At 50.4% G+C, this 70,837-nt stretch overlaps 2 protein-coding genes across 2 annotated transcripts in view; both read right to left on the reverse strand.

The window, feature by feature from the left end:
• Positions 1 to 2,099: 2,099 nt before the first annotated feature.
• On the reverse strand, positions 2,100 to 37,492 carry TBX4 (T-box transcription factor 4). The gene is made up of 8 exons (XM_009902791.2): positions 37,334 to 37,492; positions 36,321 to 36,415; positions 23,780 to 23,899; positions 21,870 to 22,017; positions 7,727 to 7,879; positions 5,387 to 5,475; positions 4,299 to 4,540; positions 2,100 to 2,910 (listed from the first exon to the last, which is right to left on the reverse strand). Exons 1-8 carry the CDS (start codon positions 37,487 to 37,489, stop codon positions 2,288 to 2,290), a joined length of 1,626 nt encoding a protein of 541 aa, XP_009901093.1. The 5' UTR covers positions 37,490 to 37,492; the 3' UTR covers positions 2,100 to 2,287.
• Positions 37,493 to 70,497: 33,005 nt separating this feature from the next.
• TBX2 (T-box transcription factor 2) overlaps positions 70,498 to 70,837 on the reverse strand; it is a 9,582-nt gene continuing 9,242 nt past the window's right edge. The window contains exon 7 of the mRNA XM_009902804.2: positions 70,498 to 70,837. This exon is cut by the window's right edge and continues 538 nt beyond it. The gene's annotated coding sequence lies outside the window, so the exon portion shown is untranslated.

The following is a 70,837-nucleotide window of genomic DNA, read 5'->3' on the forward strand; positions in this document are numbered from 1 at the left end:
CCTCTTATTCTTGTTGTGGGTAATTCAAGTTTGATGCTGCAGCTTTGAGGTGGTGAAAGAGAGCCAAGTGTGCACCTTGGGAAAGTGTTGGATCGGTGTAATCAGGCAGGGGGAGACAGAAGAGAGAGACAAGGAATCAGGTAATTCACCACAGAAGGGTTTTATCCTAACCATTGAAATGCACCCAGAGACAGCTTAGAGTAGTAAAATGACTTTATGTTCTGATAGGTAAAATAAAATGTCCATGCTATGTAACAAACATTGAAAGAGTCCATACCACCTGTAGCTAATGTGGTTTCTAAGAAAGATTTATCTGTAGCATATATGGCTTGGGTTTGTTTTGGTTTTTTTAACTCTAACCAATCCTTAGTTTTTACATCAAAGGTGTGTAATTAAAAAAAAAATAATAATATCTTAAATAGATGTCTTAAAAAAAAAAAAAACAACCTTTCAACATTCATTTTTATTAAGTATTTCAGTTGTAAAAAGCAAAGCTGAATGGGACACGTGGCCTGCAGTTGTGATATATAGAGATTTTTTTATATATATATATATAAAATATATATATGTATATAAATAGCTATTCAGCATGCAAAAGCTGTAGTGATTTCCAAGATCTGATTACAAAATCCACACTGCTCACACCTGGCGTCTGCTGAATGGGTGTATGAGATTGTCCTGCTTGAAGCGTGACCTCCGCTTTGGTGGCCTCGGGGTGGCTGCTTGCAGTGAAACGACCCTCATGCCCCAGCCTCCCTTCGTTGGGATGGAGCCATCAAGACACAGAAGTACCTCACAGCTCCCAGATTTGTATTTCAGCTTCTTGCCTTTGCCTGTTTGGGAAGCAGGGGAGGGAAAAGCCTCCTGCTGTGCATGACTAAAGCTTGAATTTTGCGCTCTTCAGAGGACCCAAACTCCCAGCATCACCTCTGAGTTGCCAGGACAGCTGCACCTGGGAGCTCAGCAGGGTGGACACACTGCAGACCAGAGGAGGACACAGCCCAGCAGAGGAGCTTTTTGGGTGAAAGCCATTGGAGTTTCACTTCAGAAAGAGCCCAACTTGCTTTCCCAGATGAGGCTGTTCCACACCTTGGCTGTCGCTGAGTCAGGGACACTCTGCTAGGCAAAGCCAGCGCCGCAGGAGTCAGCTCAAGATAGTTCCACAGCAAACAAGAGCAGCAATGTATTACACTGGTTACAGATTTTTACCTGATCTACAAATATTTGTACACTGCAAAGCCTGGCAGGTGATGAGACCACTCACCCCCCCCCCCCTAGTTAAGAGAGGATTCCTCTATGCCTCCTTTATGCTGCAAACAATTCTTTCCATGTTAGCTGCAAAATTAAAAAACAAACAAACAAACATAGCACAAAAGGCACATTCCAGCTGAGCACAGAAGAAATCAAGGACCAGCAAATACAGAAACCATTCCTGGAAAGTATTAGCAATTTTTTTAAGCTTAAACTTCATAAATATATTGCAATAAGCAAGTGTGATTCAATCAAGGGATGGGAGTCTGAAGACACTGGGTCTGTTCCTAATGCTGCAATTAATTTGCTGTTTGGCCTCGGGCAGAACGCTCTAACTTCTTCATTTCCCACAGCCAGAAGGATGGTGTTGTGGGGGGAGAAGAAGAGACATTTGTGCATCAGCGCCTTAGCCTCCACAAGCCCTGGCACGAACCCTGCACTGCACTGGGGAGGTGCCGGGGTGGCACTGTGGCTCCCTGACCCCACCACTGAGCCTCTCCATGGGCCCCTGTGCTCCTACAGCTCCATCACTTCCAGAGGAAGAAGGAATTTCTACAGAGAAAAAGAGCTAAAGAAGTGCTGCTTACAGCAGTCCTGGAACTACACAACCAGAGCCATCGCTTTTCCCTTTGAGTGTTGGGATGCTGTGACTTCATCAACCAAGAACCATAAAAGTGAAGCTCTTCTTTTCCCTTTTCCCCCCCACCCCCCAAAGAGCCAGAACTTGCTCGTGGGTGTTTAATGTTACAAGCATAGGAAATGACTGCCTGCTTCACTTGATGGTCATGAACGTGGTTTCTACTGGATCAGTAATGAACTAATTTATTCAGGAGTCAGTATGAGACTGATGGATGCAGCCCACCGAGACAGGAGATGTCATTCTCTGTGTGCCTGAAGATGCAAACTCTTCACCCCCACAAATCCCTCTGGAAACGCACATTTGTCTCACCGCAGTGCAAGTTACCCACAGGTATCAACACTGATGGAACTGTCCTGGAGCAGTAACGTCGGCTGTGGCACGGCTCGGCCATGGGAGTCACCCATCAGTCCAGTTCTCCACAGTCCCTAGCCCTGAATGATACTGCAGCGACGACTCCCGCGACAAGGAGAAGCTTTGCGAGTAGAGGAACTCGTTGGCCGCGTTGAGGTGCGGAGAGGGAGGTTTCCTCTCGCACACGGAGGGGTGCACCCTTTCCCTCGGGAAGGAGGCAGAAGGAACCCGCTCCCGAACCTGAGACTGGGACAGCTGATTGTAGACGCTGAAGTGGCTGTTACCTGGCGGCTGCGAGCCTTGGCCCGCGATGGACGGGAGCCGCGGCATCATGGTGGTGGCGGTAAAATGAGTGGGGAAAGGCTGGTAAGGGACAGTTTCCATTGTCTGAACACTGTAGCTGGTGTAAGGTGCGACAGAAGTCCACATATTGCAGCTCAGGGGGGGAGGTGGAGGTGGCAAGTCGTCAACCGTTGAGACCCCAGCGATTTCAGCCCCAGAACCAGAGTACATGCAGGCATCCCTCGGAGCCACCTCGCTGCAGTAGGAAGGGCTGAGCATCTGCTGCTCGTAGGGAGGCGGGGAACGGAAGTAGTGATCGTCTCCTACAGAGGAGGAGGCTTCCAGGTAGGAACGTTTGCAGGGCAGGTCCAGGTGCCGAGCACTTTCTGCAAGCAAAATCAAAACCACTTGGTCAGGAGCAGCTCCCAGAGCCACAGCGTTTAGCAGCGATCTGCCAAGGGCCTGGGCTGCTTCTGTGGAGTCCCCTCAGAAGCCAAGCAGGCAGTCTGTGATTATTTCACTAAACAACCGGGGCTCTCTTTCAGATTAATCCAGTTAAACCATTTGAGTTTGGAAAGACAATGCACGACATCAAAAAGACATTGTGTTGCAAACATTGTCAGGCTAATCCCCTCGGCCTCAAAGCCTTCTGGTGACATTTATCTGGCTAAGTGAGGGCCTTGGGCTACTCTCTGCTCACATCAGAGATTACTTCACATTCATCCAGATAACACAGGGCCCTGACACTCCCGCCGTGTTACTCCTGACAAATTCAAGAAGTCTCTTAAAGGGTCTTATCTCAGCCTGCCTTCCTGTCATTACAAAAATGCCCATACATTTCCCAGAGATTCGTGTCCAAAGCTGCAGAAATATTTCCAGATAAAGGAGCCCTTTCCCACTCAGCAGCCCTTCCCTCAGCTCCACGCAGAGGAGCTGCAGCCCTTCTCCTACGGATTCCAGTGGCTGCCTTCACCAGCAGCTTGCTGTTAGCTGTTAGGAGTATTCTTGGGATGAATTAGTGAATTCATCTGCAGATGAAACATCTGCTGCAATTACACATTTGCCTCCCAGTCCTCGTTACTGGTGCTGTTAGATTCTTCATTTGCCCATGATCAGAGCATTCTCACAGCTTAAATAAATTAGAGGCCAATGAGACATGCAAATAGGATATTTTTTTCCTGTGCAGAACTTTTCCATTTAGCTTAAGACATGCCATGATCTCATTTGATGCTGGGCTGCAAGGGAGAGAATGAAGTTGCAGCTCACTTAAACTTCAGAACTAGTGGTAAGGAAGAACAGGAAGCTTACACACAGCTTCCACAGCCCTACTAACCTGCAGAGAATTGCTAATGACTTCATCCTGGAAAAGTGCTGGGGATGTGTAGCTGCATTAATACTAAAGGCAGTGTCAGAACATCTCAGGATAGATAAGGCCTCCTCCAAACAATTATTAATTCAGCTCATTTTAATAATGGATCACTTTCCAGCACAGCTTCATGCCATTTGCATTGTGTATGCAGATTACTCTGATTAATTTTTCCAGCTCTGGCTCACAGTCTGAATTGGCTTTCTATGAGACAAACCCACTAATAACCTCCTAAAGTCCCGGCTTTTGGGCCCTGAGTCTCCAAAACACACTGATCACATCAGTATCCTTGAGGATCAAGACCTAAGAGACCAATCTAAATGGAGCTGGACTTAGCAGCAAGCTTTTGCTGCTCACACTCTTAGGTTTCTTTGCTGTAAGATTTTTCCAGCTGTAAACTCGAGTTACCTCTTCTTTTTAGGCAATGATAGAAGAGCCCTGAATCTCTCTGTGCTGTGAAGGTGTTGAGTGGCAGATCTTGAGTGTCTGAAGCTGCAAACTGCATGTGAGCACCGTTCTCATACTGATAATGTTGAAGGGTCTGGTGATTCCCATGAAGTGGGTTCACATCTGGCTTTGCTGAAAGCTGGCCGTGACTGGACACCAACCTCTGCCTCATGATGCTTTTGGAAATGACTGGATATTCTTTGCTACAAGAGGTGAGAAAAATTATTACCAGTTAGACAGCAATTAGCAATAACAGAAGGATGAAATATTCATTTGGCTTCCTTAGAGCATCTTCATCCAATGGCTTCAACACCCTTTGCCAAACACAACGAACTCGTACTGATCACACTGCTTGGTGTGGGCACAGCATGCAAAGTGTGTCACTGAATTACAGAAAGTTTTCAGAGGCATAGAAGGCATTGTAAATGTGCCCTCAGACACAACAAAATGTGATGCTCCCATACCATAGGTACCTTTTAACTACTCCAAAGTAGTGCAGCACATCAGTAGCAGAATAAGCCCGGCTGTAATTGTGCCATAGGACAAGAGGCTGAGAGCTGGGTTTGTTCAGCCTGGAGAAGAGAAGTCTTAGGAGTGACCTTACTGCCATGGACCAGTTGATAAAGGATGGCTACCAGGAAGATGGGGAGTCCCATGGAAAAGACAAGGGGTGGTGGGGACAAGATAGTCCTGGGGAGATTCCTTTTGGACTCCAGAAGAAACTGTTTCCCTATGAGAACAGTTACAGATTGGAATCATCTCTCAAGGGAAGCAGAGGATTCCCCTACACTGGACAGTTTTAAGACTCAGCTTGACAGGGTGCTGGGCCAGCTCATTTCACCTACACTATCACCTAGGAAGGTTGGACCGGGTGATCCTTCCAACCTGGCATTCTGTGATTTCTGCACAGAGCACGTATCTGAAGGATGTTCTGTGTTCAGTGCACACATATACACCCCTGTGCACACTGCAGCAGGTCCCCAGGCTGGGCAAGAGGCCGCTCCACCAAGCAGCTGCTTCCCACCACCCCTCATGCAACTCAGCTGTACCTCTGCAGTCGTGCCACCCGCAGGTCGCTGTCGTCGCTCCCCCTGAAGCCCTTGGCAAAGGGATTGTTTTCGATTTTCAGCTGGGTTATCTGTCAAAGAGTGAAAGCAGAAAGACTTTGAAAAGGGAGCAGCAGGTCTGAGGCTGTAGGTCTCCAGGTGCCCCATCATGAAATGCAGAGCCCACGAGAGGTTCAGCCAGCAGGAGAGGTGGTGGTGGAGATGGGGTCTGTGCATTCAGCACTGAGAACCTGAGCTGTGCAGTTAGATCAAGCAGAAGCAGTTTTTAAAGCTGATGAAATTGCTGACTGTCAATGAGGATAGGAAGGTAAAGATCCCTAAGCTTTGGGCTTAGTGGGGATGTATTTGACTGATTTAAGAGAATATTTCCTACATCTCCACATTAGAGACCCTATTGCTGACAATGTGGCTCTCCTCACTTCCATAGCAATTTTGTATAGAAGCAGATCTTATTCTGCTGCTTTGGAATGATTTAGGGATTGCTGAGGAATGCTATAGCTGACAACTGCCCTTCCAGCAACGCTGGAAAACATCCCTCACCCAAAAACTCCTTGACAGAACTGCTGGCTGGTGTCTGTGATGGGGAAAAGGCAGTGATGTGAATTTAACCAGCCTTGAGGACTTGATCTCTCTGCTTCTGCAGCCAACAATGGTTCCAGGATAGCTCCCAATCAGCTGATGGACCACAAGAAGTGTAGGTCCCCTCCTAATCCAAACCCAGCAGCAGTTCTGTACATCTTCATTTAATTTTGTTATTTACTGACATGAGCAGATTCAGGGCTTCAGTCCCTCCCTGTTACCTTCCTCTAGCTTCATCCCATCCAGGTGAGAGTTTTGAGCTCATCTGGGGCACTTTCTCCTAAATCTGTCAAGCCCATTCTGTGCTGCCACCCAGCTACCAGGCTGCCCCAGGAGTGGTTGTGTGGCAATGACAGTAGAAGTGTGAAGTTTATGGAGCACTTTGGGCACCTTAGGGCTGAAAGGCACTATTGACAAGCCAGACATTTTAAGTAGGTATTAAATAAGCTCTTTCGAGCCTTTTTGGTTAACCACGTTTGGGCAACTGGTTATTTTACACCAACAGTTAAACCTTTTCAAACAGGATTCACTTCAGTGTCCAAATAGGGACCTTTTTTCCGCCCCCATCCCTGCCTCTCCATAACACATCCATGGTTCTGCCCTGAGTCTTTTAATTGGCTCACTAATTGCAAAACCTTGCAAGGAACTCTATGCTTCAAGCATCAAAGGGCACACAGGCATCCTGCTTGGGAGGAAAAGGTCTGGTCAGATTATTGGGGAGGAAGAATTTCACATGTGTTCCTGTAGGATTTTCCGATGGATGTGTAGGAAAGGAGCTGATGCAGTAACACAGGGCAGGGTTTTCATTCAGAGTGACAGGAGGTTTCCAGCAGCGCTCCCTCACTCTGCACCTTTTTTTAATGCCTCCTGTTGTACTTTAAAAACTCCAATTAATTCCCATACAACCCTTCAGTTAGGCTTAACCACTAGGAAAGCTTCAGTGGAGCAGAAGCTTGAGCAAAGGCAAGGCAAACAGGAGCCTCATCATCCTCTGCCTAGCATCCTCCCCATCCTGCCTTGCTGACACGCACGCGCTGTCACAAGGAGGTGCCAATTAACTGTCATCTTACTGCCCACCCTGCTAGCAAGCTGGGCTGGCAAAACCCTCAGGGGAACACTACCCACTACCACCAGGCTCAAAAAAGAAGAAACCCCAAAGCCTAGAGTACATGACTGCCCACGGCATGCACCCAAAGCTCAGAACCAAGCCCTTTGTCCTTCATCCTTCCCCCCACAACTAACCCCAAACCCCCTCCTGCCCTCCTGTGCTAACCACAGAGCAGGCTCGTAGCTGTGTTTTTATGGTTACATTCCTCGTACCTCTCACTAAATACACACACTATAATTACTTTTCAGTGCAGATTTATGAGCAAGCTTTACTACTCATTATGAGACTTGCTTGCTCTTGTGAGTGACATCTGAGCACGGCGATTCATTAGCGTCTGAGCTCGCAGGGTCTGCCAAGATATTGTTACCCAGCAATGTTCATGCTGCTCCTCAGCTGCATCTTCTGGCTCCTCACTCTTGCTTAATGCTGGGCTGGAAACTTGTCTTTTAAACAGGCATCTCTGCTGCACAATAGCAGCCTGACAGGCTCTCCCCCTCCCTCCAAGCAAACAGCTCCCGCTCAGCAAGGCTCTGCCGCTGCTGTTTGGATGCTCATTCCGTGGCCGTCGGCAGCAGAGAGCTCCAAAAGCCCAGGAAGAGAAAGGAAGCGACGCTCAGCATGAAAAAGCAGCTTACCTTGTGGTTCTGGTAGGAGGTCACCGATATAAAGGAGGTCTCGGGGAAAACGTGGGTGCAGAAAGCTGTGTTCTTCGACCCGAAGGCGTTGTTCTCATCTGCCTTGACAATGTGCAGCCGCGGTTGGTATTTATGCATTGAATTAAGAATGATCTGGGAAACAATTGATGCTAAAGTGAGAAACCCAGCTTGAAAAAGACAAGACAAAGCAGGACACAAAGCCTGGTAGTGCTCAACTTTAGCTTTGCTTTCGCATTAGAGGGGGAAATGACTTTGTGTAAATGCACATGGAGCAAGGCAGAAAAGGTCTCTGCTGCTCCACTGAGCAGAGCTGAGCTTAAAGCTCTCCTCCTAAACCCTCATTTTCTTACTGCTATTGGATAGAGTCAGTCCGGGTGGAAAAGAAGCCATAAATTTTTTCCCCAGCTCACACTGGAGCTGTACAATATCTATAATTCACCAGCAGACTGGGCCATAAAGACTCCTAATAAATACTTTACTGAGCTGAAAAACACACAGTTTAGCAGAGGGAAAAAAAATTAAAATCACACAAACCACAGGGGAAGAAAAAAAAAAGGAGAAAAGGGGAAAAAAGTCAAACTGTTTTTATTTTCTCTGGTGGTACAAGGAAACTACAAGAGAGGAGATTTGGGGTTTCCCCTCCTGTTTGTAGGGAAGCTTTGTGTGGCTGGCTGGGGCTGGGCACCTCTTGCAGTCACCCTACAACTTCTGCCCTCTTCTCGAGTTGCTGCTGGTTTGTCATGGCGAGGGTTAAGGGAGATAAGAAAGAGCCAAGGGCCAGCAGGCACTGACCAGTCCAGGCTCAGGCCAGCATAGGGCAGCTCTGATGGAGCACCATGGGCCAAGAGGGGCTGCATATCCCAGCTAGTCCCACAGCATTCATCTGCTCAGCCTGGAGAACAGAAGGCTCCATGGAAACTTTGCAGCAGCCTTCCAGTACCTGAAGGGGGCTACAGGAAAGCTGGGGAGGGACTTCTTATAAGGGTCTGTGGTGATAGGACAAAGGACAATGGTTTGAAACTAGAGCAGGGTAGATCCAGACATTAGGAAGCTCTTTATTATGAGGGTGTGAGACACTGGAACAGTTTGTCCAGAGAAGCTGTGGGTGCCTCATCCCTGGAGGTGTTCAAGAGCAGGCTGGATGAGGCTTTCAGGAGCCTGGTCCAGCAGGAGGTATCCCTGCCCATGGCAGGGGGACTGGAACTGGATGATCTTTACGGTCCCTTACAACTCAAGTCATTCTGTGATCTTCCACAAATAGGAGACATGCCTGGATGCTACAGAGGAAAATGGGTTTCAAAAATGGATTTATTTTTTTTAATAATTAGGTTGGCTTTAAGAGAAGCTTTCCTGCCTTTTACTGGGCATAAATGTGCCTTCTTGTTTTCTTGGCATAACCCTTTTGAATCTTTCCTCCCCTCTCCCAGATTGGCTCACGGAGTCTGTCCTTCCCAGACTTCAGAGAAAAAGGGATCTTCAGGCCGACATACTGCTCCTTACTGGGGTGTCCAAAGCAGCTATAAAGGACACATCCATCCCCAACAGAGAGACAGGCACTGGGCAAAACAGGGAGGACTGCAAGGGGTGGTGTCTTCAGCTGGAGACAGGTAAATGGGTGGATGGATGAACACAACACAGCAGAGCAACATCAGTTGACACTAATTGTGGGGTTAGATGATTTAAAAGGAGAATTTTCAAGAAACAGAAGACATTTTCTCCATGCTTGTCTTTTGTGCTCAGGAACCTTTCCTGTTTCGTGCCCATCTGTGCTGAGGAGAGCTCAAGGCAGCAGTGCTGCTCTTTGTGCCCCAGCTGGGACAGGAGCTAGCAAAGGGAGCTTGTGCTCTTTAAACCCCTTCGTCTGGCTCCACGTAACTCTGCCCACAGTAGCTGGCTGCATTATATACCACTTAAATGCAATTTTTATTGGTGACATTTTCCAGACAACCCTCTCCCTGCTCCCCAAGAGGGAGAATGAGGAATTTTTGGCATTTTATCAGCTTTGCATCAAGCCTCTTAACCACTTTGTGGCTGTTGATGTGCAGGGTGTAGATCTGAGAGGGTCGGCTCAGGTTTGAGTTTGGAGCCTTTTCTCTGCTTTCATGTATCAGCCACTCGTAAAACAAAGCCAGGGTGAATAACAGCAGAGGGACAAGACTCAGAAGGAAGGGCATTTTCATTCTCAATAATTAAGAGTTGAGCCAAGCTGATAAATAATGGTCATCTAGAGCAGAAGCTGGGTTGTGCTAAGCTCTCCTCACTACCTGTCCCTGCATGCCCAGGGTCTACCAAGGTTGGGTGACTTGTCCCCAGAGTCGGAGCAGGTCAAGAGCAGGATGAACAAAACAAACTAAGACTGAGATTTCCAAAGGGAAAGTTAGGATCCCAAGTTCCAATACACTGTAGATGAAAAGTCCCTCCAAACTAGCATCCACTGGGCTATAACAATCCCTTTAAAAAGATCTTTTTGGGTTATTTTTAATACCCTCTTAAACCCCCAGGGCATTGAAATGAGTTCTGAAGTGAACAAAACATCGCATTTGGGAGCCTGATAAACACAGACAGAAAAGGCTTTTGGACAGATGCTTAGGGTTACAATTGTGGCTGCAAACTCTCCTGAAGGTTCATCACAAACTGTTTGAAATCTGGTGTTTGGGGTGGGGGGGATGGGAGAAACCTAAAGGGCTTCACTTAGCCACTGCATTTACAAGGTTGGGCATTTCTGTCCCCTGCACCAAAGTGTTTGCCCACGCGCCTCAGGGGTCAAGGACCCACTGGAAAGTGCTGAAGTTCTCTGAGTGCACACCCATGAAAGGAGACCCCCTTGAGATGTGCCAGATCAAAGCTGCACAGCCATCAGCGAGCATGAAACATGATTAATGGATGTGAGAACCCAGAGCCCCGAGGTTAACTTCATTGAGGCAGCGTCCACAGACAGCGGATGGGGAACAGCTTCCAGCAAAGCCCCATAAAAATGCACCATTCCTATAGGAGGAGGGAAAATCCCTTTGGCTGTTTGGCAAAGCAATCAACATGTCAGATTGGGGATGAGAATGGGAAGTCATGGTGCTGTTTCAAACACCTCCTTGGGCCCACTACCATTTGTCACATCTTTCTCAAGGGGCAAAAAGCACTCTGCATCCTCACAAGCAACACTTCCCAGGCTTGAAGTCAGGAATTCCTGTGCAGAGTCTGTGCCTGTGGACACATCCTCCTCACTTCTGCTGGGTGCAAGCTTCAGACGTTCAAAAAAACCACCCCTAAAAATCATTCAAGAAAAGCCTCCCAACCCTTAGCTGCAAAACACAAAGTGAAATGCCAACAGTTCAGCCTAAATAGTTTTCAAGGCTGCTGTGGAAAACTGATCGCTGGCTAAAAATACACAAAAGAAATGTAAATTCCACTGCGATGACGAACACCAGTGGAAAGATTCACTTGAAGAATTGTGTCAAAAATGAGAAGTATTTTAAATGATGGGACAGAGAACTGGGCAGTGCTGGGCAGGCAGGGGCTGCAGCTGCAGCACTGAGAGGGATAGGAGGTGAGGGAGGAGCTCTCAGCCTCCAAGATGATGCTAAACCACTAACATTATATTATCCTGCTCTCAGCTTTTTCAGTGCAAGGGCTTGGGGAGAGCAGGTTAAGCGGCAGCCACTATCACACACATTTTAAAGTTGCTTTTGGTACAAAAGGCAGGTAGAATGGGGGAGGGGGAATGGTGTTTATCTTGTCTTGGCCACAGAAAATAGTCCCTGGTGCATAGATTAGAGGAGGATTTCAACGTGACAAAGGAGAAGCATACAAATTCAGTAAGAGAAACTGGAACCCAGTGTTTCCTGAGCAGCACTGAGGCACCCTGGCTCAGGAACGGAAAGCCTCTGTCTGCAGCTTAGTGATCCTCTCTTTTTGCCTATGAAGGAAACAGCCCAGCTTGCTTTTTAGCAACCCAGCAAATACTTTCTTTTCTGCATTAGAAAAATAAAACCAACCAACCAAAGAACAATAAACCCAAACCACAGCAAAAGGTAAATCAAACAGATAGCCCAACCAGCATCCTCAGATTAGCTGGACAAGCCCAAATCTAGGAATTGGTTATTGGCTCAACATCCCCACAAGTGATGCCACCTGTGGGGATGCCATCTCCCACCAGCACCATCCAAGCACTCTCTTTGCCTGGAAAATATTTGTTTTCTGGAAATAAAATGGCTGCTAAACAATCTCCCTGTGGGTAATGGCAACCTTCACCTTTCAGAGCATCAGTGGGGAGCTTAAATATGAGGAAGAAATTATTCAGAGTGAGAGTGGTGAGACACTGGAACAGGTTGCCCAGGGATGTTGTGGATGGCTCCTCCCTAGAAGTGTTCAAAGCCAGGCTGGGTGGGGCCTGGAGCAACCTAGTCTAGTGGAAGGTGTTCCTGTCCATGGCAATGAGGTTGGAATTTGATGACCTTTAAGGTCCCTTCTAACCCAAACCATTCTGTGCTTCAATGATCCACGTAATGATCCAATGGCTGTAAGGCAACACTTGTGCTGCTGCAGGGACCCAGCAGTGGGGATGCTCCTGGGGCTTCACAGGGTGAAACCCAAACAGCTCCTCTGAGAATCATTTGACACCTCCCACTTCCCAAAGTGGTCACCATGCTGCTCAGCCTGAAGCTCACAGAGACACCTCCCCTTGCCCACTCACCCCATTGTGTCACCACATCATTGCTGGCCAGAAAGGAGCCAAAGCAGAGCCCGAGGGTGATGTCACTTCTACCCCTCCACTTTGCACATGTGGACCAGATTGTGAGACAGATGAAGTCCAAAGTCAAAGGAGAGCTTACACAAACAGCTTTTTTTTAACCCCCCCTCTCCCTCTTTGTGCTGATCACACAGTTGGCAGCTGGGATTTAAGCTCTGATGAAGCTCAGCTCCTTCATTTCTTTTTCTAATTCCCCAACCAGCAACAAATGTCCCCAAAACTGGTGTCATTTGCTCCTTCCATTTCATTTTCCTTAGGAAAACAAACTCCTTCAGCATCCAGTCTCACCCACTGCTGAGTAACGGCGGCTGCAGGGCTTGCAGACAGTTCCTGGTTTGCAGGATTGGGCCCAAAGGCCAGAAGCTTAGCAGGGTAATGGGACCACAGCGCCTGTCGTGATGCAGACTTGCCTTGAAATCAGCAGTGAAGTGAATTTACTTTCATATGAAATTTGGGGAGTTGATTTAAGAGCCCTCCCTGTTTCACCACGGTATCAGATGTCGTGTGATGCAGTGGTTGTCATGGCAACTGCCCTTTTTATATTGAATAGTAAATGGCTACGAAAAAGCCACATAATTTTATGGTTGCTCCCAGGGGGTCACATAACTAATATAAAATCTCTCATTTTAATATATTTTCTGCTTCTTTCTTCCTTTCTTCTATTCTTTCAAAGTGAAAAAGCCTTTGAGCTGAGGTTGGCCCCTGTCCCACACTGGGACGCTGAGCTGGGCTCAAAGGACCAGAACAAAACCCTGATGATTCAGTGTCCCACATGGACAAAAGAACATTAATCAACAAGTCTCTTCCAGAATCACAACCACTGCTGCAGTTCATCTCTTATTAATATGTGGATGATATAAACCATCCCAAACTTAACTTTTCTTTATGAGCAAATAGTTCACAGGAGCTGCCCAAACTGGGCTGCCCGGGATGAGTAGGATATCTCCAGGGAATTGCTGCTGCCACCATGGTGCCACCACCCCAGCCCAGCTGCCTTCATTGCAGCCACCCCAGCAGCTTGGAGAGATACAGCAGCCCAAAGCAAGTAGCTAAAATCAGTGGGAAAAGACCCTTAAGATCATCGAGTTCAACCAACACCAGATTCAGACAAGCTCTACAGCAGCTAACCCTCCAGCTCTACAATGCCCTAAACCTCACCCTATTCACTTACTTTCCCTTCCAGGAAGCAAACCACCTTGATCTGCTCAAAGCCAGAGCCACCCAGGTGGGAAGGGGTTCTTCCAGCCAGCCCCAGCCCTGAGCTGCTGGAGGAGGAGCCTCCCAAACCCACACATTTGTCCTGGCAATCCACACCATGGGCAAAAAGACATAAAAAGAAAAAAGGCTGGAAAATCCTGGGAAAAGTTTCAACATGAGCTCAGACAAATTGTTCCTTATGAGAAGGCCAAAGCTGGGATTTTTATTTCTTTTTTCTCAGTCCTTTTTCATTTAATATCAGCTGAAGCTCATTGTAGAGTTTCCTGGCCCTGTGATAGAGCTTTGGTGTGGAGGAGAAGGCCTCCTCCTGCACACAAGCTGCTGAGCATTTGTTTGCGAGTGGACAGGATGGGGCAGATTTCAGATGTGTGACCCTGCAATACACACCTGTGTGTGACAGAGCATCCCCTGCACCACTCTCACATCCAGGGAAACAGGAGAAAACTTTTTTCCCTGTGAGGGTGACAGAAGACTGGAACAGGCTGTCCAGGGGGTTGTGGAGTCTCCCCCTCTGGAGGTATTTAAAACCTGCCTGGCTGTGTTCCTGTGTGACCTGCTCTAGGTGATCCTGCTCTGGCAGAGGGGTTGGACTGTATGAACTTTGGAGGTCCCTTCCAGTCCCTAATATTCTGTGATGCTGTGACCACTCAAGGATGCAAACAGGCTTGGGTAGCACATGACACCTCCACTTGCCCTTTTCCAACACCACCATCCTGCCCAAGAATGGAAGAGGATTTCAGGATGCGATTCGACTTCAGCTTCTCTCAGCCCCGCTGCATTTGCCCGGTATAAACCAGTACTGTAACAGCAACAAGACTCAGCACAAGAGATATAAATCTCCTTTTCAACCAGGAATTCCACTGGTGGTTTCCTACCCAGCTCTTCAAATGGCACAGGCAGATCTATTCATCCCTGAGACACACCCCCAGAGGCACACAACATAAAACTTCAGGTTGGGCTTTGTAATTTACTTGAGCCCCACTACTTCTCAGATGGTGTCTCAAATGGATTAGGGGGAGGTGGGGTGGGGGTAGGGGAAGAAAAAGGCAGAAATGAAGTTTTTCCTGGATACTCTTTCAGCAGAATTGGGGGGGTGGGGGGTGGAATTTGACTGCAAATTTAGGGCAGAATAAAAGGGGGTTTCAAGATTTAAATGGATAAGAAGAAAGCCAATTCTGTAACAGGATATATACATTAAAAATAAATCTTGTCTAGTTCCTGGTTTAAAATACAAGGATAAGGCAAAAATAGTATATATTCCTTAGATGTATGTAAGAAATCATTTGTAGATAAGAAATTAATGTTTTTATCTCATAAAAATAGAAATGTATATGTGTATAAGTAGAAATAAATGCATGCATTTCAATTATATAAAAGAAACCATCTATATCTACATTTTAAAGTGTGTGTGTGTACATATATATATAAATATAAGAAATCTTCAGCTGAGAGCAAGAATGTAGAACTATTTTCTTACTACAGGGATACCACAGCATTCTTCCAGGTGAGGCCAAACAGGGTGCACCCAGAAACAGCTCAGCCACAAGTCATAAAGTAAACAAATTAAGGCAGAAAAATCATCTAAGTAACATTTAGGCTTTCATGAGATTCCTGGGACATGAAGCTAATGAAAGTGCCTGAGGAGCAAAGGAAGGAAAAATGCTGAAGTTGAATTAATAAAAAAAATGAGAGGGGAAATGAAGTCTTTCAGTGATAATCAAATAAAACCAAGTGTGTAAATAATAAATCTGGAGAGAAATAACAAACTCATCGGCATGAAATAGCAAAGCCATCAGCATTAAAGGCAATAAAGAGCAGATTTGGGTCGGGAAACACAGGAATATCACTCAAAATGCTATCACGAGTGGCAGACCATCTAGAATATCCTGTAGTTTTCAACCTCAGTAGGTTACATCTCAGAAACTAAAATAACCTGAGGCTTCAAAAGCAGCTAAAGTCCATTATAGCAATTAAAGTCCCCATCAGCAGCCAAGGAGCAAAGTAGGTATGGAGTATGCAGCATAACTAAGCTCGGGAATAATGTGTTGGGGAGATTAAAGATGTGCTTTTATTTGCTACAGCCTCCACTTGCAATCTTTATTTATTATTTGTCTTTTGGGGTTTTCTCCCCCCCAGCAATATAGCCACATAGTCTACTTAAAAAAAGGCCCAACAATTAAATGACTTCCAACTGCCCTGGTCCCAGCTGACGCCTGCCAGAAACACTGGTGGGATGCTCTCTCCCTTTCCAAGCTGGCCTGCCTGCAGAAGCCCAAGAGAAAGGCTGAGGGAGTGTTCTGGCAGAAGTTTCATTTCAGTGGAGTCATTAAGAAGCACAAGAGCTGAAAGCCCTCCTGGTGGGATGGATGTGTTTGCTCCTCTGGGGTGTTCCAGCGTGACCCTACGCCTACGAGCGCTGGCCTCACGTGGCTCCGTGTGTTCCCAGGGAAGGGGTGGAATTGTCATCCCTGGGTGTATTTAAAAGCCATCTAGGTATGGTGCTCAAGGATATGGTGTAGTAGTGGCCCTGGTAAAGTTAGATAATGGTTGGGCTTGATGATCTTAGAGGTCTTTTCCAACCACGGTTATTCTGATTCACAGCCTGCCTAAAACTGAGGGGAGAGGGGACCTAAAGTGAGGCAGGTTTGCTTCCATCTGGTGAGATGAGCTTCCCCCAGAGTTCCTGTTCAGCTCATTGTTAACTCCTCTGGGTACTGAAAACCCTGTTTGAAAAGTCTTCAGGAAGAGAGCCAAGCAAAGCTGGAATCCTGCACTACCAGCATCCCCAATGCCATACCTAATACTTCATGGCCAGTCTTCTCACTGATGCTGAAAGGTGACCTCATGTCATAGAATCATAGAGCTGTTGAGGTTGGAAGAGACCTTTGACATCTTCAAGTCCAATTGCTCCCCTGGAGCTCACAATCCCAGCTCTACTACCACTATACCACATTCCTCAGCACCACATCCATGTCTTCTAAATACCTCCAGGGATGGTGACTCCACCACTTCCCTGGGCAACCTGTTCCAATGCTTGAGAACCCTTTCTGTGGAGGTCCTCCCTATCTATGTACAGAGTGGAAAGCTAAACTAAAATCTGCCCTAACAGCCTTTTCTCCCTTGCAGCAGCTCTTGTATTGAAGGACACTGCTTAATCCTTGCTGGGCAGTTTCTAGCCCTTGGTGCCCATACTCACCACCCTGCAAGGTGCACTGAATACCTTTATACACATTATTAAGTGTGGACATTATTATGTAGGATTAGCAGGAGGGCTGTCTGGGTAAGGAGGTTGCTGCTGTCAAGCACAGCACACTCCCCATTGCACACATTCCCATGGGAGCAGGGATCCTTCCTGGCTCTGCCAATAGTTCAAGCTCAGGGCAGCCCTTTCAGGGTCTCTCAGAGAGCCAGGGCTGAGAGTTTGTGTGCCATTGCTGTGCCCCAGGCACTCATGCTGTACCACTCACCACTGCAAGTGGGAAAGAAAAGGGATGATTTTTGCTTCAAACAGCAGCTTCAGTAATGCCTTGAGACAGGAGATGAAAGAAAACCCAAACAGCAAAACAACCAAAAAGCCTGGTTAACTGGAAAGAGTTGTGCAGAACAATCTCAGCACGGGTCCAAGCCAAATCCCTTCAGCAAACCATCCCCCAGTGTCCCTCTGGTGGCTTCACACCCACCCTGAGCATCCTTCACCTGCTGGGGCCAGAAGCTGCCATAAGGACCATCTCACAGGCACCCTCGAATCCACTGTTTACATACTTCAAACCTCTGAAGAAAGTGGAATTCCATTCATGAGCATTTATCATCAGGGAGATACTGGTCAGGACCTGCTCAATATTTCCCCATACACCCTGAGCTAACCCTCTGAAGGCAATACCAGTTTTGTGTTATCTTTCCAGCAGAGGTTATTTTTGTGTTGCATCTCTGACTGCTCTCAGCCAACCCATCTGTTCGCACTTGCTGTGACATAGCCTGGTTCATGATGAAGGAATCTTTCCCGTTTTTCACCTGGCAAACACAGTTAGGTGCTTCCCAAGCAGAATATGTAAGGAATGGACAAGGGAAGTGCCCTTGCTAGCACCAAAGAGCAGGGTTTTGCCTCCTCAGACAGACCAGAACTACGTGCAACTGCCTGTTACTTGCGTGGCATCGCAGAGCCAAGCATCAGCTCTGCCACAATCACCCTGCCACTCACCAGCCCCACATAAATCAGGGCTCTATCAGGCTGATTATCTCTGCATGTAAAGATTTGAAAACACATAAATTCAGGTTGTGCTCAAAGCATAGGTGGCTTACAGAGCTTTCTTTGGGATCAGACAGACCTCGCTGTAGCTAAACCTTACGGCGGCTGCTGATTTCTTAATCCATTCCCAACATGAGCATTGCTCAGTTGTTAAGCCTGGTGTGAATGAAGCCTTTCATGGTCAAAAAAAATTCCCCCAAGAGGGAAATATACAGGCCACAATTTCAGCCCGTGGTGTGTGAGCTGGGCATGGGCTTACCTGCCACAAAACCTGTTCAACCAGAGGGGTTTGCAGGCAGACTACAGGGCTCTGCACTTTGTTCCTCCTTTTAAATCTGCATGGGTTTACATATCTGCATTGAAAAATGCCTCCCATGCCTCTGACTGGAGTGAACCATTTTCCACAGCAGATAACTGAGCAGTGGGAGAAGGAGGAGTGAGGTTTTGGGGACTGGAGAGGCGTGGTTGGTGGCTGCATTTATGGGCTGGGTGTCAGGAATTGAGGCTTCCTAGGGCTGATGGAGAGACATCTTCACTCTCCAGCACCGTAAATAATCCTCAGATCTAAGTCCCTGGGTTGCAGCAAGGGCTTCAGCCCCATGGCTTATTCATTAAGCTGTTTAACTCATTTATTTTAAGCCTCAAATGTACCTACACATGAGCTCCATGGGGCTGCTTGTCCCTGGTGCTGAGCATCACAGTGCATCACAGTCAGGGCAGGGATTCATTTATCAATGAATTCATTGAAATAATGCAGAATTTCTGCCTGGGTTTGTTTTGGTTTTCCCCCTCAGGTGAGATCCCAGGAGTCAAGCTCAGAGGAGCTGCACCCTGCATTGTGTTCATCCTTCAAATCTGGGTCCTCACCATGTCACACAGAGCCACTGCAGACAATGACAGAGCTCAGCAGGACATCATGCTCCAGCTGCACCTGCAACCAGAAACCCATCCACCTCATCCTTCTTGTGAGACCCCCATAACACCATCCACATTCCAGCCTGACCACAGGATCAGCTCCCATGCTTGCTGTTAATAAGTGAACAGGCATGGAAGATGGAAGAGCTCCTTTGCTTCACCCCTCCCCCTCCCCCCCCCCAAATAAGTGTCTGCCAAATAAAAGGTTAACCCAGCAAAGGAATATTTAGCACAAAGATATTTTGGGGTGAGCATCTCCTCACTCCTCCTGTCCCCAAGCAGCTAACAGGTTCTATACCAGCATGGCAGAGGCTCGAGGGAATTGCTCTGGGCAGGAAAGGGTGGCAGATAAAGCCAGGCTTTGTGGGATTTCGGGGTGCTGGAAGGAGCTGGAGCCTGGGATGGTGCAAGCCAGGCAGGGAACCCAGTGCTGTGACATTTACAGTGGCCAAAGATGCCAGAGAGGGAGAGCCAGCATGGGTCTGGCTGGGCAGCTGCCCACACATGAAAAAAAAGCAGTGGCATCAGCCTACAAAAATTGTCACTCCACGTGGTTTTGAGGTTTGGAGAAAATCAAAGACAAAAGGAAATAGCAGGCAGGATTTGCTGGAGCACGAGAAGACAAACAAACGCTGCGGCTTTCCCGGCTTGCTTTTCCTCGGGAGCCTGCGGAGCCTGTGTGCAACTGCTGGGAACAGATTCCTAGAAATGCAAGGCTCTGATTGTTCCTAATGTGAGCAGGGCTGGGAGCACTGGGCCATGCTGGGCAGACACCTCCCAGGCACTACCTGTCCCAGGGACGTCAGCCACCCGTGTAACAGTAGAACAATTCACAGCACGAACTGAGGGGAGAGTCACACTTGCCTGGGCCAGAGCCCAGCTCTCCTCTGCATGCACAGCAAAAACCGGAGAACCACTTCTCTAAAGCAGGTAATTGATTTGGAAGCTTAAGGCACTCTTTGAAAAGAGACTAGATCCCACTTAGCCAGGCAGAATGTCAGTGCCTGACTCACACAGCAACCTGGGCACTTAAACCAAGCTATTCCAGGGATTTCCCTAGCAGTGTGAGGCAGAGTCCCCTCACACCCACTTGGTATGGGGACTACCAAGCAGGGCTTATCAGTGGCCACTGCATCACGCTGCAGGTATCACTCCAAAACACAAACCAGAGTCCCCTCTGTATCACTGGGGAAGCTTTGTGGGAGGACAAACAGGCAGTTTATTAGAAGGAGGAGGAAAACCCCCACTCCCTGTTGAAAGTGCTAAAACCACCCTTACAAAAATGACAAAGTCAGGCAAAGCAAACGCTGGGAGTCGCAAAACCAACACTGCACATCCTGTTTGGTTTACAGCCCCGGCGAACATCCTGTATGTTTTATGGTTTACATTTTACAACCTAAACAGCCAGACATTAAGCTGCACAGTTATTCAAAAAGGAGAAACAAGGGAGTGAAGGAAAGGCCACGTGCAAAGAGAGCAGGTACCTGCGGCTGCCAACAGCGCAACGGCGACGTTTAGGGGCTCCGTGGAATTGCTACTCTCCAACCCCTGACCTGGTTGTTTTCATTTCACTTCCGTGGTGCTCCCACCCCCCTCCCTTAAATAAGAGTGCAAGAGCAAGCTCACCTGTGATTAATAATAATCAGCATTCAATGGGCCTGATTAGCCTTTGAAGCTCACACATGTGTTTCACTGGGGTCAGTAGGTTGGGGACGAGGGTCAGTTCCCGGCAGTGTTGATGGCTTTGCACAGAGCTGGGTTATCACCATGTCACACTGCCAGAGCCCAGCTCTGCCCTGGTACCATTTGCTTTTATAAAGTTTGAAACGTGCAGGAAATTGTGAGCACAGCAAAACTGCTGCATTTTTCACAGTGGTTTAAGCTCACAGGGTGACCCTGCCTCTGGAAACCACCCTGTAAAGCTCCATTGGATTGGGCTGCCTCAGAACCCTGCTTTCTGTAAGGCTTTAGGTGGCACCAGGACAATTGACTCCAGGTGCAAACCTGCTCTTCAGAGGCTTAATGCATGATCAATGTGAGCAAGACAGATACACACTTTCTCTCTCTGCACCCTTCTTCAGGACCTTCTCACAGCCCCCCCTTACCCCCACATTGCTGCTACTTAAAAACTGCTGCAGGTTAAAAACAGATCTGATAACACAAAGTAGATTCTCTTACCTGTATCACTAGGAGGAGCTGATGGCACTAAACCTAAAAGGGTTTTAAACTTTGTCTTCCCTTCCTCCAGCCACTGAGGTTTGTTTGTTTTTGTGTGACTTTCAGCCGGGACAGTGTAAACCAGACAGGGCCATATTACCTCAGCCCTCTCTTGCCTGGCAGGGTGGAAGAGTCCTTGTTCTGAATTACTCAGTGCCCTGTGGTAGATAACTGTGTACTCCCCACTCCTGCCTTCCCAATGCACATGAATGAAGGTTTTCCAAATAAAATATTTCATTTTCTTTCCCTGCCAAAACTAGCTCAGAAAATGATGAGTTTATGGACCCTGTCTCTGCGAGCTGTGTGTACCACATACAGCAACAACCAGGCTGAAAATCCCACAGCACTGCCTGGAAAGTTCCTGGGCACAGAATAAAAGGTTGGTGGCATCCTGCAGGACGTGGACAAGTAAGCCAGAGGCTGCATTTCCAATACAAGGAAGGATGCAGGCAGCTGTGGTGGCCCCCCTCAGCCAGCATTAAACACTCCCCACCCAGCTGTAGGGGCTGGAAGCTCCCTGGAGGTGTTCAAAAAACATGTAGACATGGCACTATGGGACATGGTTTAGTGGGCACAGTGGTGTTGGGTTGGTGGTTGGAGTTGATGATCTTAGAGGTCTTTCCCAACCTTAATGATTCTATGAATTCTATGATTTCAATGTTACTTCTCATTTTCAGTTAGCTGCCACATCCCAACCAGCATCCCCCAGGCCGGACACAAATTCGGCATTGCAGTCCCACCTCTGAGCAAAAAAACCACCCGTTGAAGAACGTCTCTCTTACATGTCCAAAGGGATCCAGGTGGTTGTTGGTGAGCTTTAGCTTCTGAAAGGAGACCAGCTGCCTCATCCAGTGGGCTCCTGTGGCTGGTGAGTCAGGGTGCACGTAGAGCCGTCCCGGCATGGCCGGCTCTGCCTTCCCAGCCACCATCCTGCAAACACAGCGGTTACAGATTGCATCACCTTGGCAGCAGTCACCAGCCCAGACCTAGGAGAGCATTTTGTCCTTGAATGCTACCCAGCAACCCTCCCACCAGCCCTGGGTGGATGTACTTGGGCACAGAGACGCTGCTGCTGTTCATGGTGGGTTTAGGGCTCCCTGTTTCGGCATCACAGGCTGGCAGAAGAACCCTATCTCTACTCCCATGTGGTACCTGCTTGGGGCAGTGTCTCTACATGCAATTGTGTTGGCATCAGCCACAGAGAAAATATAATCTGCATTTCTGGAGAGGATGAAGTCTTTAAAGGCCATTCTACAAGGGCAGATGGTCTCACACACTTCCCCAGGAGAAGCTACTCAGGAGCAGGAGTGGGTATTGGTGTGGGTTCACCCTCTGCAGCCATGCAGGCTTCCAACAGCCCTCAGTGGAGCAGCAGTTCCAGTGGGAAGGGGCAGCCCCTTGCTCCAGAGCTGCGTGCTGGCACACAGTGCTGCCCTTTGTACCCTTCTGCCAGCTCCCCTTGCCCCTCACACCACCACCAGCTCTCAGGGACACAACACCCAACTATGAGACATCCCTTAATGGCACCCCCCCACCATTACTGTGTCATTGTTCTCCTCTTATAAAACACCACTAAAAGCAATATTCCCCAAACCAACAGAGACTTTCCAGCAGCAATAAAATGAAAAGGGAAAACAGCTCTAGGGCTGGCAAAAGCTAAATTAAACAGAGTTAACAACTATCCATCATCTAGGGTGTAATGGTTAAAGCACAAAGTGGCTGCCGTGCCATGGAGGCCCTCAGCCTGCTTGCTCCTCTTCCCCAGTGGCACTTCAGGACAAAAGTGAACGGAAAAGGGATTATTTTTTTTTTAAGTAGAGCAGCCCTAATGTGCAAGTAAATTATTACTGCTTTATGGGATGTCACCAGGCTCGTTCCCATTGACTATGAAATTTTCCATCGCTCCTCTTTTCGCCGGGCAGCAGTCGGTGGAAGGGTTTGGGGAAAAAAAACCTCATAGCTGGCTCCTGGGTAAGAAGCTTTACTATCAAAGGCATAGGGATGGGGAGGCAAATAGAAGAGAAAGGAGCTCCAAAGGAAGAATGAAACAAAAGGAAAAGCAAAAAAAAGCCCCAACTCTAAACCGGATCTGGCACTGAGCTGCAAGGGGGAACTGCTGCTGCCTACATCTGCCTGATCAGCGTGGCTGAACCAGGGCTTGGAGTGAACCACCCCACATCTGGCTTCCGAGTTGATTGCCTACAAGCAAAATATTACTACAGAAGAAAGGAATTTAAAACTTTTCTCAACTCACATAGATACCTAGTTTTTGAAACCAAAATAGACCATTAGATCATCCAGCCCAGCCCCTGCTATAATGCAGGCTGTGGCTTCACCCTCTTACACCTGCCCATGGCCGGGCAACCTGTGCTTGGCCTAAAGCTTCCCCTCTGAAAAGCCATCCAACCCTGAATGCCTTGGAAATGAACAATCCACCCCCTCCATTAGCACTTTGTTCCAGCAGTTAATTGCCCAGCCTGTTGAGAATATTTTACTTTATGCTTGTCTGGTTTTAACTTCCAGCCGTTGGCTCTCGTATCTATCGCTGCTTCTCCACGAAGGAGAGCTCTGGGATGTTGGCATCCTTCCCGTGGGAAGGTATTTATGTTAGTTTCTGAGTTTGCACAAGCAAATGGTTGATCCAAGTGCAATTTTCTTATGGAAAAGAAGGCAAACTGAAATGTTCTCTTACCATTTATTGTCACAGAATTTGTAGCGGTGGTCATCAGCGGGGACGATGTCAATCAGCAAGATGTACTTGGTCTTGGGGTTCATTCCAGTCACTTTAACCTTGTAACTAGGAAACATCCTCCTTAGGAAAAATAAAGGGTTAACTTGTTAGTGAGCAGCACTGGGACTGATGGAAACTTGGAGCAATGCCCCAAAAGGCAGATCCACCATGTGATGGATTCACGCTTGGACAAACGAGCTACAAAACATTGCTGCTTGTGTGTCACCTGAAGTAAACTCACCCTTCCCAGAGCACAGGCTAGTGCAAAACAGGGCACAGATATGGGTGAGGTGATATAGAGGGGGGTTATGGGCAAGTGCCAGGAGAAGGTGTGTGGAGAGAGAGATACGGAGGAGGTCAACACAACCCTCAACACAGCAGGCTTGGACAGGGAGCCCTCACTACCCCAGGAGGCTCCATGTGGCTTATGCCAGCCTCAAAAATGCAGATTTCTTGTTGCCATGAACAAGCATGAAAGGTCAAGAGATCTGACTGCACTACAGAAGAAACCAAGCACGTCCAACATTCCTCACTCACGTGTTCCCAGTGCCCACAACCCCACGTTCAACCACATCATCTCCTAACAGCACAGCAGGTCTTCCATTCCCTTCCACAAACTGAAAGCTGAGAACTGGTAAAGCCTTGGGGGAGACTAGGGGTTAAACTCTGTGCTGGTGTAGACAGCCACCACGCCTCTGGTCTTCCTGAATTTGCCAAATTCACAGCATCCCAGCTAAACCTTACCAGATCCAGGAGCAGCACAGAGCTTCCCATTGACAATTTGCCCAGCCCATTGATTTACCCTTGACTTTAGCAGACACAGAGCAACAGGCACCAAATGGAGAGCATCCCATAAAGCAGTGTATCACTAAAGCATGCTTCTGCATGTCTTACATATCTGAAGGATCTTTGCAATAGTAAAGAATAAGTTTTTATAAAGCCATGGCTGTGAAACCAGTGTGTACCAGCTCAGTCTTGTCTTGAGATCCAAAGGAGATGGCCCTGATGGGTGTGGGCACTGCCATGGAATTCTCAGGCCCTTGTGACGGCATCAGGAGCCAAGGTTTGGAGGATCGGGCACTTTACATCCTGAGAAAATGGATTTTCTTGGCTCCATCTTCCCAACCTCCTCCTCCTCCAGTCTATTGAGCAAACTGGCTCCCCACAGCCCTCAAGCAACTAGCCAGAGCAGAAAAGGCTCCTTTCCACCAGCGTAAGGAGACGGAGGATGAGAATTGCTACGTCCTGGAGTCGCCGTAATTGCCCCGATCAAGAGAGACCCAAGTCCTGATGCTGTTTCTCCGTCAGACACCGAGGCCGCTTCCCTCCCTCCTCTCCCTGCGCGCTGCTCAGGCTCTCAGCCGAGCTGGCCCAGGTCTGCAGCACCATTTTGTCACTGCTTGGGGAGAAGGCAACAAAATGGGCCCTGTTTGAGATCATTTCAATCGACTCTTTTAACCGCCCTGCATAAATTCCAGATGTTTACCATGTAATTAGCCGGGGCTCAAAAGCAGCGGTTTACCAATGTCCCTGTTTGATTTTCATTCATAAACTCCACACGCCTCTTAACCTTGTCCTCCTACAGGTAAGCACCTGGATAAATACAGTAGGACATTTCAATTTGTGAATACACAGCCCAATTCACAGAGAGAGAGAGAGAGAGAGAGAGAGAGAGAAAATTTGCACCAGGAATTCAACCTGAATGCCAAGATTCTTTCTTGCTGTTGTTGTTGTTGTCATTAATATTCTTTAGAAAAATCAGACTTTAAAATGACACTGAAAAATGAAACAAAGAGAGGAGGCATTAATTAAAACCCAGAAAGGAGATGGATATGATATGATATGATATGACAGTCCCTGAGCAATGTCCTGTATCGGGGAGGGGGGGAGGGGGTTTAATGATGTTGAGCTTCTGAATTTATTTTTGTCCCTCTCGATCATTTCATTTACTGCAGAACATCCAAGCTGCTAAAGTAGCTGGGCTGATATACTGTAAATGTTAAGTGCTTTTTTAATGGCATTTAAAATTAAGCTTCAGCATATGGAGCTCATACGGCCATGGACATGCCTGAGTTTATAATGTTCTTTAGTATAGCCCTCTAAAATAAATACAAAGAGCCAAAGTACTACTATAATATATACAGCTGGAATTCCTTCAGGATAACAAATGGGGGAACTCACATCTGATTGAAGGTGTTGCTTAACTTGCAAACCACTCGCTATCTTGCAGTGGTAGCATTGTACTCAGCAGCTGACAGACCCAGCTACAGCCACGTTTGCCAACTCCCCGCATTCTTTTCCAGGAAAACATGGGTTAGGTTTTAGTAATTTGGCTGTGCATGGACATTTCATCATTATTATTAGCTGCTGCATTTTAGCCTTAAAAAAAAAAGAAAAAAAAGAAAAAGAAGAAAAGAAACCAACATAAAAATGCAACTAATGTGCTGTCCAGGGACTTGTCAGCTTAATTTTCTTAATGAAAACATATTTCTCAACCCCCTTTGGCAGAGGCACATTTAGTAAATATCTCTTTGCGAGACGATGCAAACGCGGGTTGTGAGTTGCTGGTGGGAAGACATGACAAATCCAAAGAGCTGGCTCCAAGAAAATGCAGTCATCCAGTTTTCAATTAAAAAAAAAAAATAAAAAGGCAAGGAGAGAGCACCTCGCATCATGTCCTGGCCCTTACTAAACGTCCTGCGTGAAAGAAGGATGCAGAAAGCCGCGACGGGGGCACCGGCTGCTCCAGCCCTGCCCGGGAGCAGAGCGAAGCTGTGCCTACAGTGGGTCTATACAGCTCCCTGTCAGCCCTGGGAAGGGGCCAAAAACCTGCCTTCTTCCCCAAATTTACTACAGGTCAATGGAACTACTCACAGCCATGGGCTCTACGCTCAGTAGTAGCTTTGCATAAGTGGCCCCTCTGCCAAATCTCTGCAGGCAGGAGCTCTGGGGCGGATGGGCGTCTCCGTAGAGGATGCCTCTCTCCATCCAGCTTTCCCTGACAATAGCTTGCTTCATCATCTATTGCTCGGGGACCAGCAGCAGCAGAAGAATAAGCCACTGCTGCAATAGAAACTTGCCAACCTCTTGCCAAGCTCTGGGAAATCTCAGCCTGGCTTTAGTGGGAGGTCTGGAGAAAGACCTGTGGAGGTCCACATCGTACCCACCCCACCACCATGCACAACTCCAAACCCAGTGAGAGCTTCACATCATACCCACCCCACCGCCATGCACAACTCCAAACCCAGTGAGAGCTTCACATCATACCCACCCCACCGCCATGCACAACTCCAAACCCAGTGAGAGCTTCACATCATACCCACCCCACCGCCATGCACAACTCCAAACCCAGTGAGAGCTTCACTGTGCAGAAACCAGTTACAGAAACTGGGAATCTGGGGATTCCTGTGGAGTGTGTTGAAGCAGGAGGCATTTAGGTTTAGGCAACACCTCCTGTGCCAAGGGTGGCTGCAGCCCTGCTGCGGCTGTGCAAACAGGGAAGGTTGTTGAGGCTGGGTGCTGGGCACATGCACAGTGCAGGATAAGCCAACTATGAGGTGACATTTAAGCCACCAGTGACCAGGAGATTAAGAACAGCAGTCCCTGGCCTCATCATCTTTTCTTTGGCCCCAAAGCCTGGTTGGACATGGTGTCCCAAGGCTGTAGCAAATGTCCTGTCTGTATAAGTACCCTAAGGTGGAGCAGTCCAGAACCTGGTGAATTTCTTCCCCTTTATGCTGTTCTTTTTTGAAAGCCACACAAGGTGTGTGTCTAACTCACCAGCTCACCCCGGGCAGCAACAGAGGGCAGACAGCAGGGCCACAGAGCCACCAGCAATCCCACAGCCCCCCTGCCCACCCAAGAACCATCCTCAAACCCACAACACGTCTGTGTGACAGCCGGCAATGCACAGGGGGGACACAGCCAAGCATCAGCCACCACAACCTCCCCTGCAAAACACCAAGTCAGTAATACTCCCATTTCAGACATGTTCAAAACTCACTTCTCCCTCCCTCCAGCTCAAGCCAGTGAAGAAAAGACAGGACTATCCAAAATCCTCAGCATCGTCCTGCCTGTCTCCTGCACCCCTCAAAGCGCTCTGTTGGGGTTAGTGGCATGTTTCTACCACCCTCCCCAGACTGGCAGGGGCACAGTGCTGCAGTGTGATGGAAGCAGCTCTCACTGCCCTTCAGAGGGGAAGATTGAAATCATTTTTTACATTCACATGAGAAAGCTACACTCAAAAGAGGATGACCACAGGAGAAAGGCTTTGGTGCCTCAGTCCTGTGTGAGCAGAACATCTGATCCAGCACTGAAACACTGCAGTTTGGCACACGGTCACTGGGTGCTGAGGTTCAGGGTGATACCCTGGGAAGGGCAGAGCAGCTGAGCCTAGCTCTGTGGACTGTGGGCAGCGGGATCAGGACCAGTGTCGCCAGGGCTTGGCTCCACACTGCCATAGCCCCGGCTAAACCGTGTAGCTCTGTGCAGATGAAATGTAGCAAAAACAGTAAAAAGCCAGGAAAATAAACAAGCAGCACAAATCCACAGCCCTCCCAAGCTTCAAAGATGATGTGTGAGTGAATTATTTGTTCTGATAATGAAGCAGCCCTTGCTTAGCTAAGTTTATGCTAGGCACATTTTATCTCTACATGATATTCACAAATTGTTTTAAAATGAACTGTTAGAATAAGCATCTCTTGTTTATTTATTTATTCTATTACTATCCAATCCCCTTGACCATGGAGCAGTTACTGACATGGAGCCAAAGCTTCTATTATGTTCAAACAAAGTTTAATTAATGTGTAATTGGTTGGTTGGCTTCGGAAGGGAGTGATAAGGGGAAAGCTTTGCTTTCATTCGAGGCAGCGGTTCCCAGCCTCCCAGGCTCTCCAGGCTTGGCCATTTCGTGGGCATCTCGTGTTTTAATCCCCATGTGAGCAGGCCTGGTTGATCCTGGAGAGCTGGGCAACTGCAAGGTTCCCAGGTCCAAGAAAGACTTGGGTTTTAGGCAGGGGACAGCAAGGCAGAGAGGACACAAAGAAGTCAAGAGCACTAGTGCTCATCAAGGAGCTCAAAGCACTCATCCAAGCACCAAGCGCCCCATGCCGCACTGCACACCAGGACCTGTGTGTCCCAGGGACACTGGCTCATGCCATGGTACTGCTGGGTGACAAGATGGCCTCTGCAAAGCCCCCAAGCCCCACTATCCTCCTGTTCACAGGGATTGCTCTGACCTCCCTCACTTAGATGTAAACATCATTTCTGAAGTTACTACTGCCATACTGGCTCAGAAGGGGTTCCTCAGACCAGCACATGGTGAGCAGGGAAGCCACGGGGGATCAGCTGGTATTTCCATAGGGAAAACTGCATGGGAACAAGACACCTGAGTCCTGCTGGAGCAACTCAAGTCATGTCCTTACCAAAGGCTCTCAGTGCCCTCTGAAGCCATGGGAATGTTCAGACAGGTGCTCACTGCATGTCCCTGTGATATGGGTAGTACTTCAGGTGCTACTGAGTGCATCCTTCTGTCCTTTCAGGGGGTATAACTATCCCCTAGCCCTTCAGCAGCTGAAGTCTAATTTTCAAAAGCAGTTTTGAGAAAGATTTCTGAAGACAGACTAAAGTTCTACAATCCTTGAGTCTGAGGTGGCCAAGTAAAGCAATGACTGGATCTTCAGAAGCTCCCATACAGTGCTGCCTGGAAAGGTGACGCTTATGGCATATCAGGTTGTGAAAGGACCAGAAAACCAAGGAATCACTCAACATCTTGGCTAACAAGCCCTATTGTGCCTGCAAGACCAGCTCAGAAGCTGCTGGGCATGCTGAAACACCTCCAGTGCTGGTCTCAAAGCACTGAGGCAGATGACAACCCTGATAATGACTAATGTGACCCCAAATTCTTTTTGAGAATTGGCCATGGCTCCTCAAGGATGCTTCTCCTTGTCTTCATTGTTAGGAGGGAAAGGAATGGTGCTCAGAGAACCACGTTTCCATTCTGATGACCTTTCTGCCTTTTTCTTTCTCTCCTTTCCTAATTTCCCTTCCCTTGACAAGTATTTCTTCCACTGGCTTAACGCATCTTTAAAAATAATATTCTCTAGGGCAGATTAAAACAAATTTTGGGATGTCAGCTGTTTCTTTTAGCCTTTTAAATGGCATTTCCTTTTTGATAGATTCTTGCTTTCAGAAAAATACTTTAAAGAGATCAAAGAGTTTTTCAACAGGGTCCCATTTTCCCAGTGTATCCTAACCCTCAGTCCCTTATTTCTCTTATCACCCACGCCACTCCGCTATGACGCTCTGTATACAAAGTAAGAGCAGTTAACTTTGAAGTGCTGGATTAGCCCATGCCAGATCCTTGCCTCAGAATAACAAACAATACAGGTTCAACAGGAGTTCTCATCAGTAGTTCATTTTTCAGCCCCAAATTCACTGTCACTAACACAAGCAACATTGAACTCTCAGTCTATGGATAGATAGGAGAGATTTATCTGGTGGCAGGACCATGACCTAGTGATGAGAAGGTCAGACAGTTAAGGGATTTTTATATTTTGGAATGGTGAGGTTGTATTTTTTTCTTCTGGCTAGCACATCTCATTTTTAAATAAAACATTGTTTCTCACATACTTGAGAACTTGGGTTAGCTGGATGGCTGCTTTCATGGTCTAGAAACATTTCCTCTCCTTGCCCTACGGTAACTTGAAACATGGCAGGCTCCTTGCCATGAGATGCTGCAGAAGTTGAGCAGAGACTGTCCCAATGTGCCAGAGAATGACAGAGATGGGTGCTGGCAGTCTCCAGCAGCACCAGCAACACAGCACACAGATACCTCCAAGAGAAGCAGTGCAAGAGCATGACCAAGGACTCAGCTCTGCAGCATTTCAGCTCCCTCGCTAGCCCAGCTTCTACCAACAGCTTTGTGGGGGGCTTTTGGAGAAGCTTTGGTGCTCACGTCAGGCCATGTGCTGGCTCATTGCTGCAGAGCCGCAGATGACCCACAGCCCCTGTGCCTAGAAGCCTTTAATGCAGATGCAGAGCCCTAGCAATGGTTGGAATCTTCCCCAGCTGGTTTGGGTTTGACCAAACCCTTCCCTGCAACCCTGGCCAGCGCTGCCACAGCTCCAGCCTAAGGACAGTGGGCAAAGCTTTGGGAACACCCTTAACCATGAGCATCCCATGCCTTCAAACTAAAAGGAGGGTTGATGTTTGAAGAGAGAAGTGTATTAAACACTACAATCCCATCCCTGCCCTACTCAGCATGTACAAGCTCTGTTTTCTTTGCCAAAGCTGTCGACATCTTCAGCAGCATAGCCAAGAGCCATTAGTTTGCTCCTGCTCCTTTCTCTAAAAGCAGCACTTTGCCTGAAGAGGGTAATTCCAGGACCCCCAATTTAGGACTAAGCAGATCAAACATTCCTTAAACATCTACTTTATTCCCGAGTTTTAAATCAACAGCTCGCATTCCATCGCTGATCTCAGCTATTAAGGTTTGCCTTTGGATCAAAAAACCTTTAGCAGAGATTCTTGTAACTGCCTCCAAAGATTCTGGACAAATATTTCCTTTTAATTGTAATGAGAACTGGGCATCCACATGCCCTACAGAGCCATGGAAATTTTAACTTTTAAGGGATTATTCACATAGGAAAGCTGCACCAGCTTAGCCAAAGCATTTATACTTCTTCAGACCTTGATGTCCTAAAAACTAGTTTTATTTTGGTTTACTGAAGTTGATTAGGAACAGATTCTTTTTTTTTTAAACCTGAAATAAGCCACTTCTGAAATGAAACTTGAAGATCTAAAGGGGGTTTGCATCTTTTCCACACATGCAAGCTCCTTTATTGATTTATACTTTTTTTCCTGCGCAACAATCTCCCTACATCTGCTTCTTCAAATCTGCTACCACAAAGACTGCAGCTACCTTTGTACCTGTGCACACCCTGAACTCCAGCCAAGACTCAAGTTTGAGGGGTTTGAGCCTCCTGTTCACAACTCTGGGATGGCTGTGATGCCATCAAGGAGTGACACATTATTTTGTCTTCAGTAATTGCTCACAAAAAACGGGAGTAGATATGCTGTGAACTCCCATTTTTCACTGATTAGCCATAAGCTGCATCAAATTGTTTATCCCTGGCAATATCTGGAGAGAGACTACAATGCCACAGAGAAACTGCAATGCCACAGAGCCTGGCACCTTGGGGGGAAAAAAAAAGCAGGGAGCTAGGGGGTGGGAAACAACCAGAGATAAATAAAAACTAACAGAAAGAAAGCCTGAGCCAGGAAAACTATACAAAGCTTAACTTCCTGCAGGAAAAAAGGTCTGGAAAACGAGATTTCAACAAAGAATTGGGAGAGACAAAGTGGAGTTTGCCACAATGTTTTAAAAAAAAACCCAACATAAAAACATCACAATTGTTCTGTGAAATAAAAGACTTAAGAGTGAGAGGAGGGCATTAGAAAACAAGATTCATAATGGTTTGGTTTGGGTTGTTTTACAGTGAAGTCTCTCGTTTGGTTTTTTGCTTTACCCACCCCTTCAACAACTTCCTCACTAGGGAATGCCCAAAATCCAGCAGGAAAGGTGTGTGCTTTGCAGCATGACAGCCCGACAGGCACATCCAGGGCTGTTAGAAGGAAGGAATTCAGCAGGACATCGGCATCTCTATCCTCTAACGCATCCTGTCTCCTTCATTACCATCTGCATTGATTTTATTAATTTTATTAACAAGGAAAATATTGGGGCTTATTGGTTTGGGGTTTGGTTTTGGGTTGGGTTTTTTTTGAGGGGGTTTTTTGGCTGATTATTTTTGTTTCAAGGGGTTTTTTTGGTTGATTGAGTTGTTTTGGGGGTGGTTTTGGTTCTGGTTTAACGGTTGTTTGCTTTTGTTGGTTTGGTTTTGATTGGTTTGGTTTTGTTTTGTTTAATACAAAGGTAGATTTGTGAGAACGGTTCTAGCCCTAGCACAAGCTCGAGGTGGGTACTGGGTTCATTTGCCAGCTAGACGAACCCGGCCACACTGGGAACGGGAACGGGTCTGGGAACTGAGGACCAGGGAGAGGGGGACCGAGGAAACGGCTGCAGCCGCCGCCGCAGGACTCCACGGTGAGGGGCTGCTCGGAGCAGAGAGCCGGGCTCTCAGCCACACAAACAACGGAATTTCATCACCAAAAAACCCGGCAGAGCCCACGCTGCCTCCCCAAAAAACCTGCTCTGTAAATACTACTGGCGATGGGCAGCGCTTGAAAGCCACGCGTGGGCAGTTTCTCCTCATCCCCCCCCCCCACCCCGGGTTTGGATACATACAGCTCCAGGCAACGGGCAAAGCCGGGGAAGAGTTTTGCACGACATCTAAGTCAGCCTTTAAAACCCACCCACAGAAAATCCTCTGGAGCAGAATTTCATAATTAGAGCAAACCTCAAATCCGAGGAAGAAGGGGAAGGTGATTTATGGAGCCCATCGCCCCATCCTTTGGGCTCTGCGAGGGGCTGGATCCTCCGTCTGAAGGAGCCGAGCGGTATTTTTATGCAAAGTTCAGGGAACTTTGCTAACATAAACTTTTTATCTTGTGATGATCCTTTTAATATAAAATCATCTCTCTCTCTCTCTCTCTTTTTTTCCTTTTAATTTATTTTTTCCCCCTCCCTCCCACAACGAAGCAGCCGAACATTAAAAAGATAGCGAGCGCATTTTAAAGATGTTTCCACTTTATAAATCAAGTTTTCTTGGCAACAACACGATTTTTATTCCAACGCTGAGCTTGCTGTGCTCTCCTAATGTCTCCTACAGATCAGTCCTAAGAGGGAGTAATAATCCCCCCAAGTAATTCTCGGCCCTAAATTCTCGGTAATTTATAGTTGGCTCGTTCCGTGGAGCTCTACAAAGAATGAAATAAATGACTCCCCTTTCCCACCCCCCATCCCGGTTATCAATATTTGCCTTGTTTATACAAAAAGGCTATTTTACACCATTGCCATGGAATTAACGCTTCCGCTGGGCTTTACATTTCCTCTCCAGTGAGTGAACTTGTCGTTAAAGTCGCCCCTTTTTTTTATTATTATTATTTTTTTTTTCTCTTCTTTTTGGTTGTTGTTGGTTGAAAATTCAAAATCGGGCTTCAATTTCTTTTGTCTTTGAGGTCAGACAGAGCGACACTTACAGCGATTTCAAGGAACGGCGTTCAGGGGCATCCCTGTGCCTGCTGGGAGGTGGGATTAGAGTCCCTAATTGGTGCCTGCAATTAGCCGCTTTCCCTCTCCTTTCCCCTCCCTAACGTTAAATGCAAAGTGCATAGAAATCACCATTAACCATCTCTCTCTCTCTTTTTTCTTTCTTTTTTCATTGGGTCAAGAAGAGGTTGATTATTGCTGCTCTTGATTTAAATAGCTTGGCTAAAACAAAATCTGCGTGCAGCACTCATTTTCATTTCGTCCTTTGCATGGCGATTGATTCCTGCTCTCAGCACGGACCCGAGGGGCTCAGCCTGGCACTCGGTGCCAGCACAGAGACTTAAACCGAGCTGCTGGATTTTTCTCTCGTCCTCATATGAATTATTTTGTCTATTTTATTTTGCTTTGGGGGCGGCTGGGGCCGGGTCCTGGCTCCGCTTTGGACTCTGTTACCCCGATAAAAATATTGCCCTTTATTTTCACACCGTTCGCAGCTGGATGCAGGGAAAAGCCCTGAAGAGGCTCTCGTGTTTCCTGCTGTTCATCAGCATATCGTTTTGTTTGTTTGTTTCAATTAAAAAGGATTTATAAAAGAAACAAACCTGCTTTTAGCCTGCACCGATTTTACAAGTGGCAAATTAACTTTAAAAACAAAGTTTTAAACGTCTTAGGGGCAATCCCTCCATCCTCTCTGTCCCCTCCACATGCTCCTGAAAGGTGACTACGTGTGCACTGCCAGCTCCACAGGACAAAGAATGTGGGACTGAGCCCCATACATATGGATTTGTTTAAACAATCTACGTTAAGACTTACAGAGAGATAAGAGGCACATTTGGGATGCTTAGGGTCTAGAATTTGGTAAAGATATTACACGTCCCGCACAGACACTCTCAGATACCATAAATTAAGGGTGAAATATCTGAGGTCTTGATCCCCTCGTCTTAGCTGACTTAGGTAGCAGACCTATCAAAACGAATCCAGCTCTTCACATCAGCAGATGCTGCAGAGCATGCCCCAAGATTTTACACACCAAAACGTGGTGTGATAACGACTGAATTACCTGCACAATCACTTGATAAATAGGCCAAACAGCAAACAAAAGGAAGATTCCCGGGGCATACACCCTCTCTTCAAGCAGACTAATGGGAATACTTTGGTCATTAGAGGAAAGCTTCCACACATTATTCCACTGCTACACAGAGCAGCTCTGCCAGGATGGGAAAAGGAAAACCTGCCCAAATCTAAACCCAGGCACTAGCGTCTGGGTCCCACAATGTCAGCACCAAACTGGGGAGAAAAAACAACCCACCTGAGCCCCTCAGCTGCAGGCATGAAAGATCAGAAATCACAGAGTAAAAAACAGAACAAGACAAACAAACAAAAAACCCCACCCCAACAAAACCACACTAGACAGTGATTGTGGGAAATTCTGCTGCTTTCTCTCCATTATTTGTCTGTTTTCCTCCACAGCACTCTAGCAGGGTGTAAAATCAGCAGTTGCAGGGCACGGCAGAACCCCACAGCTATATTGGAATTGAATGGATTTTCATATCCAAGCCTGGGAAGTTTTCCTCTCCAGCAGCAGCAATGAGAGCCTGCTGCCACAGAAACCAAGGCTGGATATTTTGGTGCCCACAGTGGGAGCTGGCTGGTTTTGCTGGGAACCAGGCTGAAGATGGTCTGAGGTTTAATTCTGATGTTTAATTTTCTGATATTAATTCTGCTGACTCTCACCTGAGCAGCCTGACTGGGAAGGGAGCCCTGGACAGGCACAGGGATGGATTCTCCAGGTAAGTGAAGCCTGGATCCCTCCTGCCTGGGCCTGGCTGTGCACAATGAAGGGTTCTGATTTGGTAAAAATCAGTGCTTGTTTCCAAGGGAAACTAGAACTTTTTTCCACAACCAGCATAATAAGTGTGGTACCTGCCTCTGTTTCATTTTTGAGGTTAAAAGCACAGCCCTGAACCTTTCCCCTTCCGAAAACTTTGGTGCAAATCATCCCAGCAAAAGGACTTAGCTCACTATGTGGAAAAGGGGAGTGAGGTTTGCTTTGGGAAAACTAAAATAAAAGCAGAGCCACAATCATTCTATCATCTTAACAATTAAAACAAACTAAAACGAAGATCACCCCAGAAAACCAGGACTAAACGTAGCAAATGACTCCACAGCTCTGTCTTACATCCACAATCTCATTGCAACCCACCAGCACATGTAAAGTTTACAGTATAAAAAACATTGTTTTACTAAAATCTACAATCACATTTTTTTGCAGTGCCACTGACTGCAACAGGAACATTTCACAGCAAGACATGTTCATGGGGAATTTTCACTAACCTGCCTGCTTTGGTTATTATCATTTCGGTGCCAGCTTCATGAAATTTCTTCCATAGCTCCTTCTCATGGAGATAGACTTTGATATTTTCTATTGTCTGGGAAAGAAAAACAAATTAAGAAAAATAAAGGACTGTGAGTAGAGCAAGAAATGCCTGACGAAAACCTCGGAGAAGGGCTGGGAAGGGCAGATGGGGGTCGGCAGCTGCACACCCAGGAGCAGCCCCGCAGCCGAGGCGCCGGGCAAAGCCACACCGACCTCGATGGAGAGGAGGATGGAGTCCCAAAAATTCCACCCCTCTTTGCCAAAAACAAGAGAAACACACCGAGGCCGCTTTTAATTGCAGACTTTCACATCCAGGCCGGACGCTGTGGCCAAGGGGATTTTTCTTTCTGATTTTTTTTTCTCCCCCACATATTTTTTTTAATGTTCTTAAATCCCCCCCACGCCTCCACCCCCTTCTCCTTAGGGTTCTCCGTGCCCTGCTGGGCCCTGGGCTGTCTCCCTACAGCTCCCAAAAACCGGGGCCAAGAGCATCCGTGGGAATACCTGGGTCCACTGAGCAATGTGCACACCCAGGGCCATGGTTTTTTGTGCAGACCTGTTCCTTTCCACGGGATGTTGGGCAAAGAAGCTGAGATGTGCTAAGAAGCTGACCTGGAGTTTTATTTAGCTAAGGAAAAAAAAAAAACACCCAAACACCAAAAAAACTAACCCAAGGAAACCCATCACTGGGTTGGATCATGCTGTGGGGGGAGCAGCTGCGGCTCTGGTACCTGATGGGGCCCGGTGAGGTTACCGACCTGCCACCCCCAATTGCGGGCACGGGACAGCCTGCTTTGCACGGGGGAAAAACAAACCCAGAAAGTCAAAGTAAAGAAAAATGCGATTTCCTCGGGTCGCGGCCGCGGGAGATGCACAGTGGAAGGAGGCCTGTCCTCGGCCCTTTCAGCCGTACTCCGGTCTGGCTGGTGGGGAGAACGGCGGGCAGAACGCGAGACCGGACGGTCCGTACCTGCTCGGGGTCGGGGAGCTGCGGGCTACTGAGCGGCGTGTTGCTCCCCCCGGCTACGCCGAGGACGGGGGAACCGGCAGAGGAGTCCGCATGGCCGGGCGCGGGGGCTGTTGGAAACCCTTCCTCGGTTTCAGACAGGCTTTTCTCCTGGAGCATTTCCTTGGGGGGGAGAGAGGAGCACCGTTAGCTCGCAGCCCAGCTTTTGACACCCTCCAAGCCCCGAGCACGGCCACCTTCGCGGGTCAGGCCCTCCCGGACCGTGGTCCTTCCTCAGGCAGCGGCAGTCGGAGACTGGGACGTGACACGCTTGGCCCCAGGGGAAGGCGGCTGTGCCCGGGAGAACCGGGCCGGGCCCTCCGGTCCCCCCCCGGGGGAGCCGCCCACGCGTGGCTGCACTCCCGTCTGAGTCCCGAGCAGCTCATCTCAGATGTGGCCGCAGCTCTCCGACCCTGATCCTTTCTCCTTTCCCTTCCACCCGCTTTTTGCCGCCGTGCGGTGCCGGTACCCGTCGGGGTGGGCAGCCCGGCCCAGACAGTCGCTCTGCCTCGTCCCTTCAGGGCTCCGGGAGTTCCGCGACGGCTCTCGGGGCCGCGGCAAAGCGCAGCGGCGGAGCCGGGTGGTGTAAACAGGCAGAGTGCTGGGCTCCGAGATAAAAGGACCCCTCTTAAACTTGGACGGAGACTGGGAAAAACCAAGAAAGATAAGGCCTGACAGCTCCGCCGGGGCTGCCGCGCATCAACCCCGACTTTTACGGCGCGGAGGGACGCGGCCGCCCGCCCCGCTCGACGGACATACTGACAGGCGGACAGGCAGCAGCCCCGAGGAGGTTGCAAGGTCCTGTTCCAGGGGACAGAAGGCGCCGCTCCCCACGGGGAAACGCTGGCGGCACCCGGCTCCTTGCAACCCCGACGGAGTATTCTTCTCCCCCGGTCCTGGCTTCCCCTGACCTGTGCCCTCCCTGCCCTGGGGAGATCGAGGTGATCCTCTCGGCTGCAGACACAAGAGAGATCCAGGAAGAGCTCTGGCCATGGAGATGGCCAGGCAGCCCGGCTCTGTGCGAGCGGGCACACACAGATGCCCGTTCCCAGCTGCACCGCACGCCCCGCGGCCTCCCCGGGCAGGGAGCAACCGGTGCACCGAGCGCATCGCCGGCCTCCCTGACCCGCTCGGGTGAATGAGACAGGGCAGCCCCAGCCCGGCCGAGGCGTGGATGTTCCCAGCAGCCAACGTGCAGCGCAGTGCCGGGTGATCCGGGGCCGCACAGGTGGGAAGCGGCGGCGATGATCCCCGAGGGCCAGGCTCCCGCCTGCGGGAGGAGATCCCGGTGCTCCCGGGGACGAGCAGGGGCTCAGGCGGGGGAAACGGCAGGGAAAGGCTGGTGGCGGTCGCCCTGGCACAAGCCGGGGCCTTGGGAAGATGCCGGGAGCCCGCACCCATGCACCCGCCGCTCCCTTCCCTTCCACCCTTCCTTCCCTCCGCACCCCGGTAACTCACACGGCCGGCCGGGGGGCAGAAGGAATAGCGAGGGGATCCGGGCTTCGCCTGGGGGCATGAAGGGCACCCGCGGGGCAGCGCGGTGGCTGCGCAGGGCGCTCAGGCCGGGCGCGACTCCGCGGCCCCTGATGGCAGCGGCGTGCGGGGCATCCCCCGCTGCGCGGATTCACTTTCCCTTGATCTTGGCGGAAAATGTTCCATAAAGATCCAGTTTGGGGCCTTTCGACTCCCTCCCTCTTTGTCTCCCCCCCTCCCTTTTCCCTTCCCCTCCTGTTGCTGACGTTGCCGCTGTCAATCACGTCCCCACAGACCGGCTCTGGCCCACTCCCCCTGGCCCGGCCCGCTCGGCCCGGCCCCGGCTCTGCGCCCGCCCGACGGCCCGCACCAGGGGGCACCGGTCGGGGGCACCGGCAGCCCGGCCCTCGCTCGCTGGGCCCCGCTGCGGCCTTCCCGGGCCTGCCCGCCCTGCCTCGGCGCTGCACCGGGCCTGGCGGTGAGCGGAGCCGCTGGCTGCTTCGCGGGGAGCTCGGTGTGGTGGGACACCCACAGGCCTACAGCCCACTCCCAGCCCCCATGGTCCCGGCGCTCCCCACTGCCCGCGCGGGAGCCGGGCTGGGCCCTGGCTGAGGCGGGGGCAGCAGGGTCGCGCGAGCACAGGCCGCGCTAGAAGGGAGCTTGGCTCGCGGGACCGGGCGGTGCTGCGGGGCACTGGGACCACACCGCAGGAACCGGAGCTATCGGAAGAGGGGGTCACGGGAGATGGGCAAGGGCCGGGCCCGAGCGGGTCTCATGCTTCGAGAGGGGTCAGCAGCCTCGGGCTGCTTCCCCGGCCCTGCTGTACCGGCAGCCCGTGTCCCGCCGGCCTGGGGCCGGGCTCCGGGTGCAGAGCTCCCCAAGAGCCAGGGAAGGGTGGACATTGGTCCCCGTTCTCCCCCAGTCGTGACAGACAGCCCCTAGCCTTGCTACAGTGCGGGCAGGATCTGGGTGACTGCCAACAAAGCGGCAGCGAGGCCGGGCTGCCGGGGTCAGCCCGAGCCGGGGCCGCTCCCGAGGTGAGCACGACGCGGGGAGAGGAGCTCCTGGCCTCGCACACCCCCGGACAGGAGCCTCCGCACCCTCCGGCCACCAGCATTCCCTCCCTGTGGCTCCCACCGGCGAGCCAAACTCCTAGATGAGGGGGGAGCCCCCTCCGGAGAGTTCTGAGTGTTGTCGCTACCGACCGGGTCGCTTCATCTCTGCTGTGGCGATTACCAAGACACGCACACGACCACCATTCCCCACAGCTCTGCGGCCCCTCGCATCCCCTCGCCGCCGAAACTCGCCCGAGATGTCGCGCTACCCGCTGTAGCTATGCCTATCGCGACAGACCCGCTGCTGCACACCACCCTATATGGATCTGCTCTGTATCGCGCTCCTCGCACCCCTTCGCACCCTCTCCTCCGGTCAGCTACCCGTTCCGCGCCCTCGGGAAGGGCGGCGGGAGGGAAGGCCCTTACCCGAGCCGAGCGGTCCCGGGCGGGCACCGAGGTGCCGCTCGCCTCCCGCAGCCCCGGGCTTACAGGGACACTGCCATCAGCCGGCGGGGGCTCACGGGATAGGTTTTTTATCGGGGTTTATCTTGAAAGTGAATTTAAACCCAAACTCACTCCCACCGTCACGTGGTGCCGAAATTGGGAACAGGAGCAGAATAAAAAGTAAACCGGGGTCAACCTCTTAATGAACCTTTTCCCCACTCCTACCAAAAGGGAAAAAAAAAAAAAAGGAGGAAAAGAAAAACCAGCCCGAAAAACCAACCCAAAAAACAACAAATAATGGCCCAGGCGGGTCGAGCGGGATGCCAGCGAGGGAGCAGGGAGCAATTCCCGTAGGAACCTGCGGGCCAGCGCTGGGACAGGTGAGACCGGTCTGGCGCCGGGCCCGACGTGCGGCTGCGGGTCCGGCGCGAGGGCAAAACGGAGCCCATCCTGCTCCCGTGCAGATGCAACCGGGGCTGAGGAGGGCCTGGGGATTAGGAGCCATCCCGGTGGGGCCGCGGCGGGAGCAGCGGGTCCAGCTCAGTCGGGAATTACCGGGACGCCGTTTCCCGCCACTGACCTGCTGCGCTCAGCGCCGTGCACTGCCACGGTGGTTTCTGCGGATTGTAGCTACCTTGACCCACAGGCCAGACCCGTTCCCCAGCCCCACTGCCACGGGAGGGGAGAGCCGGGCACCGCAGCCTCCCGCTGCTCGGACCACTCGGTTCCGCCGCCAGTTCCCACCTGCGGGGCAGGCTTTCGCCGCCAGCTGCAGGGCCGCCTGTGGCGGCTGTTGAAGGCCAAACTCTACGGCAAGGTGAATTTTCGATATTTACCCTGCAGCCGATGCCAGTCGCTAGCTTTGTTTGGCTGAGTTTCCGTCCAGCCCTTCCCGCGGCCGCGGACACCAGGAATCAGCCTGTGATTCCCTGCCTTAAACGCCTTTCCTCCCCCACACCTTAGGCTACAACAACAACAAGTGTGAAGGGTCGATCCTCCGGTGAGGAGGATTTCATTAATTTAATTAAAGCCGAAGTCTCTGTGGCCCTTTCAAACCACCACAGTCTCCCTCTTCTCTCGCTAGCCCCCGGCCTTCCCTTTCCTGCGGACCAGGGATGCTGGAGCAGCGAGTTCGGGCCCGTCCCGTAGGGCCCCTACTCCAGGTTCTCCGCGCTCAGTTCTGCCGTGCCCTAAACTAGGGCATCACCTGCCCGTAGCGAGTTTCGGCCCACGGGGCCCTCCAGGACTCCGAGGCGGCAGGGTCAATGCCGGTCGGGCTCGTCCGGGGGCTGCGAGTGAAGCATCCCCCGCGGACGCGGTCCCCTGGTTGCGGCAACACCGTGCACTTCTCGGAGGCTCCTGCAATTCACGGCGAGGCTCGAAACCAACACGACTGTCATCACCCGGCAGATAAACGGCCGGATCCCCGGCGGCCGGGTGGCTCCTATTCACGGCTCATCATCTCCGAGTCAAAGGAGCAGGCGGGGGGGAGGAGATGAGACCCGCTTTCAAGGCCTCGCAGCTCCAAACCACTCATCACTGTCACCGAGCTCCACTCATGCCTTGGCCCTAAACACCGGCGATTAATAAAAGTTTACTGTCGCTTTTCTCCAAGAATTACATTCAAAATTGCGGGCCGGGAAAACATCGAGCAGGCACGGATTTACCTGCGGGGATGCTCCGCCGCTTTTCCAGGCGCGGCGGGAGCACCGTTTCCTTTGCCTGCTCTTCTTCCACCCCCAAGAAAAGCTGCTTCTCTTCTCTCAAAGAAAACCTGCCAACCACCAAGAAAAACGGGATAAGCGAGCCCCGAGCCCGTACCTGACGGTATCGGTCGGTCCCGAGGGCGGCCGCACCTCGGTGCCGCCGGTGCGAGGCGGAGGGCGGCAAGGGGAACCCCACGGGGTCCGGCCCCGGCTCCCAAGAAGTCAGGACCGAGCCTGGGCCGCGTGGGTTGGCACAGATTTATTGGCTTGAGAGGAAACTCACCGGTTTACACCGCCGAGGAGGGGTTGAATGGATGAGGACTGAGAAAAAGTTGCCGAATTTGGCCAGTAAGGAGACTGGAGGAGCGGGAACAGTGAATGATGCGTGTGCTCGGGAGGAATTACACAGCATCGGAGTCGGGCTTCTAAACAGGGACAGTGCCAAATCTCTAATAACTGTGTAATATGCTTATTTATACCATACAAGGACTTACAAACCTCATTGTGCATAGCAGCTGGGTCATATTTCTTTTACCCTTCCATTCCTCAGGCTCTTTTGCCAAGAGACTGGTACCAAACACTTCTCTAGGCTGAAAGGAAAACACAAAAATTGAATTGCAAAGAAACGGTGACAGGAAGCGTGGGTAAGATACGGCTTGACGGGCGGCCCTTTCATCTTAAGCATCTGCCTAAAATAGATACACTAAGGGGGTACTGAAAAATCTCCCAGGTTTTAAATGCAAGTGATTTTTCTGCTTCGAAATTCGGCCCAATTATCCCCCTGGATTTTGCCTGACCTGGGCGCCTTTGGAAGGCTCTAAGATTTTTGGGTTAGACCATAAAGTAAATATTTTAACGAATGTTCTAAAACGTTGTAAACGAATGTGGTGCTCAGGCTTCCAGCGAGCTCTGCTAGAGGTGGGTAAAGCAAACGAACCACCATATTCACTCTGGGTTTAAATATTTGGGGGGGATACTTGATAATTTTAATCTCGTCGTATCAAATGTACTTACCCCTTGTCTTTTCAAGCTAAGAGATGCAGGCAACATTCACCTTGTAACCAGGAATAATTAAGCCGTGAACGAATATTGCCGTTTCTAGACCATTTTTTTCGAAGCCTAAATATTTTACAAATACAACCAAACAATTGTGGAATTGTTTGAACCAGGAAAATTAAATCGATTATTTTTTTTTTGTCCACACGCACTGCTGCCTTAATATTGTTTAAAATAGCATCTTTTAAAAAAATAATAACATTTCAAGTCCGTTGCACGTTTTGTACAAAAGAGACTTTACCGTGAGCTCAGCAACGCTCTGAGTAAGAACAAATACTCCGGAGCTCACTGCCCTGGTGAATGTCAGGCTGAGGTAGTCCCCAGTGGTTTTTCCTAGCCAAAAAAATCTGATTTAATTTCAACATATACCTCCCGAAATTGCTTCATCTGCTTTGCAATTATTTTGTTTGTTTGTTTGTTAATGACAAGAACCCCGAAGCTGCAACGTGCTGGAGCACAGGAGCAGGCAAATGAGGACAGGTCAAAATGGGAATTATGACTTTAAAAAAAAAAAAGAAAGAATAAAAGCAGAACAATACCCAGTACTCAGCATGTGGTGATTTTTGGTCTGCAAGCTCCACGGCAGCCACAGCTCTGCTTCCTGCACCAAATCAAAATGGTGCTGCAGGACGGGGCTGAGCATGCCCTGCCACCACCCATCCACACACAGAAGCCATTGCCTTTCACAGAAGGGCAGTGGTGGCAGGGGCAGTGGTGGCAGAAGCCCCTGGGGTTAGATATGTCTTCGTCACTAGCACAGCTGGGTAACCATGGCTGAGGTCTGCGTACAGCCTGGGAGAGAAAGGATTCAGGCAGCAGCATGAGTCAGGGTATGGATGGAGAGGGGAGATCAGCTCCTGGGAAGCTCAGCATTCTGCAGGGTCCAGGAGAAAGACACCTGGAACCTCCTGGGTAAGCTGCTCTGGAGCACGGAGGCTATGAGCAAACAATGAGACATAAATCCACCAAGTGACAACACTGCAAGTTACTTCTCAGCAGGCGGGTAGAGAAGAGGAGAGGTTGGTCTGAGAAGTTTTCTATCAGAGCAAAAAACTGCCTTAAGGAATTGCAAAATCATCCCAGTGCACTCTCAGAGCAATGCATTGTGGCTCTTGTGGCTTTTCTTGGAATCACCCACCCATTGGTATGCTGGGGATGAAGGGCTCAGGGGGAGCTTTGCTCAAAGCAATTATTTAATTGGTGCCAGGGATGAGGGGGGTTATTGATATTGGTAATCACTGTTCTTCAGGGTGAAGAGGAAAGTGATGTTCTGGATGAGGAATTCTGAACAGAAGGAATGAAGGCTGCCAGCTCCAGTGCAGCTCTGCCGCTCTAGAGTTGGGTGCAGACCCTGTCTGAGCCCCTGACTTGACAGAATGCTGCTCTGCTGTGAAAGCATGGGCTGGTCAGCTCAAACAGCCATGGTTAAAAATGATAGTGCAACGTGGGCCTTCACCTCTGGGACAGACCCCACTGACCAACAGCCCAAGCAAGAAGCAGTGTCAGTAGTGCCTGGTGAGCACTGCAGTGCTTTGGGACACAGCTTGCAGCCCACACTCCTGCTGTTTACCTTAGTGTCCCAGTTGCTATTTAGGCAAAAGCATCATCTCAGCCATCAGCAAAGCCACCACCCAGGCCTGTGCACGCAAGCCCTTGTTCCTTGCCAGAGCCCATAGCTCTTCTTGGCTAGTCCCTTTCCATCATGGTGCTTCCCAGAGGGAAACATTCACCTTCTCCCTGGGCTGGGGTCAGAACTTGCAGCACGGCAGCAGGGTCAAAGTGGGGCTCAGCACTGCAGCCACAGGAGGGGGAACATTCAGCCCTTTCAGACTCATGGGAAACACTAAACCAGGAGCAAATGGGGACCTTAGGGGTTTAAACACTTGCCAGATGCCTGAGATAGCTGTGTGTCATGCTCCTGGAGGTCAGTTCTGTCCCAGGTTCTTGCTAAATCACCCAGGGCAGATTTAAGGGGCATAAGGCTTTTGAGGCATGGGAAGGCAGTTGTGATTTAAAAGGGTAGAGGGGAGCAGCTAGCAGCACAAGCGGCCAAACCTCCCAACATAAGGGCTCAAGGGCCAGAGAGGAGAGGCACAAACATGCATCTGGATGTGGAGCTGCTGTTGAGGAGGCAGCCAGACGGGATGGAGGAAGAAGAGGTGAGAGGCAGATGAGAGTTGGGAGGAAGGGAGCTGCTTGGGGGCCTGCTGAGCACGAGGCTGTGGCAGGAAGGAGCTGCCTTAGGCAGAGGTTTTGCTTCACAGAGGAGGGTGCTAACCTCAGGTTTCTGCCCTGCAGATGAGTGGCAAGCACCTAAAAGGCCAGTCCCAGCCCTGGGAGTCTGTAGAGCTGTTGAGAAGCTGGGAGAGAGGAAAGGGGTAGAAAAGGTCCTTCATACAAAGCAGGTCAACAAAGCCCATGAAAATTCACTGCCACACCCCTCTGGCCAGGACACGCTGAGATGGGATTTCCCCTCAAGCATCTTCCATAAAGAGGCAAACCCCTGGGCTGAGGATCATCCTGTTCACCACGAAGCCACCTTGCACCTCCAGCCAGCCTCCAGGATGTGGTAGCTCAGTCACATCCCTCTCATGCCTCTGTCCCACTCCTGGGACGCAGAGATGAAACACATTCCTTGGGCTGCAGCATGACAGGGCCAGGCCTGGGACAAACACTGTTCTCCACTTGGGGCATTGTCCTCCTCACTCAGTGAGCAAAATTTACTCTGAAAGCAGAGCTCAGCCTTTGGGGTGGCTTTGAACCCTTAGTAAGTGAAGAAGGGCTGCAAAAAAAAGGCATCACCCTTCTGCTCCTGGTTCTCAACAGGAGCGAATGGGAAAGGAAATGAAGATGTTCCCAGAAGCTGGGAATGTCCTCCTTGTGAGAAGTGACTTGCTGTGGGACCCCAAATTTGCCACATGTAGAAGCAGGAAAACTGGAGATGGGAGAGATGAAGTGCTGGAGTGTGCTCCCTCTCCTGCATCTGCTCCTGGCTCCAGCAAGGAGAGAAAGGATGGCTGAGATTCATTAAATAGAGACAGGAAAACCTTGCTTAAGGAGCTGTCTGGGAAAGGGGCCATTCCAGGCCTGCTCTATGCAAGTGCCAGGGATTTAGGGCCAGAATAGACAATTGCTAAATATTCCTCTGTGCTCTGCTGTTCAGGGAGCTGCTCTCAAGCATACTAGTTACAGAAAGTTGTGGGGAGCTTAATGCTGGTTTTATGCCTGGGACAGGAGACCAAGCCATCTCCATCAGGAGTACAGAGAGAAGAAAATCCCTCAGATTCCTTGTCTTCTCACCCAGAAGTTCAGGACACTGAGCTGGTGACACAGTGAGGCTGGGGTGGCTCCAGCTGGATGGAGGGCATCACGTGTCCACAGCCATGTGGAATTGTGTGGGCAGTGAGAACAGTGAGAGGGATGGAAAATAGACTCTTGGTCCTCTTGGTCACTCTGCACCTGCCATAAACCAACTGTATGAAATTTAGGGAGAAGTAGAAGCAGTGGAGACAGCAGGAGATGCTGTTCTTGTCCATGCAGCCCTGTTGCTCAGGGCAGTGGGATAGAGAAGGTTTGTACCACAGAGCTTCAGCTCAACTGCTGCTAGAGAGGAAGACCAGGAGCTTCTATCCCTGATGTTCCCTGCACTTAGCTGGGAGGTAGCTTTGGGAGGGGGTGAAGGGTGCTCTGCCCTAGACCCCAAACACCACTCCACCACCACAAGCATACACCCAGGCTGGTGGCAGAGACCCCTCTCTGATGCAGAGAAATCAGGAGTTGTGGGTCTCATCTCTCTTCTCTTCTGCCTTGCCATGTTCCTCACCACTCCAGATTGAACTTTCAGTCCTAGAAAATGTAAAAAACACAGATAAGAAATGTTAGCCAGTGCTCTATGTGCAAGTGTCCTTCCCTGTGCACCACCTCCAGCAAAGGGGGTTGTGCCTCTGTGCTGGTACTACCAACACAGCAGAGAAAAGCCCTGGAGCTCAAGATAAATGCCCTGCAGCAGATGAACTCAACTGGGAGCACCTGATACTCATTCCCACAAGGTTATGGTAAAGGTTGGGAAACGAAGGAAGTGGCTTGCTGGCATGCTGGCAGCAAATCAAAGCAAATGACATTAATTAAAGCATATGCTAGGAATAGGAAATTAAGCTAAAGCAACATTTCATCTAGAGAGTCCTCTCTGGGCACTTTAGAAAGGGTATAAGTTTACTGTAGGGAAAGAGAAATGAGGAGGCTGCTGCAGAAGAGAGATGTGAGGGAAGTTAAAAGAATTAGAGGAGTTTTAAAAGCTTCAGACTATACATTCAAGGTCATGTTCACCCCTTGTATTTATTTTGAATTGTGAGTGAACCAGAGGACTGAGAGCTCTAGTTGGCACTGTGAGAAGCCTTGGGCTAACACAGACACCAGTGTCCTTACCAAGGAGGCTCAGCCCCAAAATCATGACCCTCCACGTTGCTCCCTGAGTGGTTATGCCAGGAGCAAATCGACCTTGGCACCTGTTTGCCCTGTTTTGCAAAAATACTCATTCTGCCCCAGTTTGGCTTCTCTCCACCTTGCTCAGCCCCCAGAACTTACCAAAGCCCAGCCCATCACCCTGGGCACCTGGGGACAGGGGCACTGCTGTTCCCTGCACAGAGGGGAAACTGAAGCAGAGTGTGACTAACAGTGTGGGGCTGGGGGCACCGGCCAGGACTGCACAAGCAGCCCCCCAGGCCTTCCCACACCAGGTCTGTCTCAGCCAGGGGCCTTTCTTCCTACTCCTGCCCTTAGGGCTGGCAGTGATGCTGCAGACATGACTGGGTGCATTTCTGAGGCTGTACTGGGCCACCAGCCACCTGTGTCATCCCAGGTCACCCACATTTTGTTTTTAATCAGCCTGCTGGGGCCAGCCCATGGCCATTTCACTGCTCCGTGTGGCCTCCTAGCCAGCTCCCCACACACACCAGTGTGTGTAGGCACCGTAATGACATCACACACCCAGATGTACCTATGGCAGGGGGGTGACATCCCCACTGCCCAGGCTGTGCTGGGATCTGTGAGGTGCAGCAGGACAGGATCATGGCAGGGTGCCCTGTGCCAAGGTGTGCTCCTCATCCTTCCCACTGCAGCCACGCTGCAGCCGAGGTGGCTGCGGTGTGCACAGGGATGCGAGGGGCAGAGTCAACGCTTGAAAAACGAGCTCTGAATGAGAGAAACCGGGCAGCAGCCTGACTCCAGGCGTGCTCCTCCTGCACGCTCCTCTGCTCCCAGCCCGGCTGCTATTTTTCCCCCGGAGCCATAAATTGCACGCCGGGGCCGGCGGCCCTCCTGCAGCCGCCCGCTGCCTCCCCACCGCTCGTGTCCTTGGGATGAGTTACGAGGAGCGAGCACCGCAGCCAGGGCTTTGCTCCAGAGCCCCAACACGAGCGAGGAGCACGGCTCCTTCCCATGCATTCACCAGAGCCCTTTTCCTTCCCTTCCCACTCGGGACCGTGCTGCTGCCCCGGCAGGGTTCACCCCATTGGACCCCTCTGTTTCCCGGCCTTCCAAAGAGGGCTGGCTGCAGCCCGGTGTTTACCCAGGGCGAGCGGGCAGATGGCTTGCTGACAGCTTCAGGAACACCTTGTAGCAGTTGTGGCGATTCCCAAGATCCATTGCTTCCCATTTCAATTCACACATCATGATTTCTAAACCTCAGCTTGTACCTTCCCAGCAGAGCTCCCCACCTCCGCCTCGGCTGCACACACTCACCACCGGCTTGGGAGTGATGGAGAAGAGGTAACTACAGCAGCAGCAGCCATCCCATCTCTGACACTGCCTCCTTCAATGGCCCAGGGTAAGTCCCTTAACCTGCCAAAAAAGAAGCACAAGCAGTACAGGAGCAGCACAGGGGCTGGAAAACACTTTGAGCACATAGGAGGCTGCCAACTGCTTCTTAAGGATGAAGAATTCTCTTCCCATCACCTTCTCCAGCTGAATAATATTTGCAGCTGCATGGACTGGGAAAAGGAGGGGAATGGTGTCTGAGGCTGGCATGTGTGTCTCTCTCCTGCTCTTGATGAAGAGTATCTCCACTTGGGACGAGCCTCTGCCATCAGCTGCTGGGGACCAGCACTGAGTCATCCCCACCAGGCTGTGGGAGCCCTGTCAGCCCCTGGTGACGATGCACTCTCGGAGAGAAAAATGGAGGCAAAACCATTTGGCCATGGAGGCTCTTAAACCCTGCACAGGTTTGATCAGGGGTGGCTCACAACCAGCCTCCCCACCTGGGGTGGCTGCTGTAGCCCCTCCATTCCTCAGGGAGTCGCTCACAGCGTCTGCCAGGACTGCAGAGCCAGCTGTGGTTGTGAGGACCTCTGTGATCCCACCAAATCCCTCGGGCAGGCGTGAAGCAGAGCATCTCATGCTTGTACACATTCCCCTGCCCTCCCTGTGCTGCTGTGGTAGAGTCCTGGCCTCAGGGTGATAAAAGGAGTGTGTTTTTCCAATTAAAAGAGCCAAATGTGTTTTCCTGCCAGCATCAAGCTCAGCCTAACATGCAATGTCTACATTTTAACCTCGAAGAAGCCTCTGGAGACACTGCGAAATAAATCAATATCGGTCCACGTGCTGGAAAACAGAACCAATAAATAACTTCAGAATGGCTTTTCTGTTTACTGTATGAAGTCCCCATTCTTGGCCATGCTTTTCAAAACACCATCTCAAAATAAAATAGGAAAGAGAACCACCCCTTGAACCTTTAATTAGTGGTGCAGCATGAGGCTGGCCAGCCAGGCAAGGCTGGTTTCAGGTTGCAGGTGCAGGGCCAATTCTCCCCTGACCTCTGGGCTGGGATTTGGGATTGAGATTGTCTGTGCAATGGTTTAAAAACATTACATTAAAAACACCCCAGTCCTTCATGGTTCCTTATGGCATGGAAGGTGCTGGAGCAAAACCAGTACCTGGGTGCTTAGATGTGTGTCCTCAAGCTGGCCCCCAAACTCTGATCCACAGCTGCACCCAGGGCCCCTCAGATCCTTGAGCCCATCCCAGAGCTGAGGGTGATCAGTCCCATGATTTCACCTGCTGTCCCCAAATGTGCCAAATGACAAGGGATAATCATGGCACTCAACCTGCCACCTCTGCTCTTCCCAAGTCACTTGGTTTGGGGCCAGCTGGGGACTCACCAGTTCTTCCTCCTTTATGACAATAATAAATGTGTCTTTAGCTTCAGCATAAAACAAGATTTACAGGAGCTATTAAAAGGAAACTTTAAGGCCTTCTTTTTTTTTTTCTTCCCCCTGCATCCTGTTGCAGAGAAATCTCATGTGGGAGGCAGGTGAGCCTACAGGACCCTGGCAGGGAGCTGCTGCCCTGGATCAGGCTTGCATGTGCAGGACCATGCAGGGATGCCTGGGCAGCAGTGGGGACCCACCTGTGCTTACAGAGCTTTGCAAACCCTTCTTCATACATGCTCAGGGATAAACCACCGACAGCCAGCACTGCCATCCACAGCCCGTGCTGGTGACTCCAGAGCTGAGGTGAATGTGTGGTAGGGTTGGGATGCACAAGAGCATCACCCCCAGGGATGAGTCCACAACATCCCCTGCACAGAAGCAGATGACAGCACAAAGTATCACTGTACTGCATCCAACAGCTTGGGAGGGACAGGGGGACACACGCACCACAGGAAAGGTGGCAGAGGGCAACTCTTCATCTCTCCAGCCTCCTGCTCCAGCACAGCTGGGATGTGACACCTCCAGGGAAAACCCATCTACTGTTCAGGGGATAAACTGAAGCCATTTTCTTCACATCCTTCTATTCCTACTCCCCTCCCTTGAGGCTCCTTGTTGTCAGCATGCATTATGCAGCCAGGACAGCTCTATTAGTCATAGGCTTAATGACTGGAAAAACACACGCAGCCCTTATTAGCAGGGCTGAGCCGCACAGGCAGGAGCTGCTCCAAGAGGGCAGATTGGATGTTAGGAAAAATTTCTGTACTGCAAGAGTGGTCAGGCATTGGAACAGGCTGCCCAGGGAGGCAGTAGAGTCACCATCCCTGGAGCTGTTCAAGAAACATGTGGGCATGGCACCTTGGGGCACTGTTTAATGGCCACGATGGTATTAGGTAAAAGATTGGACTCGATGATCTTTAGAGGTCTCTTCCAACCAAAATGATTCCATGACAAACCTGCTTAGAACAGGGTAGCCTGCTGGAAAAGGATCCACAGGAAGCAGTACTCCTCATGGATTCCCCTAGGAACCAATCCCAGAAGAAAGCAGGAAGGGTTTTTTTACACATGGAGATTCAAGAGCAAAATCTCTGCTGTCCATCCCTGCTCAGAGCTGCTCCTCCAGGAGCAGGATACATTTTTCCTCAGGGGAAGAAGTGGCTGACATTGCTCTGGGCTGGGCTCTGTTTCTAAAGCACTGACCACATCCCAATAACTCTGGATCTTCTTCCCTGAGGACTCACAGCAGGGAGGAGCTGGAGCAGGAGTTAATCATGTCTGAAAAATCAGTGCAACCAGCACAGAGTCACAGTTCAGCTTGGTTTGGCATCCACCCCGCTGTGGCCTGTGTTTCAGAGCTGCTCAGTTTTCACCAAGGCATTGAAAGTCATTGAGCTCTTGGAAAGCAGCAGATGCGACACCAAGCATTTCCACAACTATCCTCACAAAGCCACCCAGGAGAAGGTGTTGAGCACCTAAAAATCCCTGTCCTACACCCACATGCACAGCTTTTATCCCCAAGCCAAGATCACCAGGATACTAAATGCCTCCAGCCATAGCCCCATGGCTCCCTGTGCCTGGAGAAGCACAGTTCACAATGGGATGTGGCCATCACAGGTGTGAAGATCTAGTGGCTTCAGGCACTCACTGCTGGCAGGGTGTATGTCATAGGATCACAGGATGTTAGGGGTTGGAAGGGACCTCCAGAGATCATCAAATCTAACTCCCCTGCCAGAGCAGGGCCACAGAATCTAGCGCAGGTCACACAGGAACATATCCAGATGGATCTTGAAAATCTCCAGAGGAGACTCCACAACCTCTCTGGGGAAACTGTTCCAGTGCTCCTTGACCCTCACAGTGAAGAAGTTCCTCCTACAGGTGACCATGGCATGTAGAGAACGTGTGAGCCCCACGTGCAGCTGTGGCTCTGAAGAAGGAGGTCTCTAAACCTTTCAGCAGGTCTGTGGCCAGTGGGAAATGGGATGATGGCAATGTCAGCTCTTCTTTAGCTGGTCACCAGAAGAGAATCACAGGGGAAAAGGATGCACAAACCTGCAGCTCATATGTAATTCACCCTGAACACATCCTGAGCTGCACTACCCAGCTCACACATGCACATCCCTGTCCTGCTTCAGGGCCACTGGTGCAGCCCGAGGTGACATCACTGCCACCATCCTGCTCCTGCCCCAGAGAGTGAGGGGGGAATGAACAACCTCAGAGTGCCTCTAGCCCAGCCCCAGGCATGGAGCATGTCACACTCATCACACACCTGTGAAAGCACACCGCAGATCTAAACCGGACAGCTTTAACAACTCTGGCACCTTCTGTTCTTCCTTACATCTCTGGAGCATTTCCCCACCCCTTAAATGCTTTACATTATTTATTACATTTCATTTAACCCCAGCCACGTCCTCCAAATAAAATTTATTTTGCAGCTGTCATTCAGGTTTACTCCAGCCTTAACCTTGTAATCCTATTGATTCCCTCATTATTCTCGCAGCGCGGGATTGATTTCATGCCTTCTGTGTTATGGAGAAGCCTTTGCTCATTAATCTCACACATTTACAAACAGTTGATCCTCATCATTCATTATTTTCTCATTCCCAACACAGTCAGGCTCGGGTGTTCTCAGTTTGTCTGCTTTGCCTCCTTATTTTGGGGCATGGGTGGAGACAGTGCATGATCCTTCTGTAAGAGGGCATCCATCCTTCACCCTTGCAGGCTGCAGGTCTGTGCCCCAAGGAAGGGTGATGGGCTCACACACAGAGGCAGGGTACCAGAAAAGCCCCCAGGCTCATAGAACCATACAACTTGAGGCAGGAAGAGACCAACTCTCCAACTGCTCGCCTAGAGCTCACAATCCCACCACTACTGTAAAGCCACCACTGCCACTAAACCACACCACTGAGCACCACATCCAGGCATCTTTTAAACACCTCCAGGGATGGGGACTTCACCACCTCCCTGGGCAACCTGTTCCAGTGCCTGAGAACCCTTTCTGTGAAGAAATTTTTCCTGATACCCATCATGAACCTCCCCTGGCACAACTTGTGGCTATTTTCTCTTGTCCTGTTGTTTGTTGCATGTGAGAAGAGGCCAACTCCCACCTTGCTCCAGCCTCCTTTGGGTAGTTGCAGAGGGCAATGAGGTCTCCTCTCAGTCTCCTCTTCTGAAGAACAACCTCAGTTTCCTCATCTGCTTCTCAGCGCTCAAGACCCTTCACCAGCTTAGTTGCTCTTCTTTGGACACACTCCAGCACCTTTAGGAGATGCCCCAGGACTTCATCCCACTTTGGAAGGTCACTGCAACCAGCTGGGCTGGGTGAAAACAGAAAACCAGGAAAAAACTGGGTTGGGAAGAGCCTTGGGAGGGTCTCCAGACCAATCCTCTACACACACCAAGAAGCACTCGAGGGTCAGGATCCTGTATCTGCCTTGTGCACAGAGCAGCAATACCTGTTGCTGGAGATGCTGCTCTGGCTGTGCAGCACAGAGGTAGCGCTGATGGACACAGGCGTGCATGACTGACGGACACACGCCTCCAGACAACTGCAGTGTGTTATTTATCCGTTGTGATTAATCATCCTGAGCATTTCATATAGCCCCATCGGAGTGCAGAGCGCTGTGCAGTGTATGGAGGAAGACATGACCCCTGTCAGAGAGGCTTAGAATAAAAAATAGGCAGACACTATAGTTCAGACACGTAATAAATCCCACTGAAGGGCCAATCTCAAATATTTCAGCTGTTCCCCCCCCTCCCCTCACAATATATAATTGTCTTTGTTGGATCAATACAGAGGGGCTTTGTGGAAGGAACATGTTTTAGGGGAAGATTAATGTAGCAAATTCTATATGCAGCTAGGAAGAATTCTAATATTTAACTTCCAGAAGGAGAAGGAAGGTTTGTGTGATCAAATCCTCCTTCCAGGATGGGAACACAGTACCCAGTAGTGTGGGCTGGCAGGAGAGGTGCAAGCACCCCTTGCTCCCAGAGATGTGTTCCAGGATGGTGGCAAGAGCCTTCCTGAAGGGATGGATGGCTCTGGCCAGTATGGGTGGATTCAATCTGTGATGGAGATGAAAGCAGCCCAGGCCATGCTGGGGCAGGGCTGAACAGCATGGAAAGGGCAGCAGCATCAGCTGAATGTTGGCACAGCACAAACCAGCATGTCTATGCCATATCCTTCAGCCCCACCTGGGGTTTTCAGCCAGTTTTGTCCCATCACACCTACCCATGAAGTCATTGTAGAATGATGACCTAACACCACCATGGCCACTAGCTGTGTGCCAAAGTGCCATGTCTATGGGTTTTTTGAACACCCCTGAGGATGGTGACTCTGCCACCTTCCTGGGCAGCCTGTTCCAATGCCCAGTAAAGAATATTTCCTAGTATCCAACCTAAAGCTCCCCTGGCACAACCTGAGGCCATTTCCTCTCAGTCTATCCCTTGTTACCAGGGAGAAGAGACCAGGCAGTACTGGCATGTGCTGGACAGCTGTTTGGCACGAGCTTGGCACACTGTAGAGCAGCAGCACATCTCATCCTCTAAGTGTAGCCAGAAAACAAGGCAGTGCAGCAGGAGCTGGGATTATATTGGTTACCAACTACATATTATTCAGCCACAGTAAAGCCCCTGTGATCATTTCTTTCTCTGGGTACATACAGCCCCACCTCATCCATTGCATACACCAATTAATAGCCCTAATCTCATTGATTTGTAATGACAGAGGGGACTGAGCCTTCCCTCTCTGGTGAGCAACGTGGAGCTCACCAAGGTGCGCCAGCAACCTTGGCTAGGTGTGCATCACGCAAGGCTATCATATGGAAGGAATTTAAGCGACTCGAGTTTTGATTAAATGCAATAAATATGATTGATTTGGTTACACAGCCTCCCCATGACAGTCTGTTTAATTTATTTTTTCATTCTGAGAAGGGATGTTGCATTGATCCCAAACATTAGCTTTGACTACTGCCGTAAATTCCCATTTTAGGGCGACCCACGGCAGCCTTATTAATATTTTGACACTTTCCCAGCAGTTGCTGGGGTTAACCCTTCAGCAACGTGCCCAAATTGTGCTGTGCCATGAAGGCAGGAGGGATGACCTGGCCCAGCACTGGGGCAAAAGTCACATATTTTAATACCACCACTGCAAAGCCACCAGAACCTCCAGCAGCTCCTAAACCTTCTCCCATCAGCATCTAAACCTTCTCCCAAGCACCTCTTAAACCTTCTCCCAGGACTCTCTTAGGGGCAGTGTGAGTGGTGTTAATGCTGAGTCAGCTTCTGGTCCAGGCTGGGCTCCTTCCAAGAGCCCTTTGGCAGATGGGAACATACCTCAGGCGCTGCCTTAGCGTGTCCAGAGCAGGCTGTTTGCCAGCTGAAAGCCCTCAAACCCCAGCACACCGCTCGCCCTCCTCACCGTGCCGGCGTTTGGACCAGCACTGCTGCAGATTTCCCTACAACAACAGCTTCTAGAGCTTTCTTTTTAACAAGGAGAAAAGAAATGCCCAAATAGCTTTTATATTACTAATAAATTGAAGGAAAATAGAAAGAAGAGCTTTATGTTTTTAATATATTTTCAATTTACTGCCCATGGTCAGTATCTTGATTGCTGGGGATATTTTATAAGCAACCTCAATGATAACCAGATTGAGCTGTTGGTTTCTCCATAAATGCTACGTTATCCACCAAAAGGGATCTCTGGTAACACAGTGTCAGGAAAAAAATCATGCTGAAAAGCATCCCAGGAAACACCAAAAAGCAAAACAAAAGTATAAGTCACTTCCCAGCACATCTTGGAGATCCTGGCATTTCTGAGGGTTTATTTGGAAGATAAGCTGATTTTCAACACAGAGTTTAGACAGATCCCAGTATCCACAAAACCCTGAAGAAACACAAGTTCACTGCAGGCTCTCCCTGCCCATAGGAGAAAGGTTTTCTATCCACTTGCACTGAAGACAGTGAAAAAAGTCCCTCTGAGCCTACCCAAGTCCCAGCACTGGCTGGGGCTGTGGGGTCCTACCCCATTCCCAGCAGAGAGAGATTTGCTCAGCTTGTGAGTCCTGCAGCCAGGACCTGCTTTATATCACTCCCGTCTCCTGTGTCATTTTCTGTCACTTTTTTCCCCCCCTTCTGCAAGCAGGGTATTGCTTTGCCACTGATACTCTAAAGCAGCACCAATCTCACTGTTTCAGGTCATTTGTTACCTCCAGAGCAGACTATGAGAAACCACTTAACTAGCACCCCCAGAAAAAAAGATATATTTTGGGGAACTTTTCCTGTCAGGTGATAGAAAACACTGCAGAGCCAAGGCCATCCCAGCTGAGGAGGTCACTGGCTCTTGGATGCCAGGGCAGAGGGGCTGGTTTTGGGTGCTCCCCTGATGGCATCAGGTCCTTGCAGAAGTCCCTGTGACTGACTGCTCTGCAACCAGCCTCATGGTGCAGCTCACTGGATTAATACACCGGCAACACTAAGAAGGCCAAATTTAGTCTGCATATTCCTGAATAATTTAACTCAGGATGAAACCATTGGCTTAGCAGGCTCCAGATAAGCACCTAAATAGCTGAGCAGGACATGAGCAGGGAAAGTGTCTCTAAATGCTGAATTATTCATCAGAAATATTTCTGCTGCCCCCCCTCTAATCCAATTAATCTGTGTGTTTGATTGCATGGCACGTTTTTTCACAAAACAGTGGGACCTGGGACTGGGTTTGGTGATGTCTTAGGGAGAACTCAGCTGCAGCAAGGACTTTGCTTAAGAGTTTTCCTACAAGACCAAGAAGGAGTTGAGGCAATGGAGTGACCTGCCCTCAAGGAGCAAAGCTGGAAAAGGAGATGTTTTGTCCAGGCTGGGACATTCTTCAGGAACAGATCCAACCCACTCAACCCTTCCTTCCTTCTGGAGGCAAAAAGCACAAACTGACCCAAACCCAATCATACCTACATGTCCCTTACCAGGCACATTTTAGTCTTGTTGCAAGCAGAAGATCTTTTCCTTACCACAATCTTTTATGAGCAGGACAGTTTGTCCTCACTGAAGTCAGGTCCATCTTTTCCAGTGGTGCTCTGCAGTCAAGGTGATCAAGGGAAAGCATCCAAATCTCTCAGTAACAGCCTGAAATGCTTCAAATCACAAACAGTTCTCAGCAATCTCAAACAAGTGCCTGGAGCAGGGCTGATCTGATTAATTAATGCTCTGCCATTAATCCACTAATTCTGAGAGTCTTGGGCTTCCCAGGACCCCACAAACATGACACAGGAAGAGATAAGCCCATCCACCACCAACCTTCAGCTACACAGGAATGAGCATGGATGAGTGCCAGCACCCAACACCATGCACCCAACAAGTTCCACCAGGCCTCTTAGAATAGAATAGAATTAACCAGGTTGGAAAAGAACTTTGAGATCATTGAGTCCAACCTATCATCCAACACCATCTAATCAACTAAACCATGGCTCCAAGTGCCCCATCCAGTCTCTTCCTAAACACCTCCAGCAATGGTGACTGCACCACCTCCCTGGGCAGCACATTCCAATGGCCAATCTCTCTTGCTGGGAAGAACTTCTTCTTTACATTCAGCCTCAACCTCCCCTGGCACAGCTTGAGACTGTGTCCTCTTGTTTTGCTTGCCTGGGAGAAGAGACCAACCCCCACCTGGCTACAAACTCCCTTCAGGTAGTTGTAGACAGCAATAAGGTTTCCTCTGAGCCTCCTCTTCTGCAGGCTAAGCAACCCCAGCTCCCTCAGCCTCTCCTCACAGGGCTGTGCTCCAGACCCCTCCCCAGCTTTGTTGCCCTTCTCTGGATACCTTCCAGCAACTCAACATCTTTCCTAAACTGAGGGGCCTAGAACTGGACACAGGATTCAAGATGTGGCCTAAGCAGTGCTGAGTACAGGGCAGAATGACTTCCCTGATCCTGCTGGCCACACTGTTCTGATGCAGGCCAGGATGCAATTTGCCTTCTTGGCCACCTTGCAGCCCTGGATATAAAAACCCAACATGAAGCCATGGCAGCACAAGGGGCTTGCCTCCCTTCAGCCTTAGCAGGAGCCAGGACAGTTTCAGCTCAAAATCAGCAAAGTATTTTCCCATGACATGCTGATATTCTTGTTTTAAGAAAAAGGGGAAAAAAATTATCATTTAAAGCTTCCATAGCTCCTTTTCATCTAATATTTAATGTGCAAGAGTTTCTGCATGCCCAGGTTAGGTAAACATTAGGGAAGATTGTTTATAGGAATTATATACAGAGCAGTGATGGTTTAATTTATCAAAAAAGGTCTTGTTGAAATGAATTCATTTTACAGTGAAACCCACTTAAACCTGTTGAAGGGGTGACCCTCTTTAAACAAACCTGTTTGTGCTTCACCTCACAGGACAGCTCCAGCAGCACCACGATACCATCTCCCAGTGTAAATATTCCTCTGCTCTGCTGGAGTGCTGGAAGGACCTTGTCGGTGGAAGCTCTGCCAGCAGAGGGGTGCCTGGGTCCATGGTCCAAAGGGGATGGGCAGGATGCAGCTGTGGGAAGGTTGAGCCACTGGTGTGATGGTTTGATGCCATGTCTGCCCCAGTCACCCACCGAGAGAGGTGAGAAGCGGGCGGTGGCAGCAGGGGTTCAGGGGTTGGGATGACCTGGGGCGCTGCAGGAGAAATCAGCAGCTCAGATTTGGGGGATAAGAGCTGGGGAAAAGGCTTCATCCAGCACTGCTGGTATGCTGTTGCCGGTGACACCACTGATAACTGCTGCACCAAATCACTCTGATGTTGGGAAATAATAAGAAAAAGCCAGTAGCCTTTTTTTTTAATCTCCTGCCCCCTGAAACTTACTGCGAAGTGGGAAAAAGCAGCATCTCTGCTCTCGCCTCCCCTCTGCTGGCTCCGACCAGCTGCAGCACCTGGCTCAAGTCCAGCTTTTGCTCCTCTGCATTAGAAGTTCAGCACAGCGAGGCCAAAGGGGGACTACGCAGAAAACAGAAAACAAAACCAAACACATCATCAAGTCACAGGTCAGATTAACAGGAGGAAATTAAACCCAGCACGTTGAATGGAGATGACTTGCCTTATGAATGAGCAGATGAGATCGTTTTGAAGCACGTGGCTGTAAGAGTTAATCTTAGCATGGAGTGATACCAGGAAGCACATCCATGCATCCACCCAGGAGGCATCAACCAGGTACAGGGCTTTGTGCACTTCCCAGTGTCTAGGCTAAAGATATTTATAGCCTAGACCTGGAGGAAAGAGAAAAACCCAACAGAAAAAAAGAAGGGGGGAAAAACAAGGAAAGAAAAAAGAAAGGATGGGGAAAGGGAAACTGCACTTTGGAAGTGATCTATGCAAAATCCACCAAGGGATAATTAATATTGTCTCATTAAGAGAGGGAGAGATTTGAAATTATACGGGAAAGGTGGATAAAACCTGGAAAGCATAAGAGCCAGCTCTGATTTCAAAGTCCATGGGAGCATTCCAAGGCAGAGCTTTAAAATTAGAACCAGCATGCAGAGTTCCTTTTCCACTGACATGTCATGTTTTCCTTGAGAAGAGCTTTTTCCATCTCAAGAAGGTATTTTGTCACCGAGCGGTAAGTGCACTTCTCCCAGCAGATTTGCTGAAGAAAAACTCCTGGCAAGCCCAGAGAATCACAGCCAGGCACTCAGCTAACTAATAAAGGCCAAGAAGAGAAGAGTCTGGGCAGCACTTTTCCATCCTGGGGAGGTTTGCTGGGCATCCTCTATGCGCTGAGAGAAGAAAAAACCATTGAGCATCCATCTGCAGGCAGCCCAGGCTTCCAACAGGGCTCCTCTGCTTCCCTGTGCTGCTGCTCTTGAAGGTGTCCCAGAGAGGTGTTTGGGAGCTGATTCCCAAGAAAGCAGCCACTGCTTGTACCAGTGTGATGCATACCTGGTGTTCCTCACTTGAGGAAGAGCCAAAAAGGAAGCATAAATATGACTGCTGGCTCCGAGAGTCTTTCCAGTAAATCCATGAAAATCACCACCAGCTCAATTCAGGTCTTGTCTCCAGCCTAAACCATGAAGTTCAGATCATCAAGCTCATGCCCAAAGCAGCACTGATGGGGCAAAATCACTTGTGCATGACCCAGGATGGAGCAGAGCCCATCCCCAGTTTTTGCTTGGACTTCAGGAGAACCCACACACTTTGGGCAACAGTCCCCCTGTAATGACAAGGATCCACCAGCATCATCCAAGCTGTGATGGGCATAGCCTCCACCTTGATGGCCCATGCTGGCATGGCTCTGCTGGGCACGACGTCACTTGCTGCCTTGCATTTTCAGATGGTCTAAATGACTGATGCCACAAGCATGTGCCATGGGATCCCTGGTATCACTCCAGAACTGGGTATGCAGCAACAGATGTCACCAGCTGCTCCTGGTACTTGCCCTGGGCACGCCACAGAGCATTGCAGGGTGGAAGAAGAAACTTAGGTAAGTGGGAATATAAAAAGGGACTCAAAGTGCTGAGAGGTCCTGTCTTAGAGGTGACCACTTTCCCCACACAAGGCTGAGCCTCATGCTAGTGGGACAACAAGGCTCTAGACAAAGAGCATCCCTGGCATGTCCCCCACAAGCAGCCCTGCACCACCACTTTCCTGGGAAGCCACAAAACCATTGTGGGGGCAGACTCCCAGTGCATGGAGGGGTTGCTGGAGGCCAGACCCTCCCAGTACCAAGGGGGGTGCATCCCATAGGGCTGGCAGGTGCTGCTGGGACAAAATCCTCCTGCTCCTGCCTCCTGCTCTTGGCTGTCCTGAGACAGCCCTGCTTTGAAGCCGTGCCGGGGCTGGCAGCAGCATGGTGCTGCAGTAAGATGGCTTTTAAAGTCGGAGTGAGATGAAAAGCAGCCGGAAAAGCATCTAACGGGTGACTGGAGGGCTAAGCCTGCTTTTCTCATGCTCACTTATCCTGGGCTGCTCTGCCAGAGCTTGGGTCCCTAGGGAGCAGCTTTCTCAAGCTCTGCTGCCTGCCCCAGTCCTTTGCTGCTTGCATCCCTCCTCTGCCAAGAGGTGAAGCAGCAACAGACATTCAGCAGAGATGTAAAAATCACTTTTTTATCATTAAAGATCCCGTGGTGTTTCCTGTTGTGACTCCCAGGAGTCCAACACAGCCCCTTAAGCACCAGCCAAGACGCTTGGCCCCAAGGAGCAGCTGCAGCTCTGGAACAGAGGAGTCTCCTGCATTACTTCTGGGAGCAGTTTGGGAGGAGAAATGGGAATCATGGGGGCCTGTCATTTCCCAGGAGCTGGCAGCATTCAGCAGGTATGCACAGCATGGCATCAACAAGAGAAACCTTATTCCCTACCCTGAAATGCTCCAGGCTAAACCTGCAGTTCCTGCATTTTCTGGGTCCTGGTCACATCTGCTGCTAAAGCTAAGCTAAGGCTGACCACACGATAAACCCTGCTGAGACAGCCCAGTTCCCTGCAGCAGGAGGCCACTGGCCAGGCAAGAGCAAGAGCCAAGGCTGAGCAGAGCTGCCAGGGATGAGCACCATGGGCCCACAGGGCTGCTGCTGAGCTGGAGCAGATCAACATCACTGTGTGCCCACTCTTTAACAAGGGGAGACATGAGGAGCACCCCTGGGGCAACATCAGCTGAATCACTGTGCTAACTGAGCAACCAAAGCTTTAAATCAGGTTTTAAATAGCCAAGGACCTTGAGTGGCTTTTTACCTATTAGATTTTTTCTCTCCCACCCATTAAGCCTAATGGAAATGGTTCTGAGAAGAGCAAACCCAAAATGCCACAGTCCCACAAGACTGAGCATCCACAGCAGCAGCTCAGAGCTCATTGCAGAGAGTTTCTGCACTCACAGACCAAGTGGGACCCCTGTGAGGAGCTTCTCCTGGCACTGGGAACACAGGAGGCCAGGAGAAGCACAGATCTAATGAGATTTGGACTTATTCAAGTGACTCTTTATAAGAGCCACACCACACAAAGCCAGTTAAGCCATTCTGGCTGGCCAGGGCCCTCTGCTCTCACAGCCCAGCAAAGCTGCTGCTCTGCTGCTCACTCTCCAAAGCTTGAGGCTTGCTCAAAGCAGCACAGATTCTGGGGACGAATTTTGCCTAGGAGAACATAGTGTGCAGAGAGAATTGTAGAAATATTTGCTATTTCTCCTAACCAGAGTCCCCAAAGCACCCTCAGAAGAAATCTCACCAAGGACTGAGGAGGCTCTGTGACCCAGGAAAAGCAAGAGTTGTACCTGTCCATGCTCTGCAGGGCAGCAGGAGCAGCCCCAAGGCTTTTCTACATCCTGCACCTGCAAACCAACCTCCTCTAGGCTTCTCCATCTAGAATTTACAGCACTACAGGGTGGCTGAAGAAGCACACACATGGTCAAAGCCACCCAGTGACTTCATAGAACGGTTTGGCTGGAAGGGACCTTAAAGATCATCTTGTTCAAACCCCTCTTCGTGGGCAGGGGCAGCTCCCGCTAGCCCAGGTCCCTCAAGGTTTTGTCCAGCCTGGCCTTGAACACTTCCAGGAAGGGAGCACCCACAACTTCCCTGGGCAACCTGTTCCAGTGTCTGCCCACTGTAAGGAATTTGTTCCCTGCTCTGGGAAAATGGTCACATCTCAGAGATGCTCCCGACTTTCCTCCCAGCACCCTGACGGAGGGAGCTGCTGTTCTGTTGTTGTATGTTCTCTTTTCTCTCTCTGTTTGTCTTTTCCTTAATTGAAAATCGTCTGAGCCCTCCTCACAATGCTCTCAGCAAAGGAAAAGGTTACCCCAGTAATCAGTCCCATGGTGCCAAAGAGTCTGCACCAAATTCAGCTGCAGCCTCCCCGGCTCTGGGGGAAGCAGACATAAATACAGGGCTCTAATCTCAGACGCTCACTGATAATCTGCTGGGCAATTTGCAGATAGGGCAGTTTGAGAGCTGGCAGGCTCCAGGGACACATGGGGAGGGAAGGGGGAGGCAGGACCTAGGTCCCTCTAAAGGCTCTGGCTGGTCCTTCATCGTTCTTACAAACCACCCACAGCACACATGGCCACCAAAGTGTCTGGGTCTGATCTGTGCCCCCAGAAGTGGAAGTTTTGGCCTTGGATTTGTGATAGCCACTTGAGAAACCATAAACAGCCCTTTCCTATTCTGGATGCATCACAGCCATTGAAGAAATCTCAAAGAGGCTGGACCTCACAGAGGGGAGCACTGAAACAGGGAAGGTGGAACCAACCCCAGTCCTGAGATGGGGTTGCAAGTCATGGAGTGTGTGAGCTGCAAGAGTCACTGCCCCCCCTACACCCCCCCCAAGCAGCCAAACTGCTTCAACCATCCCCACCTGGCCCAGCAGTGATGCACCTTCCAGTGTTCCACATCATTGCTGACCACAGTGTGGGGCTAGCTCCACATCCCTCTCACAGCCAAGACAGCCTCTTGATCAAGATCAGTCACAACACTCACTGGTCACCCCAGTAAGAAGGACTTCTTCCTCTCTTCAAGGAATGGGCCAAAAGGATTCTCCCCTTCCCATGGCAAGGACAGGACCCTGCTACCCATGCTGGGAAAGAGCACGAATTCTCCTTATATCACCAGCATGCAGTACATGGATGGCATCATGGCAGCATCACAATTATCACAAGAAATCTGCCCAGCTCTCCCCCCATCCTGGGAAAATGGGCATTTCAGGCAGGCAAAAGGCTCTGGCTGCCTGGTCTGTCAGCCTGAGGTTGGTCCTGACCCAGAGGGATGCTCTGCACGAAAACGGCAACTGGGAAAACAAAAACAACAGACCACAAACCAACAGTCCAGCTGGGGCGAAAATCCCTGCAAACGCTCCCTCTCGTGGAGGCAAACTCTCCTGCTCTCTAAGACCAGCAGAGCTCTTGTCCCAAACACCATCGCAGGGAGGAGGGCTCTGAAGGAATAAGGGATCCTTGGGAGATGGTGACCCTCTCTCCTCACGTCACTGAGCACCAGTGGGTACCCAGGAGGGACCTCCAGTGTGAGCAGGGAGAGTGGGTGCAGGACGGAGCAAGCTCAGGACTGGCTGCATGGCCATACCCAGCACCCAGAGATCCCAGACACTTCTGATATTTCAGTGCCCAAACCATCTTCCCTTCATGCTGGCATAGGGACAAGGTGCACATATTTAGCGTTTGAGGGAGTAGAGGAAAAACTGGAGACACCTGTTGGTATTTACCTTGGCTGAGCCTCATTATGTTTGATTAGTCTCATTGAGACCACTTTGAGGCTGTCCCTGAGCCCTGCCGTGGCCTGGGTGGGAAGGACAGCTCTCAAGCAGGAGGAGAGCAGGGATAACAGCACTGCAACATCTCCACCAGCTCATTATTTCCCAGGGTGGGGAATTATTTCCCAAAAGCCTTTAACTGATTCTCCCCAACTGCACAGGATTTTGCACTGACAACACCTTTGTGCTGGGAACACAGCCAAGATCTCCACAAGGTCATTTTGCAAAGACAATTAGGTAGTCCCTCGACAGCACTGTCTCATTTTAATTAGATCTTACTTCCAAAGAATTACTGAGTGTGCCAGGCCCAAGGCTGAAAGCAAGGACCATTTACAGAAATCAGTGGAGGCAAAGGACAGATGTACCTGTGCTTATGTCACTGGTTACAGTCATGCCAGCTTGCTGAAGGAAAGCAGCAGCCTTCCTTGCATGATTTCATCTGTTAATACTCCAGGCAATACAAAGCCCAGCATGCAGGAGACAAAACAACACAGCTTCTGGCTGCTTCTTCGTGCTTAAGCACCTCGGAGCAAGCCTTCCCTGCTTTCTGAGGGAGTCTATCAGCGCAATGTGTGCATTTTTGGGAGACCACACAAAGCTGGAGAATGGCACCAGGCCCTTATCAACCTGTGGGACAGCTGCTCACCGGTGTGCATGCATGCATACAGGATACATCCATAGAAAAAGCAAACGTACCCACACGAGGGCCCTCAGCAGGGTGCATCATGGTGCTGCAGGTGTCGGGGCCCCAGATGTGACCGCAGGGAACAGACGGACAGGAGTCTGGGTACAACACAGAGGAGTGAGGGGGTTGCTGTCACTGACACTCCCTTCCCTGCAGTCTGTTGGCAACCAAACTCCTGGGATCACTGCTGGTGCCAGGAACCTGTCACCAGCCACCACTCCAGGGGAACCTCTCAAGGAGCCCTATAACAAGCTGCCACCCTAGCAGAACACCTGTTATCAGCTGCCACCTTGCAGGGCTGCCCACCTGAGTAACCCTTCGAGAAGCTCAATTACCAGTCACCGCCTCCCGGGGTCACCCACCCGAGGAACCCACTGAGGAGCCCCATTGCAGGCTGCCCCCCCCGGCCAGGAGAACCCTCCGAGAAGTCTTGCTACCAGCTGACATCGCCCTGGGCTCTCCCATCACGGAATCCCGTTACCGGCCACCACGCCCCGAGGAACTCTCCTGGGGACTCCCATTACCGGCCGCTCCCCCCCAAAACCCCCGAGCCGTCTCCTCGGAGCGGCACAACTGCGCCACCTGGCGGCCAAGATGGGGGCAGCCAGATCTCGGGGACACCCCCGGGAAGATAAACCCCGAGTAGTTCTTTTTCCCTGCCATCCCCCAGTAAAGTGGTGCGCTCTTCTGCGGGCCGTTTGGCTGCAGGAGGAGAGCAGTGGAGGGGTATAGATGGGTACGCCCCACGGGATCTTCCGGCCCGGCCCGTTGGATGTCCTAAGCAGGGACCCACCGGGGCGCGGTGCCTTCTCCTCCCTTCCCGGAGCGGCTCCGGGAATGGCCTGGGAAAGGGTCCGGGCGGGGCGATGGGTCCGGTTCTCCCTCAGTGTCATAAACAACAGGAATAAACCGAGAGTGTGTCCTTTCCCCTTTCCCACCCTGCCCCAGGGCGAAGCCGGAGCAAGGGGTGCCTGCGGCTAGGAACCAGCTTTGGATCCCAGTCAAACAGCTGCTTTTTCCCCGGATAACGTTTTTAAACCCCCTGACACCGGCACAGATCAAAGAAGCTCTGGGAACAGTCTGGACTGCTCCTGCTTCCTTCCCGCAGCCAGGACAAGGACTGACCCCTTGCGGTGTAAACGGCCAGAACCGGCTGGGGAAGCGGGCAAAGAAACCTTCAGGGTTCTGCTGCTGGGAGCAGGAAGCCAGGCTCCGGATTTTCCCCAGGGGAAACAAAAAAAGCCCAGGGGCAAAGAGGAGGTGTGGTTGGCTCACCCAAGCAGGCTGCTACAGAGACAAGCTGTTCTCTGTGTTGGGGTTCAGTCCTGCTTCCCCACTAACGGGGTGGGAGGAGAAAGGAGGCCACAGCAGCCCCAGAGCAACCTACTGACCTTCCAGGGACTAGCAGCAGTAGCCTCATAAATCATTATTGGGGTGCTGCCTGACCTTTGGTGTGTGCAGTGATCAATTCCTAACCCCCCCTCCCCCCATAGCAGTGACACAAAGCAGTATTTCCTCACCCTCCCAAGCGTTTAGGTCTTGAGTGCATCCAGTGAGGTGCTACCAACTCCTCCATCCCTTCTGCCACACATCAGTGACCCAACATGCTTGGGGAAGGCAGAAACAGGGCCAGCAGCACAGGCCTACGGAAATGGTATTTTTAGTGTCCCACCAAGCACCTTGTGCTGAGGACATCCAAAAGCCTCCTCTAACTTCAGGGAAATTCTGTATTTTGGGGTCTGGCTATGTGGGTGACACAGCACCAGTATTACCCAGTGGTTAAACACCAGCATGGAGGCCACCAGAGCACCCAGCACTTCACTGTTGTGACTTGCTGGGGACCACGGCACACAGCATGGACAAGGCAGGTTTCAGTGGGGGCATTCAGGGTGCAGAGCAGCAGAGCCATGGGGGGGCGGATCTTTGCCCCAAAAGGGCCTCCCAGAGCATCTTAATAATGGAGGAAAGGAATCCCAGCCCAGTGCATGACTAATGGGTAGCTGCTGGTCCAGCTGCTTGAATGTGGTTTCTCAGAGCCTGGGTTTGGCCACAGAGAGCCTAATGCAGCTCAGCTCCTGCTGAAATGCCCTGATGCCCATTGCCCCTGACTGGGGAATCCAGGCCCTGCTCCCTGCCTTTGGGCACTGTCCCTTGGGGTCACCATCACAGAATCATGGAGCCATGTTGGTTGGATAAGACCTTTGAGATCATTGAGTCCAAGCATTAACCCACCTCTGCCAGGGCACCACTAAACCATGTCCCTCAGCACCACATCTGCAGAGTTTTTAAGTATCTTCAGAGACATTGACTCCACCACTGCTCTGGGCAGCCTGTTCCAGGAGTTGACAATTGTTTGGAGAAGAAATTTCTTCTAGTCTTCAACATAAGCCTAACTTGGCACAGTTTTCTCATCCTGTCACTAGTTCCTTGGGAGAAGAGACTGATCCCCGCATGGCTCCAATCTCCTTTCAGGGACTTGTAGAGACCCAGAAAGTCTCCCCTCAGCCTCCTTTTTTCCAGGCTGAACAACCCCAGTACCTTCAGTCACACCTCACGAGACCTTGTGTTCTAGACTCTTCACCAGCTTCGCTGCTCTTCAGACCTGCTCCAGCATTTCAATGTCTTTTATGTACTGAGGGGCCCAAAACTGAACCCGGACTGCTGGGAACACTTTTCCCTTCCCAGTGAGGCACTCAGTGAGCAGGCTGGGATGCCCCACCAGCAACAACACACAGTGCCCAAGGAGGAAGTGACATTTAAACATTTACTGTCCCTCAGACTAGGTTTGATGGCATGGCCGTCCCTGTCCCACCAGTACGGCAGTGCCTGGCATGAGTCTCCTCCAGCAGCACCATCACCTTCTTCCTGCTGTGTTTACCCCAACCAGTTCAGCCTAAACCCACGCCCAGGGGAGCACCCTCCCAGCACACACTGTGCCCCACTCGCTAAAAATAAACCCCATTAAATTGTTGCTCACCCTGAGTGATGTTTATTCCGAAATAATCCTGCCTGCCTAATTTTAGTAACTACATTTCCCTCCTCCTGCTTATGCCGTTCCCACCCTGCCGGTCCCCTCCACCGCCGGAAACAGCCCTGCTCCCCGTGGTTAGGCCCGGGAGCAACTTTCCCGCCATTAGGGAACCTGGGTCTCAGACGCTGCCGCAACAGGATGGGATGCGGAAGGGTCCGCAGCCCCTTCCCTGCCTGCAGCCCTCGCCCGGTAGCGCCGTGGGGAGGGCGGTTCGGGAGAGCCGAGAAGGAGCGTCAATCGCTCATGACCCGCCCCGTCGGGGCTGGGCGGCGGCAGTTGCGCGGCGGCACCAGCAGAGGGCACCCTGCGCCCGGTGCTCCGTCCCTGCGCCCAAGGGGCCGCGCCCCCGCCCCCGCTCCACAACCGGGCTCGTAAATCAGACCCGGCACGGGTGAAGGGTAATTGGTGAGGAAAAGGGCTCTTTGCGTCCTCCTCCACCGCGCCCCGCAACGCCCCGAGCGGCTCTGGCCCTGGGGATGGGGGAGATACAGGGGACCCCCCCACAACCCCCGCCTCCGGGAAGCCCCATCCACGACGGTACTGATCACTCCTTCATCGCCGGTGCAGGTGTCAGCAGTGTACCTCAATCTCCGCCGTACCTGAGTGTGTTCTGTCCCAGTCGGTACCAGTGCGCATCCCCGTAGCGTGGCGGGACAGTCCCGGCGTTCTCGGCTCACTCCTTCCTCATCCCCGACGGTGCCCCGAGTGCCAGCGTGGGCAGCGCGGCCCCATTCCCTCCGGGACCCGTGTACCTGAGAGTCTACCGTCCCCACCGGCACGGACGTGCATCCCTGGGGCGGTTCTGCAGCTCCCTCAGGACGGTGCGGACAGACCCGCACCTGTAGAGGAAGCCCCTGCGGAGGACCCCACCCTCCCCCGCCACACCCCTGCGCGCCTGCGGACATCTCCGCGCCCCACCCCACGCACCTGCCATATGTCACTCGGGACGAAGGGGTGGTTTGTGAGGCCGGCGAAGGCCCCTGAAGACAGAATCCCCCAGAGGAACAGAGCCGGTGGAGGTTCCCTGTCCACGGGAACCCCGCGGAACGCTCCGCGGGGCGGGTGGCCGCGCACCTCAGGGCTTTTTGATCTTTCCCCATCAAACCAGGCACCCGACCACGCACCCCCCGCAAGCCAGAGAGGGGGATGCGCACCTGCGAAGGAGCGGCGGCCCCGAGTGGGGGGGGGGTCAGCGAGAATGAAAGAGGCAGGAGCCAGCAGCAGGACTTCTCCGAGTAGGTATTTTTTTTTTATTGAAAGATGTGAGAATTCATCAAAACCGAACAAACAGATACCCGAGTAACCAGCACATTGCAAATCATCTCTCTCCCTCTCTCTCTTTTTTTTTTTCCTTTTAATTATCATTATTTTAAAACAAATATAGAGCACAGTCCTGTGATATTTAAATTTATTATAATTTTTTTTTGTTCTTTCTTTTTTTTTTATTCTTTTTTTTTTTTGTCGTTCTTTTATTTTTTTTTTCTCCTTAATTATTATTTTATTTTATTTATTGTTCTGGAGTGAAAAATAAAAACCTGAGGTTTATTCCTGCATTCTCTATACCCCGCACTGTAAGAGATCTTTTAGTTATGGTTGGGATTTGGTTTGTTGGTTGTTTTTTTTCCCTTGAGAAAAAAAAAATATATATATAGATCTGTTAAATGAGTGAAATTCTTACTTTCAATGACTCCCCAAAAAAAAACAACCCAAGATTGTTTTGCTGGCACATGATTGTCCTAGAGAACAGGCGGGGGGATAAACAATATCTTAAAACACAGTCAAAGAAAACCGATTTCTCCTTCAATCACAAAGAGCTAAATAGTTTTGTTTTGTTTTTTTTTTTCCATTTACAATATATATATGTTCATGTAAAATGGGGAAAAACCAAAAAAAAAAAAAAGAAAGAAAAAGAGAAAACTAAACCAAACCAAAAAACAACAAAAGAAAAAAACATCTTAAATGCGATGAGTTAAACTCTAAATATTATGTACACACCAATGTACAACTCTGAATAAATTAATACCAATTTGCATATTCTGGGATCCTTAATAGCTTATTTACACAAATTACCATTTATTTCATAAATATCTGCCCAGGTACCCACGGGGCTCCCCCCGCCGTACCAGCTCTGCGCAGCGGCAGCTGCCGAGGCTGTTTTATTCCCATGTTTCATTCTTTGTTTCTTTTTTCTCTTTTCATCTTTTTCTTTTTTTTTTCCTTTGTTAATTATATTTTCTTCCCCCCACCCCCCCTGCCCGTTGCACAAGTGAGGTTTTGGCCCCGCTCACCTCGCTGGGGTTGGGGCTAGGGGGTTTGGGGCTGCCCTGTCTGTCGGGTCTCTCCTTGCCAGCTCTTTGCCCCCCTCTCTCCAGAGCTGCCCAGTGCTCCCCTCCTAAAGCTGCCTACTTCCCAGAGCAAGGGAGCAGAGGGGCCAGGAGGACTCGGCCGCTGCGCTGGAACTGGGAGGGATCCACTCCCAGCCCCATAGCTGAGGGGGGGGTGGGCAAGCCCTGCGCTCCCGCCTCTCACTCCTGGCTCTGGGGCGGTGGGTCCAGCGGGGCTCCATCCCTCTGTTCCAGCCCCCCTGCTCCCCATCTGCACCCACCCCTC

This window comes from Dryobates pubescens, chromosome 13 (assembly GCF_014839835.1).
Source record: "Dryobates pubescens isolate bDryPub1 chromosome 13, bDryPub1.pri, whole genome shotgun sequence".
Taxonomy (NCBI): Eukaryota; Metazoa; Chordata; class Aves; order Piciformes; family Picidae; genus Dryobates; species Dryobates pubescens.

What these genes read in the sequence shown, in the direction of transcription:
- TBX4 (XM_009902791.2), bottom strand. Translation starts at nt 37,489, where the DNA reads ATGCTCCAGGAGAAAAGCCTGTCTGAAACCGAGGAAGGGTTTCCAACA. An exon ending in AGCTCCCCGACCCCGAGCAG is followed by an intron (nt 36,416 to 37,333) that starts GTACGGACCGTC and finishes TTTCTTTCCCAG; the next exon opens with ACAATAGAAAATATCAAAGT. An exon ending in CCTCCTACCAGAACCACAAG is followed by an intron (nt 5,476 to 7,726) that starts GTAAGCTGCTTT and finishes ACTCTTTGACAG; the next exon opens with ATAACCCAGCTGAAAATCGA.